Source organism: Linepithema humile, chromosome 3 (genome assembly GCF_040581485.1).
Source record: "Linepithema humile isolate Giens D197 chromosome 3, Lhum_UNIL_v1.0, whole genome shotgun sequence".
Classification (NCBI taxonomy): Eukaryota; Metazoa; Arthropoda; class Insecta; order Hymenoptera; family Formicidae; genus Linepithema; species Linepithema humile.
Window position 1 is genome coordinate 12518482 of NC_090130.1, and position 72089 is coordinate 12590570.

At 32.5% G+C, this 72089-nt stretch overlaps 5 protein-coding genes, 1 long non-coding RNA gene and 2 pseudogenes across 11 annotated transcripts; 6 read left to right on the forward strand and 2 right to left on the reverse strand.

Moving 5' to 3' along the window:
* The first annotated feature begins 6626 nt into the window (after positions 1-6626).
* On the forward strand, positions 6627-9877 carry LOC136998502 (uncharacterized; annotated as a pseudogene).
* A 472-nt stretch (positions 9878-10349) lies between these two features.
* On the forward strand, positions 10350-13963 carry LOC136998503 (uncharacterized). Of its 2 annotated transcripts, XM_067351172.1 has the most exons (5): positions 10350-10647; positions 10769-10957; positions 11255-11299; positions 11408-11452; positions 11911-13963. In XM_067351172.1, the coding sequence occupies exons 1-5, from the start codon at positions 10440-10442 to the stop codon at positions 12186-12188; spliced, it is 765 nt and encodes a 254-aa protein (XP_067207273.1). In that variant the 5' UTR covers positions 10350-10439; the 3' UTR covers positions 12189-13963. The 2 variants fall into 2 exon arrangements, with proteins under 2 accessions (XP_067207273.1, XP_067207274.1); XM_067351173.1 differs by lacking the exon at positions 11911-13963 and having other exon boundaries at positions 11408-11524.
* A 21-nt stretch (positions 13964-13984) lies between these two features.
* Positions 13985-21292, reverse strand: LOC136998501 (uncharacterized). Its single transcript, XM_067351171.1, has 8 exons — positions 20120-21292; positions 19916-20047; positions 19560-19707; positions 18899-19104; positions 18599-18703; positions 18371-18484; positions 16216-18279; positions 13985-14454 (listed from the first exon to the last, which is right to left on the reverse strand). Exons 1-8 carry the CDS (start codon positions 20268-20270, stop codon positions 14234-14236), a joined length of 3141 nt encoding a protein of 1046 aa, XP_067207272.1. The 5' UTR covers positions 20271-21292; the 3' UTR covers positions 13985-14233.
* Positions 21293-21454: 162 nt separating this feature from the next.
* LOC136998459 (uncharacterized) lies at positions 21455-29054 on the forward strand. Of its 2 annotated transcripts, XM_067351099.1 has the most exons (8): positions 21455-22457; positions 22530-22661; positions 22870-23017; positions 23472-23677; positions 23873-23977; positions 24086-24199; positions 24291-26354; positions 28118-29054. In XM_067351099.1, the coding sequence occupies exons 1-8, from the start codon at positions 22307-22309 to the stop codon at positions 28336-28338; spliced, it is 3141 nt and encodes a 1046-aa protein (XP_067207200.1). In that variant the 5' UTR covers positions 21455-22306; the 3' UTR covers positions 28339-29054. The 2 variants fall into 2 exon arrangements, with proteins under 2 accessions (XP_067207200.1, XP_067207201.1); XM_067351100.1 differs by lacking the exon at positions 22870-23017 and having other exon boundaries at positions 21456-22457.
* A 3359-nt stretch (positions 29055-32413) lies between these two features.
* Positions 32414-42653, forward strand: LOC136998460 (uncharacterized). Of its 4 annotated transcripts, none has more exons than XR_010889038.1 (7): positions 32414-39147; positions 39225-39704; positions 40136-40265; positions 40374-40609; positions 41031-41775; positions 41858-41955; positions 42304-42652. It is a non-coding gene; the product is annotated as an uncharacterized lncRNA (long non-coding RNA). The 4 variants fall into 4 exon arrangements; XR_010889037.1 differs by having other exon boundaries at positions 41031-41110; positions 41595-41955; XR_010889040.1 differs by having other exon boundaries at positions 41595-41955; positions 42304-42653.
* A 16592-nt stretch (positions 42654-59245) lies between these two features.
* Positions 59246-63817, forward strand: LOC136998605 (uncharacterized). The gene is made up of 4 exons (XM_067351567.1): positions 59246-59504; positions 60182-60997; positions 61292-61512; positions 61743-63817. The coding sequence occupies exons 1-4, from the start codon at positions 59285-59287 to the stop codon at positions 61908-61910; spliced, it is 1425 nt and encodes a 474-aa protein (XP_067207668.1). The 5' UTR covers positions 59246-59284; the 3' UTR covers positions 61911-63817.
* Positions 63818-68085: 4268 nt separating this feature from the next.
* On the forward strand, positions 68086-69773 carry LOC136998945 (uncharacterized). The gene is made up of 4 exons (XM_067352332.1): positions 68086-68226; positions 68289-68997; positions 69297-69598; positions 69699-69773. Exons 1-4 carry the CDS (start codon positions 68086-68088, stop codon positions 69771-69773), a joined length of 1227 nt encoding a protein of 408 aa, XP_067208433.1.
* A 1308-nt stretch (positions 69774-71081) lies between these two features.
* The window catches only part of LOC136998947 (uncharacterized), a 4652-nt pseudogene continuing 3644 nt past the window's right edge, over positions 71082-72089 (reverse strand).

Genomic DNA, 72089 nt, shown 5'->3' on the forward strand with positions numbered 1-72089 from the left:
GCCGGGCCCCGCTGACTACCGCTTCTATAGAATAAGATTCCACCATGCTATTCCCCTCGGGGCTGCCGAGCCGACGGTCGCTTTGTATAGTATAATGTCTTTTGTATAAGTAATAATTTCGCGTCAATTCTCGTAATGGTGTACCGAGCGTAAGAACTTATTGAAGTTAGCCTGTCGTGTATTTCTCATCTCGACCTTCTGTTGAGCGTTAATACTAAGAACAATTAAAAATCGCGTAAGGAAAGAATTGCGTTGTACGCTGACTATTATCAAGAGAGATTAACGTAGAGTGAATAGCAACGACCGTACCCAATGAGAAGTATAGAACTGGTACGTCGAAAATATTATACCGCGTGAGACGGAAGTACGCGGATTTCCGCGAATCGAATATCCAAAATCATAGAGCCTCTCTCCGAGGTAATTTATGTCTCCGCTCCACGGAATTGTTAAGGCGCCGATCACCCGGCGTCGAACTCACTTGATTACTCAATTATCTATATCACCTCATTACTGGAAATACATGTTATTTGTTACTGATTAGTGTGTTCTTAATAACCGTCTATTTCAGACTCCTCTCTCCAAACCGGGTTAGCATCTCTAAAGAACCTCGCCCCTCTGCCATTTGTAGAGTGGGCTAGTCGCGCTTATCGCCGTTGCTTTCAAATAAATAAAATATTGTTTTGACGTAACTTGTTCGTGCGGCGCGTTAATCCGCGCCTGGCGCCCAATCATAAGAATTGTCGAAATTGGTAACATCCAGTAAATAAAGCAACGAGGTTTGATACGCTTACCGGCGGGTCTACTTCTGCCCGATGGAAAAGTCGTCGCAACTTTCACTAATTATAAGTGAGAATCTTACAAAGAAACAGTACCTGGTACTTCGACGTAATGCACGAGAGCATGGCCATGATTTGTATCCGGCATATGATCCCATTGTGGATGCAAAAAAATCTTTGTATCCGGCAAATATCACTGTTACGGAGAAAAAATGCGAGGTACCATTGAAGGATTTATTGGCGAAAACCTGTGACAGCATCATCAGCAACCTGCGATCACCATTACAGGTGAAAGAAGGTCTCATACTGACCTGCAAGTGGGGCTTTGACGGGAGTAGTGGATATTCTCAGTACAAGCAACAAACATCTGAAAATATTTCTTATGAGAGCGTTTTCATTACATTGATGGTACCCCTGCAGCTCGTGGATGCCTCGAATACAGTGATATGGAAAAACCCGAGACCTTCGTTGACCCGCTTTTGTAGGCCGATACGGGTGCAGTGGTTGCACGAGACAAATGAAATTTTCAAAGAGGAAGAAGCTTACATCCTAGAGCAAATTAACAAGTTAGAGCCGTACCCATCAAAAATTGGCCCAATCAATTATTCGATGCTATTAACTATGGTAGATGGAAAAATATGCAACGTTTTAAGCGAAGCATCCGGAATGCGTTGTTATATCTGCAATGCTGTTCCGACGGAAATGAACAAAATTCAGTCTATACGTAATCGACCTGAGCAGACCTCACAATTTAGATTTGGGCTGTCAGTGTTGCATGCAAACATTCGTTTTTTTGAGTGCTTGCTTGACATATTGCATATCGTCTTGATGTGAAAAAATGGAGGGTTCCGAAAGAAATGAAGCCCATCGTTAATGAGAGAAAAAAGAAATTACAACAGAAATTTCGTGAAAAAATGGGTATCATTATTGATATGCCGAAGCCTGGCTTCGGTACAAGTAATGATGGCAATACAGCCAGACGTTTTTTTAAGAATTCTACATTGTCAGCTACGATTTCGGGTATTGACGAGAACTTAATCAGGCGCTTTAACGTTATTTTGAAAGCGATGCGCAGTGGAAGGCCAATTAATATACAGAAGTTCCATATGTACTGCCTCAAGACGGCTAAAATATACGTTAAGCTATACGAGTGGTATTATATGCCTACCACAGTGCACAAAATACTTATTCACGGAGCTTCTGTTATCGAGAACTTCATAGTACCAATTGGGCAACTTAGTGAAGAGGCTGCTGAGTCAAAAAATAAAGAATTCCGGCTCTTTCGGGAGTATTTCACACGGAAAAATTCGAGAGAAAATACGAACGATGACCTTTTTCGAAGACTTCTCCTCAGCTCAGATCCATTACTGAGTACAATGGCCTGTTCAAGCTTGCCGAAATCACGAGAAAGCAAAAAATCAGAGGATCAGGAGATGTGAAATCTACTCATAGAGGAAGACGATGCAGAAGACCGAGATCGAGAGGAGGATACAGATATCATCGAAATAGAAGAACAAGAAGAAAAAGACGAAAGAGAAGAAGACTTGAGCGAAGCAGATGATGAAGTTTATGGATAGATTATGCCAACTAGTTTTATACAGGGTGAAAAAGTTCCGGACCGGTGAAATATTTATGTATATACATTTTTTTAATTTGTCTTATAATCTTAAAAATAAATTCAGTATCTCTAAAAACTTTTTTTAATATAATTGGAATTAGCATGTGTTAATTTACGATTTTACTAACAAGTAAATCTACCTTTATGTGACTCGCCAATTTCATTGAAACTTAATGTTGACCGATAAAAAAAATACGTATCCATTATTTTTGCCTACTCTACAAGTGTGCAAAGTTTCAATGAAATTGGCGAGTCGTACAAAGATAGGTTTATTTGTAAGTCACAGCCCCCAGTGCATGCTTGTAGAGTCATGCAACAGCGTCTTTAGGGCTATGGCACCTTTAAGATATGAGGTACGACTAAAACAATCTCAAAAATAAATATAGCGTGCTGAAAAATTAGAGAAACCATCTTTTATTTACCTTAAATACTGTGACGAATTAGTTATGAATAAAGTTCACCTTCTTTTAGAAATCGACCACTGTGAGTCGGCGTCTTCGGCGTCGTTGGGCTGAGTCCTGGCGTTGGTCCTTGCACTCTTGCGGCACACCGAACAGTGATTCTTCTCGGCTCTGCAAGCTGGTCCTTCTAATCCCGCGTCGCCTTCTCGCGCATCTTGCTGATTTTCCAAAAAGGGGGGCCCCTGAGAACCGCCCACAGTTCATCCAGGGCGCCCCCCCCCCCTCCCCGCTTGCTGTGGTTTCTTTAAGTCGGCCGGTCGGTATCGCGTTGATAAGTCGATGTTCCCGGAAGAGACTGGTTAGGCTGGCCGGGCCATACTCCGGTCCTTCCGGGTGCAGCATCTTCGGAGTCCTCGATGTCGTCTGCAGCCGGGCGAGGTCCGCTGCTGCGTTTCTTTGCGAGTGTGTGACTAAAACCAAAGCGGAGTTAGTCGATAGGGCTTTGAATGGCGGAGGCGACGGGATCGCGGTACCTGACCTTGTCTGCTGCGGGGTCACTAACACGTGACACCCGTTGATGATCCCCCCGGCGTCCGGTCTCTATGGCGATGCTGAATCTTCGCCCTGAGGCACAAAATATGCAATGCCGCCCGCACGGGGTCTCGCCTTACAACTTAAACGATAATAGACATAAAAAACGGGAACGAAATATAAAATAACGCGCGAAAATGGTGGAGTCTCGCGGGTTGCTCTCTCAACGCGAGAAGCAACTCCAGGATTCTTTGCTCCCTCGGCCGGACTATCGCCCTTGTGACGGCGCTCGAAAAGCGTCACGTCACAACATAGACAGACAGTACTCTCTCAAAGGAAAAAAAACTAAAAAAATAATAATTGTTAAACCAAAAAAAAACAATGGCACAAAGAGTGAAGAAGTTAAGGAAAAAGTATTAAAACTTTTAAAACCACAAAAAGACACAATAAGAATAAAAAATATGAGGAAAGCTAGAGATAGTGCACTGTTAATTGACATGGAAGCGGAAAATCTGGAGAAAATTAAAAAGATAGACTTTAATAGAGTAGACTTAAAGATAGAACAGCCAAGAAAAATAGGTCCATGCATTATAATATATGACATAGATAAAAACATTACAAAAGAAGAAATAAAAAACAAATTATGGAATAAAAATCTAAACAGATCTGGATTGACAAAGTCACAACACGATGAAAGAATATTATTCAGATTCAGTATGAAAAATAAAGACCCAAATTTAGTCAACTGGATACTCGAAGTGCCACCGAGAGTGTATAATGTTCTGCTGGACGGAGGAAGAGTGTACTTAGAGTGGAAAGCTTGTAGAGTAAGTGAATTCATTAACATCATCAGATGTTTCAAGTGCTTGGGCTATAGACACTCAACAAAAACTTGCGAGTCTGATCATCAATTCTGCGGTCACTGCGGTGATAAAGGACATGCATATAAAGAATGTCAAAAAAGATCAGAAAACCCTAAATGCGTGTGCTGTATAAGAAGTAAAAGGAAGCAAATGGAACATAGCGTCAAAGATAAAACCTGCCCGGAGTATATAAGGCAGTTACAGAGATACAAGGACAAAATTAGTTATATAGAATGACAATAAGATTCTTACAGATAAACGCACAGAGAAGCTTAAACGTAGCTCACGAAGTAAGAAAAACAGTTAGTGAAAACAAAATAAACGTTTTAACTATTCAAGAACCATATTTATGTAAAAGACAAGTGAAAGGATACGCATCGATGACAGCAAAGATAGTTCAGAACCACGAGGATCAAGACACTAAGGCAGCGATAATAATATATAATGATAGCATAACGGTCACACAATTTTCTTTGGAACAATTTAAAAACGAACACAGTATGTGCACATTTAAAGACTAAGGAAGAAAGTTTTTACATAATCTCGATATATTGTCAGTTCTCGTATAAAATAGAAGGTTTCTTAGCTGAACTGCAAGATATTATAAAGAACCCAGTAAACATTCGATATCCCATGTATATACATGAAATATCCATAATGTGAAAAAAATGTACTATATATACTATGTACATACATATGATATACGTTGATGTAGATACATTTGTGGATATACATAAGATATCTTATAGATATACATAGAATGTATATTCGAACGAGATCGCTGCCTGTATATACATAGAATATACCCCGTGTACATTTCATGTATATACATCAAACGTATATACATACGATATACGCTGAGGTAGATACATTTATGGATATACATAGGATATCATATGGATATACATACAATGTATATTCGAACGAGATCGCTGCCTGTATATACATAGAATATACCTCATGTACATTCCATGTATATACTTGTAACCAAGGTTGGGAAAGTTACTTTATGAAAGAAACTCGTTACCGTTACCGTTCTTTTTTCTAAAAAGTAACTCGTTATCGTTACTCGTTATCAATTTTAAAAAGGAACTTGTTACCGTTGCCGTTACTCAAAAAGTAACGAATTGTTACAATTTCCGTTACTTTTTTTATATATAATACAAATTTTATGCACAATATTTCTAATATAAGATTTAATTAAACACTACAAATTTACAGTAAACATTAAAAATTTTTAAACACTATTTTTTATTAAAGTAACAAAAATGACATAATTTTAATAATAATATCGCTATTAATATAGAGTGTAATAATTTTAATAATATATAATAAAAGTAATAATTTTGAATATATTTTAAATAAGAAAAATTTTTAATAAGTTGTAAACCAGCTTTTTTAAAAATTTTTAGATGCTGTAAATATAAATTAAAAAGTTTTCTTATTGTTTTTCTATAAATTCATAGATATATAGAGTAAATTTGAAAAATATAACGATAAAAATAACTGTTACCCATACAGAACAAAATATGCAGTAAATATCTAATAAATATTTATATATCCATTTGATATCTATATCTACTATGGATAACTTACAGATGTTTAATAGATGTATAAAATATCTATGTCTCTTGAATTACAAGCGGAGATATCTAATAGATATTTACATATTATCCATCTATCCGTGTGCATCAACTAACTACCAAAGATATCCATTAGATATTTACATGTTATCCATATATCCATGTCCATCAAGTAGCTACCAAAGATATTCATTAGATATTTACATGTTATCCACATTTCCATGTCCATCAAGTAGCTAGCAAAGATATCCAGTAGATATTTATATGTTATCTACATATCTGTATCTACTAAGAAGCTATCAAAGATATTTAATAGTTGTTATCTATATTTATATTCTAGAAAATCTATGTAGTGACACGAGATGTCGCTGTTATCACGGTGATGCGTGACAATCGTTGCTAGGTGATACATGATAGTCGTTTGTCTAATTTACTCGTGACTCTGGGTTATCGTTGGCGCGAAAGCGTGTCGATACGTGTGAAGCAGTGAAGCAGTGTGAAGTATACGTATATGAACAGTATTTCGTCATTTTATGTATGGATTTCAAAGGCCGTTTCATTTGCGGATTAATATTAAGTTGCAATTGTCAAGCGCGAGAACATTGCATTAGATATAAATGTGTACATATATGTAGTACTTCGCAACAAGTTATTGCATCATTATACTGCACGTGCTTTGTGTTGCTTTGTGGTAACACACTCATACGCAATAGCGTATTTGTATTGAGTTAAAGACATTGTGCCTTTGATAAGTTTTTTTACAGGTAAGAAACTTTTCTGTTATTTCTTTTAATTATTTTATAATTAAACATACAGTACAAATATCCTAAAAAGTTCGTTTTTTTAGCTGCATTGAGACTGTGTATTACAACAAGATCATAAAGGTCAAAAGGTCAGGCAATCTATTTATCTACCTGTTCTCTGTTTTTCTGTGGAACTTTTCTTGATTTGATGATAAAATTTGGTAAGTTGTGAAATTTTTTGAATTTTGAATGCTTGCTTTAATTTTTCTCTGTTTCCTATTGTTTTTTATTCAAAATTTAGATGTATATATTCCACACAGCACGCATATTCAAAAGATATTTAGAGGACTTCCTAAAGATATCTTTGAGAGGTACGATATGTTCGAGATGTTCTCTTTTGGATATGCATGTTGTGTGAGTACTTACATATTCATTATTACCTATCTAAGATTTTTACATGAAATACATGTTTTCTGATTTTTTGTGTTATTTTTGTGCTTGATGTGATGTCAGAAGTGATTTTGTGTTAAAATTATAGTATTCCTTTTTTTTTATTAATTATATTTAAATATTAATATTGATACTTGTAAATAAACTGCATTAATTTTATACTCATATTTACTCATAGTTACTCATATTTCTGTTATAGTTTTTTTCATTTACGGTTTAAATTCTCTTCAATTTTTGCTATTTGTGTGGAATTAAAATGTATATTTTTTTATAATTTTGCGGTTTAAGATTCATTTTCTATTTATTGTCTTACATTAAAGATGTTATAAGCAATTTAATTATATATGTGTTCATAATATATTTTGCTTTATTATTGATTACGATTATTATTATTTATCAAAGTAATATAATTTATGACAGTATATAAAATTGTTTTTGAAAGTTAAGTAATACTAAAAAAAAAAGATTAACTATTTGAATTGATATGGAATAAAAAAATAACAAATAATATTATTTTGTAGAATGTATATATTTAGAGATCACAAATGTCTTAAAGAGTTTGTTTTTTTCAGTTGCATTGGGAGTGTATTAAAAAAAGATTGTAAAGGCTAAACTATTTATCCTTTGTTTTTCTGTGGAATTTGGTAAGTTGTAAAGTTTTCTGAAGAGTTCTAAAGTGCTTGTTTTAAATTTGTTTTCTACAGTTTTTTATTAGAAATTTGAATGTATATACATTATACTTACATTCATTAATAATTTTATACATAAAATGCATGTTATTACTCTTTTTTTTTTTTCTTTTTCTTTTTTTTTTTTTCATTCTTTGTGTTATTCCATTTTTGATACGTCTGAAGCTATTTTATGTTAAAATTACGGTATTCTCTTAATTTTGATTAATTATTTGAATATTAATATTAATACGTCTAAATAAATCGCGTTAACTTATAAATTAGTCATTTTTGTTATAGTCTTTTTCTTTGCAGTTTAAATTCTCCTCAATTTTTGTTATTTGTGCGCAATTAAAATATATTTTCTTATTTATAATTTTGTGATTAAAGAGCTTCCATTTATTTTATATGTCTTACATTAAAGATGTTATAATATATGCATTTTAATTTTGCCACGTTCATATATTTTATTTTATTTATGATTATGAAAGATTATATTTTATCAAAAAGTATATAAAATTGGTTATGAAAATAATATAATAGTACTGAAAAAGAAGAATGATTAAATATCTGAATTTATGTGAAACAGAAAAATAGCATAAATATTATTTTGTAGGATATACCAGCTATGCCAAAACGAAAATTGCTTTCAGAAATGTCAAAAAGGCATTACCGACGATTAAAATGCAATACACGTAATATTGCAATTGAAACCGAAAATATAAATAATCCGTCGACAAATTTTGTTAATGTAGATAATCTGCAAAATTCGAGCGATATCAGTACACATAAAATAATCGGTGTTAATTGCGATCTTCATCAGACAGCAAATGTTACAATAAGAAATGAATTGCCGCGACAATATTTTAATAGTTCTGACAATGAAAATGTTGCATATGACTCTTATTATAACGATAACAGTTCTAATTTGGAAGATCTATTGCGTCTAATCGCACACACTTTTGATTATGATCAAAATGCTGGGCATATAAATTTGTTTGCTAGTTCATCAATTAAGGACGATTTAATAAACTGGGCAGCACAATTTCAGATTTCACATATAGCAATTACTGCATTATTGTCAATTTTAAGAAAACATGGCTTTAATGGCTATTTGCCGAAAAATTCGAAAACATTGATGAGAACACCAAGATATACAAATGTACGGAAAGTTGCACCAGGAGAATACTTTCATAAGGGCTTAAGATCAGGAATTATGGAGTTTCTACGAAAAAGTCGAGATGACATTGATTTAATTGAAGTGCAAATCAGCATAGATGGATTACCAATTGCAAATTCTTCTAATAATCAACTGTGGCCAATTTTAGGTTCAATAATACCGAGTCTTAGTAACATCTTTATTATTGGTTGTTACTTTGGTTCCAAGAAACCATCTGATTGTAATGAATTTTTACATGATTTTGTGGATGAAGCAAAAATTCTAGTGACTGAAGGACTTGAATATAAAGGAAAACATATATCTGTATCTATACATTCGTTAATTGCTGATGCACCCGCAAAATCTTTTGTAACTGCTACAAAGGGACATACAGGTTATTTTAGTTGTGTTAAATGCATAACTGAAGGTGAATATATTGATGGGAGAATGTGTTTCCCGGATATAAATTGTCGTAAACGGACAAATGAAAGTTTTCGTCAACAAAGACAAATAGAGCATCATACTGGGAGGAGTATTTTATTAGATATACCGAATTTTGGTATGATAACGCACATCCCGTTGGATTACATGCACTTGGTTTGCATTGGTGTGGTAAAAAAAATGTTACATTTTTGGTTATCCGGACCGTTAACTGTTCGATTATCGACACGATTAGTTAATAGGATTTCAAGATTGTTAATAGAAATGCGAACATCGATACCAATAGAATTTGTTCGTAAACCACGAGAATTACATTTCTTAAGCTTATGGAAAGCTACAGAGTTGAGACAGTTTCTTTTATATACTGGCCCCATCGTTTTAAAAAATGACATAAATAAAGATATCTACAAGAATTTTCTAACATTACATGTGGCCATTCGGCTATTATGTTCTCCAGATCTTTCACATATTACTTATGCCGAATCCTTACTAGAACACTTTGTACAGTCATTCGCAATTTTATATGGTCCACAGTATTCATCTCACAATATACATGCACTAATTCATTTAGTAGATGATGTTAGAAAATTTGGTACACTGGATACATTCAGCGCTTTTCGATATGAAAATTACTTAAAAAAAATAAAACAGTTACTTAGAAAAGCTGAACGTCCCTTACAACAAATCCACAATCGTTTAACGGAATTGGAATATTGCTTATCATTTGAAAAAGAACATCGAAAAATAGGAGTACATGGAATACACAATGCAGGCCCAATCTTTCCTGGAATAAATAGTCCTCAATATTCAACATATTCAACAGCAGATTTTAGTCTATCTATTTATAATCCAAATAACTGTTGTGGTCTAAACGATGGTTCGATTGTCATCATAGAGAATATTGCCACTATGACTACTAATAATCTTTGCATTATTGGTCGAAAATTCATCGATTTGAGTGATCTATATACTGAACCATGTAATTCTTCCTTGTTGGGAATATATAAATCGGAACGATGTGAAAATTTATCGGCTTGGCCTCTAACATCTGTTAAGATGAAATATGTTAAATTTGATTGGAGTAATACATTTGTACTTGTACCATTGTTGCATACATAATGTATGTACATTTGTTCATATATGTTATTGGTATGTATTTACATTGCGTTTGTGTGTGTTATTTTTCAGATGTGATATATTTATAAGATGGCTGTTCTAAATAATACATTCTATTTGATAGAATTTGAAGATGGGATACAAGTAGTACCTGATGATTGGATACAAAAAGATACAAAGAAATGTTGGTATCCAAATTTTAAAAGAGATAAAGATATAAATAAAGCGATAAAAAAACGGCTAATTCCTCAAGATGATTGGTTATTATGTTCATTTAAACGAGTGTTTGGTATATATGGTAAGTAAACGTTTTGTCTGCTGTCAATGTATAAACAGTTATTTTCTAATTATTGTAGCCAATATATTGTCATACTCATCATTGTTAAAGATTATTGAATATTTCTATTGTATTTTGATAGAATCCTACAGTGAAGCATGTAAGAAACTAAAAAAGGCTGAGATGACTTCGGATGTTAATACAGATACTGACAAAACAAAAAGAAAAGTCAGAGCCAGAAAACAAAGTAATACTGATGATGATGAAAGCGATTGTAGCAATTATCAGTCTTGTTTACCACCATATCCGAAAGCGCCTATGATTCATACAAGTAAGTAATATTAAAATTATATTTATTACGCCTGTATTTTAAGATATGCATATGTGTATATGCTTGCATATTCATTAGAAAAGTATAAACATTTCAATGTGGCTTATAGTATAGTTGAGCATTGACATATTTAAAAAATATTTGGATTCTGAGAACTATAAATAATATCACATATATGTTAATATTAATATCAACATATTAATATGTCTTTTATATTATAAATAATCTTCTGTGTTGCAAGATTTCATAAATATACGTATGTATACATTCATAATACAATTTTATATATTCTTTTAGATACGAAAAATACACAAAAAGAAGATGAATATATTACAATTAGAAGTAAGTAAAACATAATTCATTATCATATATTTTAAATAACTTCTGTGTTGTAAGATTTTATTAATATATGTATATGCATTCATAATATAATTTTATATACTCTTTTAGATACGAAAAATGTACAAGAAGAAGATGAATATATTACAATTAGAAGTAAGTAGAACATAATTTGATAGCATTCATTTTTAGACAAAATATCAATTTACAATTCTTATAAGGAATATGCTTGCGATTATTGAATACTAAAGCCAAAAATATTTTATTTTTTGCATTTAAATATATCTGAAGTTAATATCATCTCGAGAAATATATTTTTTCTCCTTTAAAAACTAATATTTTCTGAAATGCAGATGAAAATGTAACATTTTTTAACTATCTGTTTAATCGAAAATAATGGTTCTTCAAAAATTATGTTTTATCGAATCTTAGGGTTTGTTCGCGTCGCATGTTCCAACATGCTCCTACTCGCTCCAATATGCTCCAATCTATAGTATTACGTTACGTATACTATAGTTTGGAGCGTATTGGAGCAGTATTGGAGCGAGTTGAAACATGCGACGCGAACAAACTCTTAATGTAGCTTTATTTATATATATTTGTATTATTATTAGATTATCTTCAACGTATTGAAAGAATGTTAGCAGATATAAAATTTGATGTCAATCATCTAACTGAACAATATCAACTTATATTAACTAAGTTGAATTTAAATGTGTCAAATCGGACACGAGAAAATCGTAGCCCTACGCCAAATGATGAGTTGAGTGAACTGTCCTTTCCTCTGAAAACTATAGAGGAAATCGAATTTTTACAAAAAATTCTTGCATCAAGCAAAGAAGGATTAAAAGAACATATGGTGAGTTATGTAAATATATATATATATATATAGGTGGATTGAGCCTTCCCAGGTCATTTTCTGACCTGCATAATGCATTCCCACGACTTTTGGCACTTTCCAGACCCGTCCTGGATATTATGGGCATGCGATGAGTATTCCCAAGACTGTCCTGGAAAAACAGATTGTTATTTATCATGTGTTTCCAGGACGGTCCTTGATAATACATATTTTTGCATGTATATATATGTGTGTGTGGATTGGGTATTCCCAGGACTCGAATTATATATCTGGCAGTCAGGGAGCACGGAACCTCATCGCGTTAGAAATGCGTTGTACCTGAGGCAGAGCGTTGTATGCGTTGTCTCAAGATGTAGTGGGGAGCCGGTAGGCGTTAGCTTACGGAAATCGGACGAAATGTGCAGATCGTGCTAAACTCTGGCGTAGATTTTATAACGGTAAATTGTAAATAATACTAGTTTTAAACAATGAAGAAGTAACATTAACAAAAGTAATGATATTTACCATCATTTACTACTTACTGTTACTACCATCTGTTAATTTGTGAACATTTATACAGTGATGGCAAAAAATTCCGGAACGGTCTCAGAATTATCTCAGAAAATATTGATTTACTGAAAAAATGTTTCAAACAAAAAAAGTAGAGTTATAAAAAATCTATTAGCAGATGATATTTATTTGACCTTGGGATGAACTTGAAACGCCCGATCAAGGTCAACATCAAAATCTTAAATGGAAACCCCCATTTTTTAATTATATATTCTTGTAGTTGAAGTTGAGACGTTTTCAAAACACTATAATAAAGTTATTTTTCATTAAGAACTTTTCAAGTTATGAGGCTTAAAGGTTACGGTAGAGTGAGAGAGAAAGAGAATGTGGCAATGCGTTACGCGCTCTGTGCGCTTCTATCTCTCTCACTCTATTGTAATTTTCAAGCCTTATAACTCGGAAAGTACTTAATGAAAAATAACTTTATTATAGTGTATTGAAAACGTCTCGATTTCAGCTACAAGAATATGGAATAAAAAATGGGGATTCGCATTTAAGATTTCAAAGTTCATCTTCACGGTGTCATTTAAAGTCACATTTGAAGGTCATATCAATATAACCAATTTTCGGCAGATCTCAAACTTTCTATTCTGTCAATTTTTTTAACATCTAGACACTTTATTCTAATATATCTAATACCGCAGCTGATCCCTTCGCACTCATAAATGAATTATCTCGCGACCCAATATCGTCCGCCTGATGCTTTGGACGAGATATCTCGCAACTCAATATCGAATTAATCTTTTTAATTACCTATAGTTTCTGAAAATAAAATGGATGGATAGGAATAGGAGAATACAGACAGAAAGGAATTCACAATAATTTTAATGCTCTTTATTTCACAATTCTTTTCAATTCATCTATTTTTTTGCAGAGTACGATATCATGTAATGCTCGTCGATTATTGCTTATGTTGTGTGAAACCATCGAATTAACGAAACAAGAATTAGAACAACCAAATAGTCTGCAAATGTTTTCTGACTAAAAAAATATATTTATTGCCATATGGTTTTTACTCATCATACTTTATTCTAGTGAGTTTACTTCTACTGTCAAGTGTATATAGCTTTATAATAAAAACGGACGGAAAAAAACGATGATTAAAACGAAAAATTAACGAATCAGCAATATAATGCGTACTATGGTTATATTACACACATAGCATATAAGTAAAGATAATAATATAGTACGCGAGTAAAAATAAAATCAGTATAAGACAGTAAGTATAAGACTTTTAAGTATTGTATAATCTATTAAACCTTATATAATATAAATGAGCAGATATTATAAAAAAAATGTAAGTAGCTGTAAGTATATAAACTCAATATTTTGTACTTTAATAATTTAATTATTTTCATATTGAACGAATAATCTTTGGAAATCCTTGGTAATGTTATAAACGAATCTTTTCCTTATTTCTAACTGAATCATTCAACTGAATCATTCTTTTTAAAACTTACAACATTTTCTTGAAAGATAAAGCTAGGTAGAAGAATCTATCACTTTCTTAATTAATTCTTACAACAATATCAAACATTTCTCCGAACATTAATTTTTTGTTGGTTATTGATCCATGTCTTCACGACTGATGCAGATCGGTTTTGTAAACAAGGATTTCTTGCAATAACTTCTTGGATCGCTTTTATAGACGGCAACTTTGCGTCTGTTATGCAATCACCAAAGTGTTCTATGACGATTTGTTTTTCTTCTTCCGTCCAACGAACGCGTCTTGTACGGCCATATGGTGGAGCTATGAAAATAATATTATTAATATTACATTACTGTAATCTTATTAGTATTACTGCGTTATTGTTTTTTAATATGTGTAATAGTGTGTTTGGTTCAAGTGTTAACACGTTATCATTTCGTTAATTACTAGAGATATGAAAAAGTTCTTCAAACAAGTTACTTTATTTAAAGTGCCTCTGCAATGATCTAAAATATAATTTTATATCATTCGTTATTCAAGGTTACACTAAGGTCAATTTCGTTTTTTAATGATACGATATACATATATATGTCACCTTAATATTATAAGGTATTTTATGACAAATTTAATGGTCTATAATAAAATATGATTAATATATCGCATAATAATCATATATATCAGTCTGTTTAACAAAACAAAATTTATATTAAAGCGATCTTGAAGAACGAATAATATAAAACTTCAATTTAGATTATTGCATAGGCATCTTTAAACAAAGTAACTTTTGTGTGCAAAATTTTTTTATATCTCTAGTAGTTAAAGATAAAATTGCATATTAACACTTAAATCAAATACATTGTATGTACAATTAAATTATATTTAGAAACGACAAAAAACGTAAGTATTTGATTTTTGTTGAATAGGGGAAGGTGGGGTAAGACGGACCCCCTAAGCAAAAATGGCTATATTTTTTATATTAATGACAAAAAATAACTGAAATTTAGCATGAAGAAACTGTAGAATGTTTATTATAAGATTATAATGTTAAATTTTCAAAATTTGCAAAAGTTTGAATTATTATTAAGATTTTTAAAAACTTAATTTTGGTCCGTTTTATCCCATAGGTGGGGTAAAATGGACCATCCCATGGGGTAAAATGGACCAAGCCGAGATAATATGGATCAAGAAATAATTTAACTGATCAACTCAAAATCAAAACTATATAGTATTTATTAAATATTTTTGAATAAGAATAGAAATTAATTTAACATTAATTATTTTATTATACACACAAATCTTTAAAATAATTATAATCTTTATAATTTTTAACGTTTATATTAAATATAACATTAAATATAACATTTTAAAATAAAGCATGTAAATAAAATAAATAATTATTATAAAATCTGTTTTTATTTGGAGACATTATTTTCAATAAATTTCAAGTTTCTTCTACTTTTAACAGTGCGTTTTTTATTTTTTATAGCTTTTTTCAGTAAAAAAAATGAGATGTAAAATATTTCTCAAATCAGAGCAAATATATAAGCAGAAAACTATAAGTAGAAAGTATAAGTAGAAAATATAAGTAGAACAAATATATAAATTGGTCCGTTTTACCCCATTTAAATTGGTCCATTTTACCCCACATGACAACATTAATATTATCTTATTTTTATTTACCTGTATCAAAATTATTTTTTAAATGTAACTGATGAAATATTACTTCTCAATAACCAGAAATATGGAACTTGTAGAAAAATTTAAAAATATTAAGTTTTGCAATCTTAGTCACTTAAAATGTAATACTAAGAAATTAGATCACGAGATCTATTTGCAAGAATTTGACGTTTCTTTATAAATAACTTACGATAGTCTTATGATATAATGACGTAATTTTTAAACAGTTAAAAAGCATCAAAAAGGAAATTAATTTTATGTTTATCCAGCAGATAGAGGTACTTACTAATAAGATCTAGCAAATGGACCATTTTACCCCGCGGTCCGTCTTACCCCACCTTCCCCTACTCCAAACACCCGCGCGCGCGCAACAGAACAGTCAACATTAGATATAAATTTACGTACTATTGCGTTTCTTTGCACTTTTACGTGTACTTTTCACATTCATTGATGGGATACTATCATTGGTGGTATTATATGGTGATGTATCCATCGCATCAATTTCATTGGATAAATTTATGTCATTCGTTGAATGTTCTCCGTTATTTTCATAAATACTATTAGTTTCATCACTTTCGTCACTACTAACACCTTGTGCCTTTTCTAACACTTGGGACATTCGTACAATATCTCTACTTATAATAGGCTGCCTATAGATCTCTTTATGTATAGCTAAGGCATGACCCATATGTTTTGCAAGATCAGAAACATCATTTTCTGATAAATCTAACGCGACACTTATCGTAGCAACGTGTTTTCTGAGACTCGTTCCACGTAAGGTCCATGGTCGTTGTGCACCACATTCAGTGGAAAATCTTCGCATCAATTCGCAAGCATTTAGATATTTAAAACAGCTTTTATTGTATCCCGGAATTCCAAATAAATACGGATTTTCAGCAGGAACTCGAGCATCACCTCGATATTTTAAAATTAATTCAATGCATTGCAATAATTGGGCTGACAATAATACAGGAACAGTACGCATTAGCTTTCCGCGTATGGTAAATCGTACATACTTTTTTGCAATTTCTCGTGCTTCACCTGACAGAGATTGTAATAAGTCTTTGTCTGTGCTCTCTGAAATCTGTTCGTAGTTTTCAAAATCTTTGATGAGGAGATGCTCTATTTCGCCGGCTCTACGACGATTAAATAATTGCACAGACGTAAGAGTTACCTTGGATAGTTCTAGCCAATTGTCATAGAAAAATGTTTCCTTTAATATCGCACACATGATGTTACGTTTTTCATCAAGATAATTACGAAGTTTTATGATATCATCCATCAAAGGAAGTTCCGTTTTTTTATGCCTTCTGTTCTCTTCCTGCGCCTCCAAAGCGGCCTTATTAATGCTAGTTGGAAAATCATCGATAAGAAGAGCGAGGAATTCTTCAGTATCCTTTTTCTTTTCGTAATCTTTCTTCTTTATACATTGAGTAATCAATAGATTTCCTACTTTCTTAAGCAATGTTCCCATTAGTTGTGGCGTTGTTGTCACTTTGTAAGTATTTGTGCTGCTATCAAATGCAGACATCTTGTTGACTGCTCTGATGCAATCTTCATAAAATGCAGGATGATAAATTGACTTCATGTCTGCAACTTGAGCATTTAAGTCTCTCATGGCTTTTAAGAAACGACCGAGGTATCTAAGGTGTGAGCGAATCAACTTATGCTGATATTGTTTGCGATATTTGCGGCACAATCTATTACCAAACATGATTACCAATTCGTCATATCGAATAATACGTGTTGTTTCATCTTCTCTGAGTGCTGGAAAAACTACTTTTCGCAGCGTTTCTTCTGCAATAGGGTTGATACGTCCAATAATCGCTCTGCCCATAACCATCACAGATCTTTGTTGTTTACTACTGCGGCCTGTGCAACGATGAAAATGGCGTCTAATGCTGCTTTTCACAAAAAATCCCTTACATTTTCCGCAAGCTGTATAGTCTTTTGCGGTTTTTTTGCTATTTTCACGAGGGCGTCTACACACAAGAAGTTTTCCGTCATTAACATTGCTGTTAGTATTATGAATAAAATTGCCATTCCTACTTATTGTTTCGATTATTCTTCTTCTCTCCAAATTTTTTGGCTTCAAATCGAGAAACTTCTTAACCTCGGGTTCATTGCGATGAACTGTAGCCAGATGCCGAGCAATCTTCGATTGCATCTTCCGACAATAGAAGCAGCAATTTTTTTTATTACCACCTTTAGGTCCCTGAGATGGATCGATATTAAGATCAACGTCATCAGGACAGAGTACACTGCTCTCATTAGCCTGCACAGATACTTCAAAGCCCGAATTATTTTTTGAATTCCGTTTTGATCCACTTGATCGCTTGTTTCCATTGGTTCCATCAGGAAATACATCTTTATCAGCGTCTACTTCTGTGAGGATTGAACTATGTTCAGAAGGACAATATTCTGAATCCGAATCTTCTTTATGAATCGTTAAATCCAAGTACTCTAGATCTAGCAAAACAATTATCAGAACATAACATAAATTACATAAATATACAAGGAGTATGTATGGAATAGGATAATATGACTGCTCAAAACTTACTATCACAATTTTTCTGCAAATCGTTACAGCTGTCTTTTGTTTCTATACGTTGTACATTATACGTGTTTTCGGAAGCATACAGATATGCGTTTTCATGAATATCGTTTGCAAAGCCTATTAAAGATAACGTCAGTTAATATACTCAATATATATATATATATATATATATATATATATATATATATATATAATTTTAAAAGAAGAATAAAAATGATACTAAAAACTTACTGTCATAATTTGCGAGATGATAATCATTGTATTCCTTGTCCGGCAGCTCATTTTGTTTATCGACAGCGTACTCAGTCTGATCATTGTCTGTTCTTTTGTCAACATCTGCAAAATTATTCGAAAATGTTTAGTATACTGCAAAGTAAATTTTGTTTCTCCTTTTCGAGATAAAGTTCAATTTTTTTTTACACTTTTATATATCCAGTCATTCCATCACCAAGCTTTTACAAAGGCGTAAAAAGTCAGATGAAGCTAACCTTCTCTTGAGAGGAAAAAGAGAAAGTTTCGCCAAGTACGTACCACTAGTAGAAATAATGCAGGTATGATCCTGACACATAAAATGTGAATCCAAAGTTTCGTTGCTATCATGTGCACAATTCAGTAGCGACGTAGCCAATGCATCTTTCGCGTTCTTTGATATATTCTCATCATGTACATTATAACTCCGAACAACATCAGCATGAACATTGGACGGTTGAACTGAAGAAAAGTGAAGTGGCTGATTTCTGTGGATAAAAAAGAATAACAATTCCCTTTTCAATGAAATTCGCATTTATGAAAACAATTTTACTACCGTAAAATGCGATCTAAAGAGTAAAACGCACATCATGATACTAGGAATTTTAACAGAATATATATTCCATCGCATATCACATTATTCTATATTACTAGTCATCATGAACTTGTTTCTATACATATATGCGGATAATTTCAATATCTATCAATCACTTACGACTAATAAGTGCTTATTACAGAAATTATTAATTAATATTACAAGAAAAAAGCAATCTTTTTCATATATTTGCAAATATGTGTGTAAATAATACACAATAACTTATATTTTGTGCATTAAAATTTACAAAATATAATTTATCTTTTTACAAAAAAAAATAAAATGATTTAAATATTTATCGTCTATAATTTACTACAGTTGAATATAATAAGTATCACTGAATATTACTTGTCAGTTTCACATATTAATTCAGCATGACAACTCTTCAGTGACTTTTCATCGTTCACCTTATTCGTAACAGTCTGTTTGTTTATAACATCTCTAAGTATTTTGTTATTCGCTATTTGTGTTGGCGACGAAGATAAATTAGTACAAGCTGAAACCATTTCAATTATTAGTATTATATATACTGCATGTACACGAAGATATTATTAAATTGCAACACACGTGCATGTTAAAAGAAGCCATATATAGATAACAATATTTTTAATTACTAAAAAAATAAAAGTAAAGACATAGAATAAAGATGGGATTCAGGTAGAACAAAGAATAACTCATTCAAGTTGCCTTCCTTATACACCAACCTTTATCCGTCTGACGATTCACTGAAATTTCACTATTGCGTGCTCTATCCTCATTGTTTGCGTAATGTGATTGCTTTACGATATCAGTAAGATATACATATGGCATATTCTGCGTCAGATAATTCCATTTATCTAAAATATGTTACAAATCTTGTTATAGATCATCCGATTAACCAATTCAAGTTGCTTTTCTTATACACCAACCTTTATTCGTTCGACGATTCATTGAAATTTCACTATTGCGTGCTCTATCCATATTGCTTGTGTACTGTGACTGCTTCACGATATCAGTAAGATATACATATGGCATGTTCTGCATCTTAAAGCGTTGCCGCATCCTGTGCGCGAGAATCATAAATTATGTATGCATAAGCCATGAATCGTATGATTTCTCGTTTCTTAGGTTCTGCTTACAATAAAGAAAATATTAGGAATAGGAATAAATATTAAAATATTAGGAATAAAAAATTGAAACTATTTTATTTCAGAACAAGGAAATAGGATGTATTAACGTATCATGAATTAAAAATTAAGAATTTGGAATAACTAATACATTTCGTTCCTTTATTTGAAGTAAAATAATTCCAATCTTCTATTCCTAATATTATAATATTTATTCCTATTCCTAATATTTTCTCTGTGTGAGCAGGGCCTTACGTCATAACAGTGATGCTAGATCGAGCAGGTTAGCACCTGCACGCTGCTCGATGCACACAAGTGAGAACCTGCTCGATCTTGCATCACTGTCATGACGTAAGGCCCTGCTCACATCAGAGAAAATATCAGGAATAGAAATAAATATTATAATATTAGGAAATAGAAAATTGAAATTATTTCATTTCAGAACAAGGAAATAGGATGTATCAACGCATCATAAATTGTAGACTGTAAGTAAATAAGGCTCTAAGTGTCAAAAATTGATTTTGAAATAAAGAGATATAAATGAATTTATAGTTTATTTTTTTAATAATGCATTTGATATTTTAATCATGTGTTTATACTTGTAAAAAGTACTTTTTATGAAAAAATAAAACAACAGTAAAAAATGCAGTTTAAAAAAATGTTAGAAGTTTAAATTTATGAAACGTTCTAAGTACCAAAGAGGATAATGTAAAGATAATGTAAGAAAGGCTTTAAGTACCAAGCAGAATAACGTAAAGAAGACTCTAAATGTCATAGGTAGTACATCTGCTATAATGTAAATAAATGTAACTTTTTTTTATATAACTTTTCTTTTATTGCACAATAGGCAAAGAAAAAATAATTATAAGGAGAGGAAAGGAGGCGTATACCACGAGAATCGGCCGAAAAAATGAAATAATTCCGAGCCCCCGCTATAAGCTAATTTTTTATTTTCTAAAACTTATTGTTCGCTAAAATTGCTATTTTTATATAATAGACCAAGAAGTGAATTTTTATTTCTTTAATTGTTATTTAGTTTAATAGTTATTTAATTATTTAATTATTGTTATTTAGTTATAATTATTTTTTCTTTGCCTATTGTGCAATAAAAGAAAAGTTATATAAAAAAAAGTTACATTTATTTACATTATAGCAGATGTACTACCTATGACATTTAGAGTCTTCTTTACGTTATTCTGCTTGGTACTTAAAGCCTTTCTTACATTATCTTTACATTATCCTCTTTGGTACTTAGAACGTTTCATAAATTTAAACTTCTAACATTTTTTTAAACTGCATTTTTTACTGTTGTTTTATTTTTTCATAAAAAGTACTTTTTACAAGTATAAACACATGATTAAAATATCAAATGCATTATTAAAAAAATAAACTATAAATTCATTTATATCTCTTTATTTCAAAATCAATTTTTGACACTTAGAGCCTTATTTACTTACAGTCTACAATTTATGATGCGTTGATACATCCTATTTCCTTGTTCTGAAATGAAATAATTTCAATTTTCTATTTCCTAATATTATAATATTTATTTCTATTCCTGATATTTTCTCTGATGTGAGCAGGGCCTTACGTCATGACAGTGATGCAAGATCGAGCAGGTTCTCACTTGTGTGCATCGAGCAGCGTGCAGGTGCTAACCTGCTCGATCTAGCATCACTGTTATGACGTAAGGCCCTGCTCACACAGAGAAAATATTAGGAATAGGAATAAATATTATAATATTAGGAATAGAAGATTGGAATTATTTTACTTCAAATAAAGGAACGAAATGTATTAGTTATTCCAAATTCTTAATTTTTAATTCATGATACGTTAATACATCCTATTTCCTTGTTCTGAAATAAAATAGTTTCAATTTTTTATTCCTAATATTTTAATATTTATTCCTATTCCTAATATTTTCTTTATTGTAAGCAGAACCTAAGAAACGAGAAATCATACGATTCATGGCTTATGCATACATAATTTATGATTCTCGCGCACAGGATGCGGCAACGCTTTAAGATGCAGAACATGCCATATGTATATCTTACTGATATCGTGAAGCAGTCACAGTACACAAGCAATATGGATAGAGCACGCAATAGTGAAATTTCAATGAATCGTCGAACGAATAAAGGTTGGTGTATAAGAAAAGCAACTTGAATTGGTTAATCGGATGATCTATAACAAGATTTGTAACATATTTTAGATAAATGGAATTATCTGACGCAGAATATGCCATATGTATATCTTACTGATATCGTAAAGCAATCACATTACGCAAACAATGAGGATAGAGCACGCAATAGTGAAATTTCAGTGAATCGTCAGACGGATAAAGGTTGGTGTATAAGGAAGGCAACTTGAATGAGTTATTCTTTGTTCTACCTGAATCCCATCTTTATTCTATGTCTTTACTTTTATTTTTTTAGTAATTAAAAATATTGTTATCTATATATGGCTTCTTTTAACATGCACGTGTGTTGCAATTTAATAATATCTTCGTGTACATGCAGTATATATAATACTAATAATTGAAATGGTTTCAGCTTGTACTAATTTATCTTCGTCGCCAACACAAATAGCGAATAACAAAATACTTAGAGATGTTATAAACAAACAGACTGTTACGAATAAGGTGAACGATGAAAAGTCACTGAAGAGTTGTCATGCTGAATTAATATGTGAAACTGACAAGTAATATTCAGTGATACTTATTATATTCAACTGTAGTAAATTATAGACGATAAATATTTAAATCATTTTATTTTTTTTGTAAAAAGATAAATTATATTTTGTAAATTTTAATGCACAAAATATAAGTTATTGTGTATTATTTACACACATATTTGCAAATATATGAAAAAGATTGCTTTTTTCTTGTAATATTAATTAATAATTTCTGTAATAAGCACTTATTAGTCGTAAGTGATTGATAGATATTGAAATTATCCGCATATATGTATAGAAACAAGTTCATGATGACTAGTAATATAGAATAATGTGATATGCGATGGAATATATATTCTGTTAAAATTCCTAGTATCATGATGTGCGTTTTACTCTTTAGATCGCATTTTACGGTAGTAAAATTGTTTTCATAAATGCGAATTTCATTGAAAAGGGAATTGTTATTCTTTTTTATCCACAGAAATCAGCCACTTCACTTTTCTTCAGTTCAACCGTCCAATGTTCATGCTGATGTTGTTCGGAATTATAATGTACATGATGAGAATATATCAAAGAACGCGAAAGATGCATTGGCTACGTCGCTACTGAATTGTGCACATGATAGCAACGAAACTTTGGATTCACATTTTATGTGTCAGGATCATACCTGCATTATTTCTACTAGTGGTACGTACTTGGCGAAACTTTCTCTTTTTCCTCTCAAGAGAAGGTTAGCTTCATCTGACTTTTTACGCCTTTGTAAAAGCTTGGTGATGGAATGACTGGATATATAAAAGTGTAAAAAAAAATTGAACTTTATCTCGAAAAGGAGAAACAAAATTTACTTTGCAGTATACTAAACATTTTCGAATAATTTTGCAGATGTTGACAAAAGAACAGACAATGATCAGACTGAGTACGCTGTCGATAAACAAAATGAGCTGCCGGACAAGGAATACAATGATTATCATCTCGCAAATTATGACAGTAAGTTTTTAGTATCATTTTTATTCTTCTTTAAATTATATATATATATATATATATATATATATATATATATATATTGAGTATATTAACTGACGTTATCTTTAATAGGCTTTGCAAACGATATTCATGAAAACGCATATCTGTATGCTTCCGAAAACACGTATAATGTACAACGTATAGAAACAAAAGACAGCTGTAACGATTTGCAGAAAAATTGTGATAGTAAGTTTTGAGCAGTCATATTATCCTATTCCATACATACTCCTTGTATATTTATGTAATTTATGTTATGTTCTGATAATTGTTTTGCTAGATCTAGAGTACTTGGATTTAACGATTCATAAAGAAGATTCGGATTCAGAATATTGTCCTTCTGAACATAGTTCAATCCTCACAGAAGTAGACGCTGATAAAGATGTATTTCCTGATGGAACCAATGGAAACAAGCGATCAAGTGGATCAAAACGGAATTCAAAAAATAATTCGGGCTTTGAAGTATCTGTGCAGGCTAATGAGAGCAGTGTACTCTGTCCTGATGACGTTGATCTTAATATCGATCCATCTCAGGGACCTAAAGGTGGTAATAAAAAAAATTGCTGCTTCTATTGTCGGAAGATGCAATCGAAGATTGCTCGGCATCTGGCTACAGTTCATCGCAATGAACCCGAGGTTAAGAAGTTTCTCGATTTGAAGCCAAAAAATTTGGAGAGAAGAAGAATAATCGAAACAATAAGTAGGAATGGCAATTTTATTCATAATACTAACAGCAATGTTAATGACGGAAAACTTCTTGTGTGTAGACGCCCTCGTGAAAATAGCAAAAAAACCGCAAAAGACTATACAGCTTGCGGAAAATGTAAGGGATTTTTTGTGAAAAGCAGCATTAGACGCCATTTTCATCGTTGCACAGGCCGCAGTAGTAAACAACAAAGATCTGTGATGGTTATGGGCAGAGCGATTATTGGACGTATCAACCCTATTGCAGAAGAAACGCTGCGAAAAGTAGTTTTTCCAGCACTCAGAGAAGATGAAACAACACGTATTATTCGATATGACGAATTGGTAATCATGTTTGGTAATAGATTGTGCCGCAAATATCGCAAACAATATCAGCATAAGTTGATTCGCTCACACCTTAGATACCTCGGTCGTTTCTTAAAAGCCATGAGAGACTTAAATGCTCAAGTTGCAGACATGAAGTCAATTTATCATCCTGCATTTTATGAAGATTGCATCAGAGCAGTCAACAAGATGTCTGCATTTGATAGCAGCACAAATACTTACAAAGTGACAACAACGCCACAACTAATGGGAACATTGCTTAAGAAAGTAGGAAATCTATTGATTACTCAATGTATAAAGAAGAAAGATTACGAAAAGAAAAAGGATACTGAAGAATTCCTCGCTCTTCTTATCGATGATTTTCCAACTAGCATTAATAAGGCCGCTTTGGAGGCGCAGGAAGAGAACAGAAGGCATAAAAAAACGGAACTTCCTTTGATGGATGATATCATAAAACTTCGTAATTATCTTGATGAAAAACGTAACATCATGTGTGCGATATTAAAGGAAACATTTTTCTATGACAATTGGCTAGAACTATCCAAGGTAACTCTTACGTCTGTGCAATTATTTAATCGTCGTAGAGCCGGCGAAATAGAGCATCTCCTCATCAAAGATTTTGAAAACTACGAACAGATTTCAGAGAGCACAGACAAAGACTTATTACAATCTCTGTCAGGTGAAGCACGAGAAATTGCAAAAAAGTATGTACGATTTACCATACGCGGAAAGCTAATGCGTACTGTTCCTGTATTATTGTCAGCCCAATTATTGCAATGCATTGAATTAATTTTAAAATATCGAGGTGATGCTCGAGTTCCTGCTGAAAATCCGTATTTATTTGGAATTCCGGGATACAATAAAAGCTGTTTTAAATATCTAAATGCTTGCGAATTGATGCGAAGATTTTCCACTGAATGTGGTGCACAACGACCATGGACCTTACGTGGAACGAGTCTCAGAAAACACGTTGCTACGATAAGTGTCGCGTTAGATTTATCAGAAAATGATGTTTCTGATCTTGCAAAACATATGGGTCATGCCTTAGCTATACATAAAGAGATCTATAGGCAGCCTATTATAAGTAGAGATATTGTACGAATGTCCCAAGTGTTAGAAAAGGCACAAGGTGTTAGTAGTGACGAAAGTGATGAAACTAATAGTATTTATGAAAATAACGGAGAACATTCAACGAATGACATAAATTTATCCAATGAAATTGATGCGATGGATACATCACCATATAATACCACCAATGATAGTATCCCATCAATGAATGTGAAAAGTACACGTAAAAGTGCAAAGAAACGCAATAGTACGTAAATTTATATCTAATGTTGACTGTTCTGTTGCGCGCGCGCGGGTGTTTGGAGTAGGGGAAGGTGGGGTAAGACGGACCGCGGGGTAAAATGGTCCATTTGCTAGATCTTATTAGTAAGTACCTCTATCTGCTGGATAAACATAAAATTAATTTCCTTTTTGATGCTTTTTAACTGTTTAAAAATTACGTCATTATATCATAAGACTATCGTAAGTTATTTATAAAGAAACGTCAAATTCTTGCAAATAGATCTCGTGATCTAATTTCTTAGTATTACATTTTAAGTGACTAAGATTGCAAAACTTAATATTTTTAAATTTTTCTACAAGTTCCATATTTCTGGTTATTGAGAAGTAATATTTCATCAGTTACATTTAAAAAATAATTTTGATACAGGTAAATAAAAATAAGATAATATTAATGTTGTCATGTGGGGTAAAATGGACCAATTTAAATGGGGTAAAACGGACCAATTTATATATTTGTTCTACTTATATTTTCTACTTATACTTTCTACTTATAGTTTTCTGCTTATATATTTGCTCTGATTTGAGAAATATTTTACATCTCATTTTTTTTTACTGAAAAAAGCTATAAAAAATAAAAAACGCACTGTTAAAAGTAGAAGAAACTTGAAATTTATTGAAAATAATGTCTCCAAATAAAAACAGATTTTATAATAATTATTTATTTTATTTACATGCTTTATTTTAAAATGTTATATTTAATGTTATATTTAATATAAACGTTAAAAATTATAAAGATTATAATTATTTTAAAGATTTGTGTGTATAATAAAATAATTAATGTTAAATTAATTTCTATTCTTATTCAAAAATATTTAATAAATACTATATAGTTTTGATTTTGAGTTGATCAGTTAAATTATTTCTTGATCCATATTATCTCGGCTTGGTCCATTTTACCCCATGGGATGGTCCATTTTACCCCACCTATGGGATAAAACGGACCAAAATTAAGTTTTTAAAAATCTTAATAATAATTCAAACTTTTGCAAATTTTGAAAATTTAACATTATAATCTTATAATAAACATTCTACAGTTTCTTCATGCTAAATTTCAGTTATTTTTTGTCATTAATATAAAAAATATAGCCATTTTTGCTTAGGGGGTCCGTCTTACCCCACCTTCCCCTATTCAACAAAAATCAAATACTTACGTTTTTTGTCGTTTCTAAATATAATTTAATTGTACATACAATGTATTTGATTTAAGTGTTAATATGCAATTTTATCTTTAACTACTAGAGATATAAAAAAATTTTGCACACAAAAGTTACTTTGTTTAAAGATGCCTATGCAATAATCCTAAATTGAAGTTTTATATTATTCGTTCTTCAAGATCGCTTTAATATAAATTTTGTTTTGTTAAACAGACTGATATATATGATTATTATGCGATATATTAATCATATTTTATTATAGACCATTAAATTTGTCATAAAATACCTTATAATATTAAGGTGACATATATATGTATATCGTATCATTAAAAAACGAAATTGACCTTAGTGTAACCTTGAATAACGAATGATATAAAATTATATTTTAGATCATTGCAGAGGCACTTTAAATAAAGTAACTTGTTTGAAGAACTTTTTCATATCTCTAGTAATTAACGAAATGATAACGTGTTAACACTTGAACCAAACACACTATTACACATATTAAAAAACAATAACGCAGTAATACTAATAAGATTACAGTAATGTAATATTAATAATATTATTTTCATAGCTCCACCATATGGCCGTACAAGACGCGTTCGTTGGACGGAAGAAGAAAAACAAATCGTCATGGAACACTTTGGTGATTGCATAACAGACGCAAAGTTGCCGTCTATAAAAGCGATCCAAGAAGTTATTGCAAGAAATCCTTGTTTACAAAACCGATCTGCATCAGTCGTGAAGACATGGATCAATAACCAACAAAAAATTAATGTTCGGAGAAATGTTTGATATTGTTGTAAGAATTAATTAAGAAAGTGATAGATTCTTCTACCTAGCTTTATCTTTCAAGAAAATGTTGTAAGTTTTAAAAAGAATGATTCAGTTGAATGATTCAGTTAGAAATAAGGAAAAGATTCGTTTATAACATTACCAAGGATTTCCAAAGATTATTCGTTCAATATGAAAATAATTAAATTATTAAAGTACAAAATATTGAGTTTATATACTTACAGCTACTTACATTTTTTTTTATAATATCTGCTCATTTATATTATATAAGGTTTAATAGATTATACAATACTTAAAAGTCTTATACTTACTGTCTTATACTGATTATTTTTACTCGCGTACTATATTATTATCTTTACTTATATGCTATGTGTGTAATATAACCATAGTACGCATTATATTGCTGATTCGTTAATTTTTCGTTTTAATCATCGTTTTTTTCCGTCCGTTTTTATTATAAAGCTATATACACTTGACAGTAGAAGTAAACTCACTAGAATAAAGTATGATGAGTAAAAACCATATGGCAATAAATATATTTTTTTAGTCAGAAAACATTTGCAGACTATTTGGTTGTTCTAATTCTTGTTTCGTTAATTCGATGGTTTCACACAACATAAGCAATAATCGACGAGCATTACATGATATCGTACTCTGCAAAAAAATAGATGAATTGAAAAGAATTGTGAAATAAAGAGCATTAAAATTATTGTGAATTCCTTTCTGTCTGTATTCTCCTATTCCTATCCATCCATTTTATTTTCAGAAACTATAGGTAATTAAAAAGATTAATTCGATATTGAGTTGCGAGATATCTCGTCCAAAGCATCAGGCGGACGATATTGGGTCGCGAGATAATTCATTTATGAGTGCGAAGGGATCAGCTGCGGTATTAGATATATTAGAATAAAGTGTCTAGATGTTAAAAAAATTGACAGAATAGAAAGTTTGAGATCTGCCGAAAATTGGTTATATTGATATGACCTTCAAATGTGACTTTAAATGACACCGTGAAGATGAACTTTGAAATCTTAAATGCGAATCCCCATTTTTTATTCCATATTCTTGTAGCTGAAATCGAGACGTTTTCAATACACTATAATAAAGTTATTTTTCATTAAGTACTTTCCGAGTTATAAGGCTTGAAAATTACAATAGAGTGAGAGAGATAGAAGCGCACAGAGCGCGTAACGCATTGCCACATTCTCTTTCTCTCTCACTCTACCGTAACCTTTAAGCCTCATAACTTGAAAAGTTCTTAATGAAAAATAACTTTATTATAGTGTTTTGAAAACGTCTCAACTTCAACTACAAGAATATATAATTAAAAAATGGGGGTTTCCATTTAAGATTTTGATGTTGACCTTGATCGGGCGTTTCAAGTTCATCCCAAGGTCAAATAAATATCATCTGCTAATAGATTTTTTATAACTCTACTTTTTTTGTTTGAAACATTTTTTCAGTAAATCAATATTTTCTGAGATAATTCTGAGACCGTTCCGGAATTTTTTGCCACATATATATATATATATATGGACATGTATATAATATAGATTGGATATCTACAAAGAAATCCATTAAATATTAACATATATGCAATGGATATCCACATAAATATCCATAGGATACTGCCCACACAGCACGAAAGTTTTCTACGAAAGTTTTATAGAAAGGTTACAAAAAAAGCTTTTAAAAAGGTTACTGATAGAAATGCAAAACATTACAAAAACCTTTCATGAAAACTTTTTCCCAAAACTTTAAAACACCTTACAAAAACATTTCCAAAAAATATTTATAAAAAAAAAAGAAAGAATACATGAAATATCATAAAAACATTTTAGAAACTATTCGAAAAATATTTTAGAAAACATTAAAAAATGGTTATTTGAAATATTTCATAATATATATTAAAAACCTTTCAGTAATATTTTCTAAAAAACTTAATAGAGAAATGTTATAACATCATTAAAAAAACCTGTTCAGAAAGCTTTCGAAAAATATTTTAAAATTATTCCAAAGAAAGCTTAATGAAAATATTTTTGAAAGGTTTATGTAATATTTATTAGAATGTTTTTTCCATAAATTCTATGTTTCTAAAAACTTTTTGAAAACATTACAGAAATATATCCAAATATATTTTAGAAAATATCATAGAAAGTTTTCTTGAAAAGGTTCTGGAAAGGTTATGAAAAGCTATCTGAAAGGTTTCTTTGAATAAATTTTAGCCCAAGTCAAAACAATTAGCTTATTCTTAAAACGTTAATGGGAACTGAATGAGCATAAAGCCTTTAATTATATTACAAACAATTGATTGTCTATCTTTTTTTCTATAAGAAAAATAAGCGTTTTTTTTTACAGCTCCCGAACAACATTCATTAATTATTTAATTATCAGCGTTTGTCTAACTAGTTTGTTTATACAATTTTTGTATAACTTTTTACGAGCAATCGAATGGGTTATTAAGCATAACGGTATGCGATAGTCATATTTTTTCACGTGTAGGCTTTTTGACCGATGCAAGAAATGTACGTGGCTATTTAGTTCCTAAGCCGGCCGAAAATGAACGTGCGTCACTAGCGTACGGCCTAGAGAAAGCGTCGTACGGCAAATGGCAGTGTGGCCTCTCTCAGGTTTCTCTCTGGTTGCATTAAATACTGTAAGTACATTACATTATAAATAGTGATTTTTACTGTGCTTTTAACCTTGCATGCTCTCAAAACTTTCTCCTGTGCATTCACAAATTTTTGTTTTCATGCATCGGTTCATACATCTAGCTTTGTTGTTTTTATTTATTATTTTGCATTGACTTATCTTTCTCTTATCTACAATCCTTTTCTTATTTCTTGCTTGTTATCTTTTCTCAATTCATATTTTATGATATTCAAATTTTAAATATTTGTTTCATATTTACAGTTTCTGCATCAATCGCATATAGCGTTATAACATCAAAATAGATTTCCATTTTTGCCTGAATTTGCTGCTTGCTATCTGTATCGGAAACTCTGTGTAAGTGTAATCTATATATACATATTATTTCATACATTAATTTAATTAACTTAAAAATTGTAATATTGGCTCAAATTATTCAAATAAATTATTAACAACAAGCTACAGAGCCCAAGCTGGATTTTCGTGCTTAATTTATTGATATATTATAACAAACAATGTTTAGGTCGATCTAGACGTTTCGACCATTGGTTGTGGTCATCTTCAGTAGTTAGTTCTTATAAAATTCGGAACATATTAATAAAATCTTCTTACATTCGTTACTTATAAAACTAATTTCGGATATTACAATAAATCTTCTTATTCGTTACTTTTAAAATTGTTTAGATGGACATCATCTCTTGAAAGTCATGCCCCTTCCAATAACAGCAATCTTTATATTATCAGGAAGGAAAACGATGATCGTGTTTTACATGATTATCGTTTTCCTTCCTGATAATATAAAGATTGCTGTTATTGGAAGGGGCATGACTTTCAAGAGATGATGTCCATCTAAACAATTTTAAAAGTAACGAATAAGAAGATTTATTGTAATATCCCGAAATTAGTTTTATAAGTAACGAATGTAAGAAGATTTTATTAATATGTTCCGAATTTTATAAGAACTAACTACTGAAGATGACCACAACCAATGGTCGAAACGTCTAGATCGACCTAAACATTGTTTGTTATAATATATCAATAAATTAAGCACGAAAATCCAGCATGGGCTCTGTAGCTTGTTGTTAATAATTTATTAATTTAATTATTAAACAAATATTATAAAGTAACTACTAAATTTAATTAGGTTTTGAAGTTTTCATGCATATATTTTATAGTTTTAATTTTTACAATACAAAAGTTAAATAATTATTAGAAAGAACTATTTTGTGATCTTTTAACATAATAAAATGTTTATATTTATAAATCTATTACATTTTAAATAAGTTACAAAGTCATTTTTCTTCTTTACTTTTCTAAAATTGATCACTTTTATCCAGTCTATTTATGAATGATAAATATAAAGTAAAATATGCATCTTTATATCTGGCTTTCAGTAAATGCTAAAGAAAAATTACAAAATAGAAAAATAATTTGTGTGTGTGTTATGTAGTTTTTCCTTCTCTCCACTTATTACATATTTTTCATTTTTTCTACAAAACATCATAGAAGTTTGACTCAAAGTTGTCAAAATATATACTAATTTTAGTAAATATCTAAAGTAAATTAGGTTTGGTTGGGTAGATGTGTGTGTTTGTGTGTGCATAGCAAGCATTTTTAACGTCTAAACTAGAATAATCTCTTAAATTAGGCCGATCAATTTATTCGCCGTATCTTTGCCAGATTATAATAAATTGTAAAGTGTAAGGCATACATTTTTACATTTTTTTTATTATTGTTAAAAAGCACTAAAGCATTTTTTTCTGGGCCTTTTCAAAAGCAAGAGCTCAAGACTAAAAGCGTTTCACTCGGAAAAAAGTACAACTTCGTTGTTTTTGCGACTAGAACGGTTATTAAAGGACTTTTTTCAACTACTTTTATCACTCTAAATCAGAATATGTAGTTATTTTTCAACAATTTTACATATTTCAAAAGTTATAAATAAATAATTATATATTGTCTTTTTTTGTTGCAAAAACAATTAGTTAATTTTTTCAACCACGTTAAATTGTTAAAAGGACTTATTTCTTTAATCACCCTTATGCCCGATTCCATCAACGTAGATTAACTTTAATCTCAGTTCAACTTACTCTTCATCTTTTTCTAGTTCTAAGAATTAGAAAAAGATAAAGAGTAAGTTGAACTGAGATTAAAGTTAATCTACATTGGTGGAATCGGGCATTAAAGTTTAAGCGAGTGAAAGATAAATTAACTAATTGATTCTGCAACATTTAAAACACAATAATTAATTATTTATTTATAACTTTTGAAATATGTAAAATTGTTGAAAAATAACTTTACATTCTGCTTTAGAGTGGTAGAAGTAGTCGAGAAAAGTGGTTTAATGACCGTTGTAAGTGCAAAAACATCAGAGTTACTGCACTTTTTCCCGAGTAAAACAGTTTTAGTCTCGAGCGCTCACTTTTGAAAAAGATCCGAATTTCAATGATCAAGAGTCAAACTGTTTCACTCAGGAAAAAGTGCAACAACTTTGTTGTTTTTGCACATACAACGGTCATTTAACCACTTTTCTCGACTAATTCTACCATTCTACATCAGAATGTAAAGTTATTTTTCAACAATTTTGCATATTTTAAAAGTTATAAATAAATAATCAATTAGTTTATTTTTTTTAACCATGTAATTGTTAAAAGTACTTTATTCTTTAATCACCCTTGACGTTTGAACGTATTAAGAAACTCTATCGAGAAAACTTTCATGAAAGGTTTTTGAATCATTTCAAAGAAAGCTTTATGAAAATATATTGCAAAGGTTTATAATATATTATTTCAAAGCCCCTAGAGAAAAACAGCGAATTCAATTCGACCCGATTTACCTGATACGAAGAGATTTTTAGGATCTATTTCGGGGCAGTTTCCGGAGCTTGCAAACTTGATTTCGAGATCGATTTCGTTGCAGTTTCGTATGCAATGTTGAATTCAACATAAATATATATGTAGACAATTTGAAAATGTGTATCAGCTCACTTATTTCATCGATTTTTTTGGTGTTCTGCAGCAATTGAAAAGTAGTTACTTTTATTGAGTAGTTTGAGTTTTTTTTTTAGTACACATTTTATTGGGTATTTTGTGCAACTTTTTTAAAATATACATTTTATTTATTAGTTTGAGAAATGGATGGATTTTGCAAGCATGTTCTTCTAGAAGGTTACTGTATAGTAAAAAAAGAAATCGTACAATAGTTTAATGATTTCATCTTAGAATGTTACAACTAATACCAATTTCAAAATTTCATCGGTTATTTTGTTGTTGTCTTGAGTAGACATTTTATTGAGTAGTTGTATAAGGCATGTTTTTTAAGCATGTCTTAACAATCTTAGTGTATAATCGAAGAAGAGCGATTGTAATATAGTATAATAATTTTATCTGCAGAATAGCTTTAAAATGCCAAGAAAAAGAAAAGCGAAAGATAATCCTATATCCGAAAGACATATTAGAAGATTAGCACGTCAACGTATGGAAGAAGATTTACGTGATATTGATACATTTTCAACTTCTAGTCAAGATAATGATTCTGAAAATGAAGAAGTACATACCACATTTTCAATGGAAATTGAAAATACGTCGGTTGTAGAAAATAAAAATATTAGTTCCAAATCGGCAGTAGAAGGTACCGTATCCGAACAATCGTCTATGCAAAGTGAAAATTTGCAACCACAAATTCAAAGTGGCACCCAATCTCCAATAATCAATGTTGTACCGCATATATGCTACATCGATTCAAATTATACATACGAAAGTGACAACTCTGACGTTCAACAATTAAACGCAGATGCTTCTGTCTTACATCATTCAGATGGTGAAAATAGTAATGATTTAGACGATGAGAGTGGTATCTCTGAGGATGACGTTTATCGTTATAGCGATAGTGACGCAGAAAGCATTCCTGACATCGAAAGTAATGACGATGAAGATGTGTATGACTTTTTTAATCTAGTGACAAAGGATGATAAGTTTCGAAAAGAAATTGCTGAATGGGCAATACATTTTCAAATAAAACATAACGCTATTGCTGCATTATTAATCATTCTAAAGAAATATACCGATACGGTTTTTCCCAAAGACTCTCGTACTTTATTAAAAACACCTAGAATGACAAATATTGTTAATATGGAAAATGGACAATACTGTCACTTGGGAGTTAAAAATTTTGTTCAAACAGTAATCGAATGTAGAATTTTACTCAAACACAAATTTGATAGCGTTAATCTTTCCGTTAATATTGATGGTGCTCCGATTACAGGAAGATCAAATGAAAAAGGTCTATGGCTAATTTTACTGAAAGATCTTTTTTTAAATATTGTACACCTTTCTGGAGTTTATTATGGTGAACACAAACCTGAAGATCAAAACAATCTGTTAAGATCGTTCGTAGAAGAAGCGAAACAACTTATAAATGATGGATTCTTGCATAATGGCAAAATGTACAAAGTCTTCATTAAAATTATCAATTGCGATGCTCCGGCTAAATCGTACGTTTTGTGCACAAAGTATCCCTCTGGCTATTTTAGCTGTAGTAAATGTGTTATTGAGGGTGATTACGAAAACTGTGTATGCTTTCCAGTGAAAACCTTTAAAAGTCTTTTGAAGCTATGTAACGATTTACTAAGATCTGATAATGATTTTCAAAATTTAAAGTATTTAGGCGATTATCAACGTGGATCTACAATTTTAAATGAATTGCCTAAAGTAGGCTTAGTTTCCAATGTAACTTTAGATTGTATGCACTTGGTTTATCTTGGTGTTATGAAACAGTTAATACGACATTGGATTGGTGATAAAGGCAGAAGGAGTAAAATGTATAAACTATCTGCAGAACAAATAGCATTAGTTTCAGAAAGGTTAGAAAATTTAAAGTATGTACTACCTTTCGAATTTAACAGACGCTCAAGATCATTAAAATATTATAAAATTTGGAAGGCCACTGAATTCAGACATTTTCTGATTTACTTTGGTCCGGTTGTATTGAAAGATATTTTGAAATCAAAAGTTTACGAACATTTTTTAAAATTACACACTGCGATTGTTATATTGTCAAATAAAGTGCTAATACAAAACATTGAAAATATTAAATTTGCTGAAAATTTATTACTTTATTTTGTTTACGATTTTCAAAAGATTTATGGTCGTGAAAATGTAACATATAATGTTCACAATTTGATACATTTAAGTAAGGATGTACAAAAGTTTGGTCCTCTCGATTTCTACAGCACCTTCCCATTTGAAAATTATATTTGCTCTTTAAAAAAATTTATTAGAAAAGGAGAGAAGCCATTGCAACAACTTGCAAGAAGAATTGGAGAGTATGAATTAGTTCATAATTTTAAAAAGTGCTTTGATAATAATGATATTCGATTTGAGAAACAATATTATAATGGAATGTTAACTACCGATCGTCAATACGAATCGCAGTTTAAAATGTTAATAACACCATCATGTAAAATAGATATTAGTGATGACAGAAATAATTGTGTGATTTTAAAAAATGGATCTATTGTTAATATTTTGAATATTGCTAAAAGTAATGATATTGTATACATCATAGGAAAAAAGTTAAAGAATAAAAACCAATTATTCACCACAGATGGTTTATCAAGCGATTCTTTGGGCATTAAAATTGTAAAAGAGTCTGAAAACTGTATTAAAAGTTGGTCTTTAGATTGCATAAATGCTAAAGTATTTAAAATTCCCTGTGCGGGAAATGTTTATGTAACCAATCCGTTAATTCATACATTCGAAACATTTGAAAAATAAATTGTATATTAAATAAAATATGTTATAAAATATGTAATAATATATATAAAAAATTTTGAACAATATATGACTTATATATTTAGTTGTACGTAGATGTTTCTGTGTCTATTATCTTATGCCGACAAAACTCATAAAACAGATGCAAATAAAAAAGGTTACAATGATTTCCCATGTAGAAATCGACTCATTTTGACCTAAAAATCCAGCCATTTTTGACTTAAAAATCGAACCTTTTTCAACCTAAAAATCAAGCACTTTCGACATCGTAATCGACTATTTCTCGACCTACAGATTAATTCTTTTTCGAATTAGAAATCGAAAGCCTTTGCCAAGCTAGAAATCAATTCATTTTGATCTAAAAATCTAGCCATTTTCAATCTACAAATCGGATCTTTTTCAACTTAGAAATCGAAATCTTTCGGCTTCGAAATCGATCCTTTTTTGACCTACAAATTAAGCTCGTTTGGCCTCAAAATCAAAACATGTTGTAGAAAGACATAAATATATTTCAGAAAATCTTAGAACAACCTTACGTAAAAAGACTCTGGAAAGATTACTAAAACATATCTGTAACTTTTCTTTTAATATATTTATACACCAATTAAAAACATTTTTTTAAAACGTGAGAAAATCATTAATAAAACATTTCCTAGCAGTTTTCATGAAAGATTTTTATTTGGTTTCAAAGAAAGTTTTAAAAAAATATCTTAAAAAGTTCTATGCAATATTTTTTTCTAAACAGTATTGCTATAAATTATCTTATACAAACAACTTTATTGATATGATATGATTTTCTATAAAAAAAATCAAATAATATTTTTATCGATGTATTTTTATTGTTTTAATGTGAAATATTGTTATCAACAATAATAAAATAAATTTATAAGTATTTCTGCATAAAGTGACTAGAAACAAGATAATAATGTTGACTTTTTTGACTCTGTTTTGCCTTTATTCATAATATTAGTTGCAGTACCTAATTATCATGTAATCGATGCGTTATGAAATTTTTTTTAATTTAAAAGATTAATCTAGTTAAAACAAATCGCATTAAAATTCTCTCAGTGAAGTTGTATATTTAATCTATTAAAAAATTTTAATATCCTACTCTACACTTTCCAATTAGTTGAAAGTCTGGTTAATAATAGTTACGATAAGTCAACTGATTTCGTCACTCAATTATTATTATAAATAAAACACGAACCAAATCTTACCCTGTGTAAATATATATAGGGCGTCCCATTTTAAATTACGCATTGATTCGTCTCATTATTCGTTGCATAAAAGTATTAAGGTAAAATTACCGAAAACTGAATATTTTATATGAAATTTTATATTTTATGACAAAATACTGCAAAATTCAAACTTTATAACTCGAAAAGTACTTAACAAAAATAAACTTTATTATAGTGTTTTGAAAAGCTCTTGCTATCAGCTATTAGATTCTGAAATCAAAAATATAGTGTTCCATTTAAAAAAATCAATGTGACCTTAATCTTACCTTAACGACATTACCCAAGATCAAATCAGTGATACCTTCTTATGTCCCCCTCCGATCCATACAACTTTTGTTTGAAACATTTTTCCATACCTATCATAGTTTTCGAGAAATCTTAATGCGTAATTTAAAATGAGACGCCCTGTATATACATATATAGAACCTAGACACAGCATGTAGTCACGTAAGTCACTTTTCATATTTCCTACATTTTTACATTAGAATTGTTAGGTTAAGTTAAATAAATGGTAGGTAACAATTTGAAAAACGGTGATATTTAGGTTATAAAAATTATATTTTAAACAAAACCTTTAAATTTAAAAAACTAATTTTTAAAGACCACTTTTGGGTTATAAATTTGTAACTAATAAAGTATATATCTAAAATTTTATTGTACTATCTATTTATATACACAAAAAGACAAAAAAAAATGTGCCGAGGTTTGCGAGATATGGGTGCGACACACATACACATACACACGCGCACGCACATTCGTACTTACACCCGTTTATTTTAATAATATTTTAATCCCTATAACATGAAAACATATTTCTATGATGTTTTTTTAATAAAAAAAATTACTACCACTAAGCTTATTCAAGGAAGCAAAAAAAATAATTTTTAGAGCATCGGAATGTCCAAATCAATGAAAAAATAGTGCTGAATTGTTTGTTTAATGTTTTAGATAATTAGCAATGAAGGAGTATGTTATTATTCACGATTCTTCTAATAAAAAGAAAGTGTATCCTTCTTTGTGGATTACAGAGGATTTGAAACATGTTCGAATTCCTCCAGAAGGATCTGTAAATTTAAAACAATCTAAAATAGATAAGATTATCCCTAAAAATGATTGGGAAAAAATTCCCATATTAAAAATTATCAAAGAAAATGGTAATTTTTGAAATACATAATAAATATATAATTATTAAAGTAGGTATAAATTATTAATATAATTAATATAATTGTAGATAGTTACATAGAAGCTACTGAATTTTTGAATATTGATGGTATTTCTGAGTTAAGTGATGCAAATGATGCAATAAAATTAAAAACAAGTAGAGCTAAAAGAAAGAGTAAATCTATGAAAGATTATGTACAAGAACCATTGACAAAAAAAAGTAAGGTCGATAAAACATCTGCATCAAAATCTTTCAAAGATACTGATAAAAGTGATGAAAATGTAAATCAGAAAAACTCATACGTACCACCTACACTTAACGTAAACAATATGACAAGAGAAAGTAAGACGCAATGTGATAAAATTGACTTTAGTATTGATCATGATGATAGTGATGAGTATAACTCACGCGAACATTCTGATGATAACAGCATTACTTCAGGTGAGATCGAAATGGAATTGCCAAGATACAAATCATCAGATGTTAATTCATCGTACAATAAATTACTTACGGCGTCTGATAAAAGAAGTCTCGCAAGTACTATAGAATGTAAGTAGTCCATAAAATATGTAGTGATAAAATTATTTTGATTTGAAAATATTGCTAAAACTTTACTTGCATGAATAAAGCTACGTTTCATCGAATTATTACACCGTAAAAAGTACCAAGGGAGAATTATTACCGAGAGCGTTAAACTTTCGCGTTACATCGTTTGTAATTGTTAGCTTCCCTCGCATTCGTATTAATTATAAGATCGTAAAATTGAAACTTACGTTCAACGATGTTAAATCACGTGTTGCATATAAAGATAATATAACACTGTATGTGAGAAAGTACAGTAATACATTTAATACATTTTTCATATCGTTCAACGCAAGTTACAAGATTATCAGCCTTAAATGATGTAGGCGGTTTCAATCGGTACTTTTTACGGTGTACAAGACAATTTTCAACTAACTTATATTGCATATTTTTTTAAGCTGGTCCATCCATTGATTCGGATGATGGAATGTCGGGTCAAAAAATTTTACAAAAGCCTGAAAGTGTTAGAGTCAAAAATTGTTGAACCTACTAATTCACAGTTATTAGAAGTATTACGTAATATATCAAGTAATAATATATTAACAGTTGTAGTATTATAATAATAATAATATAGTACAAAATTGATAACATTTTTTACAAAACTATATAATGTAAAAAATTTTTTTTTCTTTTTAGAAAAGCAAACAAAACTATTAAAAAATCTACATCAGTTGTCGTTGAAACAAGAAAACACTGACAAATTAATAAAATCACTTAAGGTGTCAAATGAAATGAGAGCTACGTCAAATACTCCAATTTCTTCAGTTACACAGCAAAAATTATGTGAGGAATATTTTCCTATTGGTGATCCTAACAAGACCATACAAAAACTAGAGCAAAAATTGATGCGTAAGAATTTCACTTTAAATGTGGTAAGTACAGACTTTTTCTAAAAACACTATAATTCAATTCTTCAAAACCTCAAAACATATGTTTTTTAACTTATATCTTTTTTTTCGAAACCCAAAAAATATACTATCACAAAAGCTTTTTCTAGGAGGAAACAATAATGTTAAAAAAATAGTACACAATATTATGTGATAGGTACAGTCAGCGGCGATTAATTCTGTCACCCCCCCCGTTTGAAAATATTTTGTGCGCGAACGAAATGTGACAACAGCGCGTATGCGATCAGCCGTGATTTGAACACACCCACTGCTCAAACTACAGCTTATCCCATACGCGCTGTTGCCACATTTTGTTCGCGCGCAAAATATTTTCAAACGGGGGGTGACAGAATTAATCGCCGCTGACTGTACATAGAATAATTATAAAATTACATTTTCCATATAGGTGTGTCTTGTACTAAATGTGAATTGCACAATACCAATATACCTGTGTATACAAACCTGTGTATACAAACATGCATATAGGTAATTAAAAAAAGTGGTGCAAGAATGCTATAATATCTTGATGCTTTACTAATCTTTGTACAATTACATTACAATTATATTGAACGAAATTGATGCATCTTTCCATTTCGCTACTGCCACCGCTTTCACACTTTATCATATGCATGCTTATCTTGTATGATGCGATTTCTCTTATTTTATATACATTTGAAAAAAATGTCTATGCAAAACTTTCACTATCCTGTTAAAATTATTTATATATGATACACATAATTTTTAAGTAAAAATTGCTATTGCAAATATTATGTTCTACTTACGAACAAAAGTCACGTTTAAAATCATAAATATGCGCGTAAATAAAATAATTCATCGATATGTTTTAGATGTTTGGATTTTACCTTTTATGGTATTTTAAATGGTTGATTGGTTTCATTAAATAATATAAAGCTTACAAATTTTAATTTTTATATAGAAAATACTAAGTTTGTATATAACTATTTTTCAGATTGATTATATGAAAAGTATTGGAGGAAATAATGAGGGTAATTTTATTAGCAACATTTTCCAAAGAACCATACTAGATAGTGCGTTAAAAAATTACAGCTTTGTTGGTCAAAAGATTAATCAGGAAACTAAAATAAAGAATGAAAGTTTTAAGGAGTTATCTTTTTGTAAATGCATGTTTGGTACGAATTGAATATATATAATTGGGCATTGTAAGAATAAGAGGTACCATAACATTAAATTTAAATTTAAAATTTTTTTTAGAGGCAGCTAAACAATTATTTCCGGCAATCACTGAAGAAGCCATAAAAAAAAATATCTAGTTATCTGGACTCAAAACAAACTCGTTTGAAACGTGTAGGGTAAGTTAATAATAATTTTCCACGTATTTATAGAAAATCGTTCCAAACTTATCAATTAGTAAATAACTTTTAAAGTTAACAAAAAAGTCTAAAGAATCATCTTTTTATACAAAGTATAACATCTCTAAACTATTGAAATTTTTCAAACTTAAAAGGGATTCTCAGTATTTTAATCGCCGATAAAAGTGTATTATTACTTAGAAATTTGTTTAAAATAAATATAAATTAAATATTTTGACATTAAGATTGATGATAAATTTGAATCGCGGTAGTAATTTTAAAATAATAAATTAAATTCAAATTTGAATTAAAATTCATAATAAATTACACAAAAAAATTTCTTTACAGCACGCCGTCAAGAAAGGCATTTACTCCCCTTCAACTCTCGTCATTAGCAGATGAAGATAGCGAATAATATTATACGAAGTATTATTTATATAATTTATATTAGTATGTAAGAAGATAAGACTTTATGGATTTTAAAATTAAACTTTTATAATTTAAGAGTAACGTTGTCGAATTAGAAAAATGATATATCATAATATTGAAAGGTTTTGTTTTTAAAAAAAATTGTCTTTACTATTTTATTCAGCTAATGTTTAAAGTACTATTATGTAAAGTATTAATGATGCATATTTTTTATAATTATATAATGTACTAATGATTTTGCCATAGTTATGTAGTAAAAATGTAATTCTAATAGAAACTGAAATTATAATTAATATTTGTGTTTTGTATTCGTTTTATAATAAAAAATAAAAAAAATTATTGGAAAGTCTCATTTTTTAAAGAGTTGTTTTCTTCGCATTAACAGAGGAATGCAAAATCAACGTAAAAATCATTTATAGAAACATTTTTTGATAGGTTTCTGAAAAGATTTATAAAACATTTTAAAAAATGATGAAAGTGTGGTTTTTAAAACATTCTCAATTACATTTTTGGAAGCATTTCCAAACTGAATATTTCTTTAAATATATACCATATAAACTTAATCATATAATTTAAAAATATTTATCAATATAGGTTTCTACAATATTTTTAGATACTTTATGATGCATTCTAAAACGGTTATCTTCTCATATGTTAAAAACGTAAACCTCAAATTTTTTATTAGTGAGGTGGTATAAAAAAATTAAAATGTTTGGAAGCAAATTAAATCGACTTTTTTTTATAAAATAATGTATAAAAATATTTATAACAAACAAAACTATTCTATTATTAGCTTTCATAAAAAGATGTAAAATCTAAAAAAATTATATATATTACTTATAAATATTAACAAGAAAACATTTGAATATCGGTACAATATTTTTTGATAAATAGTAATTACAGAAATATTTATAAGATTCCAGTAACAATTTATAAAATAGTTTAAAAATCATTTTTAAAACGTGTCCAGCTATTTGCTTTTACGAGCTACTTTTAAAACAGTTTTCTTAAATAATACTATATATTTAAAAAAAATGTTTTTTAAACATTTACTGAAAGGTTTATAAAAGAATTTTGGAAGCATTACTGATAGATTAAAAACCGAACATATAATTATTTTAAAAACATTTTTTGAAAGGTTTTTTAAACAATTTATAACATACTTATAAAAATGTTTAAAGAATGGTTTTTAGAATGTTTCCAGATATTTTTTTGAAAGCTTTTACAAACTGCTTGTATAAATCTTTTTTAAAATGTTTCTATACACTTTGAAAAAACGTCTTTGAAACATTTATTGAAAGGTTTATAAAAGATTTTGGGAAACATTACTAATGGATTAAAAAACGGACATATAATCATTTTAAAAACATTTTTTGAAAGGTTTTTCAAACAATTTATAACATACTTATAAAAATGTTTAAAGAATGGTTTTTAGAACGTTTCCAGATATTTTTTTAAAAGCTTTTACATACTGCTTTAAAAAAAGGTTTTTTTAAATGTTTCTGTACACTTTGAAGGAATGTTTTTAAAATGTTTATGGAAAGGTTTATAAAAGATTTTTGAAAACATTACTGATAGATTCAAAAACGGACATTTAAACATTTTAGAAATATTTTTTTGAAAGCTTTTTTAAAGGTTTCAATCCTTTCATGAAACCTTTCAGAAACCTTATAGAAACCTTTCGTGCTGTGTGGGTGATATAGATGTTCAATGGACATTAATCTACATATCCAGTGGATATTTATAAAAATTCGTATTGCGGACATTTGGATATTTAAAGCATATCTAATGGCTGTTTCCTATATATTTATGGATATCTCTAATATCTTCCGAGAATATCTATTAGATATGTAATACAAATTATGTTCTGTATGGGTAAATTCGTTACTCGTTACCGAAAAATGTAACAGTTACTTTTTTCGTTACAAAAAAAAATTGTAACGCCGTTACCGTTACAATTACCGAAAAAAAGTAATTGTAACGGTAACGGCGTTACAAGTAACGCGTTACTTCCCAATCCTGCATGTAATATACATACAGTGGCGTGCAAAAGTTTCCGGCCAGCGACATTTTGCATTCAAATGTATAAAAAAATAGTCTAATCAAATTTTAACCATTATCAGATATAAGCACAAGATGTAGGAAATAAGATAATGTAGTGAAAAAATATTGTTGATGTTTGTGAAAATATTTATTGTCATAATTGTCATATGTACATGTGCAAAAGTTTCCGGCCACTTAATATATTTGACTCACAATAGGATTTAAATAGTTTGTTTACAAATAGTAGCGCGTTAAATGATTACATTTAGTTTATAGAAAGTCGTCGAAGCATAAACATGGCTCGGCATATGCAAATCCAAATACGTGAGAGAGTAATTAAATTTTCAGAAGATGGAAAGTCTTCTCGTGAAATGGCTTCATTATTAACAATAGGTAAATCAACCGTGAATGATATTATTGCTAAGTATTGTGCTGGATACGGTTTCAAAGATCGCCCACGTAGTGGAAGGCCACGAAAAACATCAAAAAAAGTAGATCTTGTCGTTAAGCGCAAATCAAATGCGAATGTCAAGAAAACTGCTGCCGAAATTGCACGCGAGCTACAGGACGAAAACCTTGCTGATGTTAACCGTAGTACTGTGACACGAAGACTACATGATGTAAGACTTTTTGGACGTATAGGTATTAAAAAACCATTAATTAGTAAAAAGAACAAGAAAGCCCGATTACAATTTGCCAAAGATCATCAAAATTGGACAATCAAAGATTGGAAAAAAGTAGCTTTTTCAGACGAATCCAAATTTAATCTTTTTGGAAGCGATAGTAGACAACATATACGACGTCCTATTGGTAGCAGAAATGATGTGCGGTATCAAATTCCTACCGTAAAGCACGGTGGAGGAAGTGTGACGGTATGGGGAGTTTTCTCTGCGCAAGGAGTCGGTCCACTTGTCGAGATCAACGGAATTATGAACGCTGTTATTTACAAGGATATTTTAGAAAAAAATTTATTAACATATGCTGAAGAAAAAATGTCACAAGATTGGATATTTCAACAGGATAATGACCCGAAGCATACATCAAAGTTGTTAAAGGAGTGGTTTTCTGCTAAAAATGTGACAGTTTTAAGCTGGCCATCTCAATCACCGGACTAGAATCCAATTGAACACTTGTGGGAAGAAGTAAATCGTCAAGTTCGAAAACATACACATTCAAATAAGGCCGCATTATTCAAATCATTGAAAGAAGAATAAAGTAAAATTTCACCTGCTTGCATTAATCGACTAATTAAGTCGATGCCACATCGTTGTACCGCTGTTATCACTGCAAAGGGTATAGTTACAAAATATTGATGCTAAAATATAGTTTAACTAACTAAAATGCATTATAGAATATATTTAGACTAATAGTTTCTCTCCTAGTATAAAGTGACCGGAAACTTTTGCACATGTACATATGACAATTATGACAATAAATATTTTCACAAACATAAACAATATTTTTTCACTACATTATCTTATTTCCTACATCTTGTGCTTATATCTGATAATGGTTAAAATTTGATTAGGCTATTTTTTTTATACATTTGAATGCAAAATGTCGCTGGCCGGAAACTTTTGCACGCCACTGTATATACGGTATACGCTGATGTATGTAGGTACATTTATGGATATACATAGAATGTATATTTGAACGAGATCGCTGCCTGTACATACATAGAATATACCTCGTGTACATTCCATGTGTATATAATACATGTAACGTACATACATACGATATACGCTGATGTAGGTACATTTATGGATATACATAGAATATCGTATGAATATACATAGAATCAGTAATTAGTTCGTTCGCTTGCCGTTATGTGACACATTATGTGCTATCTGTCTCGTATTTAAGTTTTAATTAAGAAAACTATATAAAACTTGCAAAAGGCGGGTAATAATATTGAAATCTTCAATTTGGAGATGTAATAACTTTTTCTATCAGTTTAATATTTGAATTCCAACACAGGGAATTTAAATAAACTGATTGTTCAAAAATTGGGTAGATAAATATCCGAATGAATGAAAATTGTTTATGAAAATTGTTTATTATTAAAAAACACTGTATATACTATGTACATACATAGAATGTACCTCACGTACATGCCACGAATGTGTATTGCACATCCTCGGAGTATATCCTATGTACATATTGCGAACGTGCACTGCACATCCTCGGAATACACTCCATGTATATACCACGAATGTACACTGCATATTTTTGGAATAACCTATGTATGTACTATGGACATCCTATGTACATACATGTGGTAATTATTTCACATACATAGGATATGCGCTTTATATACTTTTCACATTTTTTGTATATACATAGAATATACAATATACATATTTGTATATACATAGGATGTACATAGAATGTCCTAATGTTTATTGAGAAGCTAGGGAGAAACAAAATAATTATAACAGGTGACTTTTGTTAACGATCGAGCTTCGCGCTGCGTGCGTTATGTCGTTTTTATAATTTCTTTTTCGTCATATATTTCTATAATTTTGTCTTTATAATTCGTTATCGTATACGTTGTAACAAATTCACATTAACGGGCAGAATATGACCATGTTTAGCGTTCGCCGCGGAAAAACATGCCTCGGTAAACAATCTCGAGTGAGCTGCTGCTATTGTTTTTATTTTTACTTCTAACAGCGAAGGCCACGAGAGAAGCGTTGAAAAGACGAAAATTTCAAAATCATCAGAGATAGCGTTCCCCTCTTTGGCGCTTGAGTTTAGATCTGCACGAATCATCATCGATCATCTGGCCCTCTCTCCGATGTGAAAAAGGCGGTCGCAAGCCGATCAACCGGACAGGCGTTTCACTCGGTCATTTTTGCAAAACCAGAAGCTTTCTTCAATTCCGAGTGAGAAGACGCTTCAAGTCACTGAGTGCTAGTAATTAGTTTTCTCATTTTTCGTCTCAAGCGTACGAAAGCTTAGTTTCGGGCTTCGAAATCAGCTGTTTCTCGAATCTTTTCTTTTTTTGCGAGATTTAGACGCTTGTCGCGTGAACGTAATCGACGGGCTTAATCGCCAGCGAACTTTTGTTAATTTCGTTTGATTAATTATTGACAATAAAGTGCATTATTCTGCAAGTATCATCGCTCTACAAACATTTATCGCGCTCATACGATTTGATCCGTTTCCCCGCGCCTGCGGGTCCTCACTTTTCGCTCACTTAATTCCATTTAGCTCTCTTTCTCTCGCTCGGTTGCCGGTTCGTGCGACCGCCAGCGTTCTCTCTCCTTCTCGTTCCTTTCGCTGCTCGCTCCGTTCTTTCCTTGTCGCCAATCTTACCCTTCGCTCTCTCTGAGCGCACCCGGCACCTCTCTGTTCCGATCGTAGTCTCATTTCGATCGCGAACACTTTAATGCTAAATCGATATTATGGTATAACAAAGAAACTGACGAAAAAAGCGAAAAACTAAAGGAATTTGTTAACAAAAACGACTTAACAATAATAAACAAAGACGGGAACCCGCCAACTTTCTGGACAGTAAATGGAAGTTCTAACATAAATATTACATTGACAAGAGACATGAGACACTCAATAGAAACATGGCAAGTCAAGGACAACTGGACGAACAGTGATCACAGCTGTATATACTTCGAAATAAATAATCAAAATAAAAACAAAAGAGCAAAAGAGATAACAAAAAAGTACAATATTAAATCGGCGGATTGGAATAACTTCAAAAAATTAACGCAAGAAAAATTTGACGATAAAACATTAAAAGGAATGGAAGAGATGACAACCGAAGGATTGTAGTGAGTTCTTTGTTAAGGTGACCCATGAAATATATATAAAAATGTATTAAACAAAAGGAAGATTGAACGAAAGGTCCCCTGGTGAAATGTAAAAATAGAAAACAAAAGGCATGAAGTAAATAAAAATAAAAAAAAGAATTAAAACGTTTAGAAGGTTTAACAAATTAGAAGAAGAAAATAGGGAGAAAGAAAGACATACAAAAGGATATACAAAAAGATTAAGAAAGAATATAATCAATTAATAAAAAAAAGTAAAATAAATTCATGGAAAAACTTTATTAAGGAATCAGCTAGTAAAGATCCATGGGAAACAGCAAGATAACAATAGAAATATTTTAAAAACCAGAAATTTACCATACAGTTAAAAAAGAAAATGAGATAACACAGGACTGGACAACAATTACTGAAATCTTATATAATATAGCACCAGAAGATGATAAAACAATAGAAAACCACAAACATCAAGAAATAAAAAACATATGCGTAAAATATCAAAACAAAAACATTGAACAACTAATCACTATACAGAAAATAGAAACAGCTTTAAAAAGAACAAAAGACAAAAAGGCCCCGGGTCTTGACTATTTAAACGCTGAGATAATAAAACAAAAACAAAAAAGAGGTCCTAATAATATTATTAAATAATTGTTTCAAGAAGGAAATATTTCCCAATAAATGGAAAAAAGCAGAAATCATAATTATCCTAAAATCAAAAGATAGAAATCCAAGTCAACCGGGATCATACAGGCCGATATCATTGCTACCAACCATTGCAAAAGTATATGAAAAGATAATCTTGGTTAATAGAATATTACAATGATCTTGGTTTGGCAAGTAATGACCAATTTGGATTTAAGCCTAGACAATCAACAGAAGACGCAATACATAAATTAATATTACACACTAAAACAACGGACAAAAAATATGTTATAAGAGTTTTTATGGACATAAAAGGCGCGTTCGATAATCTTTGGTGGCAAAGAATATTATACAGGATAACAAAGTCTAACTGTTCAAGTAAAATATTTAATCTAATTAAAAACTATTTTGAAAATAGAGAGTTAGTAGTAAGATCGGAAGACGAAGTAATAACTAAGAAAATGTGTAAAGGATGTCCACAAAGATCAATACTTGGGCCTATAATTTGGAATATGGTCATGGACAGTTTGTTAAACGATAAAGTTCAAAACTGCGAGTACATCGCTTATGACCTAGCTGTAATAATAGAAGGAAATTCAAGGATAGAACTCGAATCAGTGGCAGGAAGTGTTTAACAAAATAAAAGAGTGGACAAACATAAATAAATTAGAGATCTCGCTGGAAAAAACAAAGGCCTTAATGCTAAAAGGTAAATTTAACAAAGAGAGACTACCCAACCTTAAATACGACAATAACAAAATAAAATATTATGAAACTATAAAATATTTAGGTATAGTGATTGATCCTTGGCGACGGTGTGCCACCTTGTCGTGGTGCCAAGGCTCCTCTGGGTCAATGATCTCCCTTTCCGGATCGGGACTTCGGTCCCAGGATGGATTGAGGTGAGGCCACGTCGATGATCTCCCTCTCCGGATCGGGATGCTGGTCCCAGAATGGATTGGGGTGAGGCAACAGGGGTCGAAGAGCACACCTTAGGAAAAGGAACTCCGAATATAAAACCCGGGCAGGACGGGCTCGTAAGTCTTGGTCGACAACCGTCCTAGTGGAAGGAAAATCACGATAAAAAACCCGGAAAAGACAACTTTTTTAAAAAATTACAATCGATAAAATAATATGATGACAAGGAGGACAACCGTACCGCCTCAGGGGCCTCGGAACCCCAGAGGCCGGCGAGGGGGGTATCCGGTCCCGGTGCCCCTTCTGTTGTCATCTTGCGACGGGCCATTCAGGGCGTGCCACGCAGGCGCCCTGGACGAACGGACTACTGCGGACGGAGATTTGTGGGCAGAAGCCCACAAAATATTACGAATTCTCCTCGTCCTCCTTGAGGAGATTCGCGGAGAACGCGCGCAAGCGCCATTAGGAGAGGGCAAAAGCCCCGGAGGAGGAAGGGACCCCGAATCCCTTCCCTCCAAAACGGAGGTGAGGTCTGCGCCGGGCATACGAAACGCCCATACACAGACCCGGAGGAGAGAGGGGCTGCAGCCCGCCTGCAAAGAGGAAAAAGGGGGAGGGCCAGCTCCTCTCTCAGAACCCCTCCCAGCGGGAAGAGAGAAGGGGAAGAGTATTCCCTCTATCCTGTCCACTCCAGCAATGGAGTTGGATGAGGAGGGCGCACCGGGAAAAGGGGGGAGGGACGGAAGTTCTCACTCCATCCCCCTAATAATCCTTTTTCCCGACCTTTGTGCTATGATGGAGGATGAGGAGGGAATACCTCCAAGTCCAACACCGGCCAAGGAGAGGAGGGGATCACTACTCCCCCTTGAAAAGGAGGGAAAGGTAGGAGATGGGAGGGCCACTCAAAACCCCTTTCCCATCCCTATTCGAAAGAGGAAGGAGGAGACGGGAGGAAGAATGAGGGATCCTCCCACGTCTCCTTCCAAATCACCGAGGAGGGGGAGCACGAAACCCCCCAAAGCTCGGAAAGGAAGGAAGAGAGGGGATGGAGTGGCCATGCAAGGCCCTTCTCCAACCCCCACCCTCGAGAGAAAGGAAGAGATGGGGAGAAAACAGACAGTTCCTCCCACGTCTCCCCATAAGTCGCCAAGGGGGGGGAGCACTAAACCTCCCCAAACCAAAGTGGCGGCTCTGAGGAAAAGGAGGGTGGAAGTAATCCCCGTCAAGAAGACGCAGGAACCTCCCCCCCACTTCCCCTAAAAAGGGAAAAGGGGCACAGGCCCCCCCCAATCTTTATCAAATGGGGGGAGAAAAAAGGGCAGCCAGATGCCGGAGAAAAAGAGAGGTAAGGAGGAAGGAAATAGAAATAGCAGCTTCTTCTACCGTCTCTCCTCCACAACGTTAGACACGGAGTCTGACGAAGAAGGGTGGGATTCCGACAGGCGAATGGAGAAAGCGAAGAGACAACTCAGTCGCCTGACGGAATACGCGAGGAAACTGATGGAGGAGAGGAGGGCGGCTGAGAGGCGCTCCCAAGGGAGTCAGCCAATCCGCACTCCTCTTCCTCCTCCCCCTCACTAAAAGAGGGGATTTCAGGGGGGGGGGGTAGGAGTCCTAGGGATTGGAGTCCCCAAGCTTTATTTTGCTCCCCTGGGAGTAGCTGCCTGACGGGGTCAGTCCTGCTATTAGCATGGCTGGCCCTGATTGGGTGGTTTGGGGGGTTGGTGCGTGGACGGGGGTCTATGCATCAATCCCGCCTCTCACCAACATCTGGAGGGCGTGGGGGAGCAGAGGTGACCCTGCTTTCCCAAATAAATAATTAAGGCCCAGTTATGGGCAGTCCGGGTATCAAAACCCGGACGTGAGGGGTCGCGGTTAAGGTGACAGACCGGGAGGGTTCAGGAAGTAATGCCACAGGCGGTTCCCTGGACCCTCCCAAATAAGGTCAGCGTGGGTCACTGGTGGAGTTTTAGTGGGTATGCCCGGGAACTTCAATTCCCGGGAGACTCCCACATAACCCGTGGTTCTCTCCCGAGGATCACGGGTATCCATAAAGAATTTCTCCACCTAAAAAAAAAAAAAAAAGTAGCGAAGTCTGGAAATTATTGTCTTGATGCTTTGCACGTGGACATTTTTTGTTTAAATGTTCAAAACAGGCAAAACAGAAAATTTAGTAAGCTTTGTAAAGCAGTGTAAAGTATACAGTTCAAGTTTAAAATTCCATTTTTATACGTCTTTCTACATCTTCCCATTCCAATGTTACGACGTCTGAAAAATGAACCTTTTTTCACAAAAAAACAGGAGATTCTTATTTTTTCCATGAGTATATAATTAATAAATGCACGAAAAAAAACCATCCATTACAATTGTAACATATTAATGGAAATATATGTTATGCAGAAATTGTATCTATCGTCCGTCGGCAGAGGAACTGTCAAGGAAACGCTGAACCAATTTCTGAAAGAAACCCTTCATGAAGAGTTGGTGACAAATTTTACGTGGGTTAGAGCTGAAGGAACCCGTTCTATGTACAACTCTAAAATGGCAGAGATATATTTTGGTAATGTAGTATGTACTACTCTTTTTAAGTTACATATTGTATTCCCGTTGGCAAAATATGTACGAAAAATTATGATAAACTGTATTTGTATTCAAATTTTGTGAACTTTTATTAATAGAAAGTGTACATTATTTATAAATAGAACGGACTTTTATATATTCTCAATAACGCTTTAAAAAGTTCATAATCACGTGTATGGGTGCATCGACACAATGACGTAGCGATCGTTGATCGCGTATATTTCCAAAACTAACCATACCACGAGGTTGTGTCTATTGACACTTTTCTTCAGGAACCTCCGAATTTTAACATATTTCAATTTTAGCGAATTTGACCAAAAGAACGTTTCCATAAGATTTGCGCGGGGTCTCTTTCTTCACTTTTTAATAATATTGGACAAACCACTTTTATTTATCATTTGCAGATGGTCTAGTACTGTGCAATAGGAGAGTAGGGAGTCGTGAATTCGCGCAGACAATGCAGGAGGTTTTGCGCATTGCTAAACAGCGATGTCGAGACAAAAAACGACGGAAAAGGCTCCCACTGGGTCCAAGGCAGCAAATCAAACGTGAAATCGAACAGAGATATGGTAGAGGGCAACAAATTGTTTTCCAGAGAAACAATGAAAGGGAGAATTCCAATGAAGAAAACAACAATTCAGAAAGTGATTCGGAAAATTGAATCTTTTGTATTATTTTTTTGATTTTGTTTTATATTTCTTTTAGCCTTTCGATGGCCGTGCTTTAAGACTGCCTATAATTTACGTATTATATTAATCTAATAAGTTCTTTATATCTGTGGTCAAAATTTTGATCTAATAAGTTCTTTATATCTCCGGTCAAAATTCTGAGATATTTCGAAAATAAAGACGATGATGTGTTTCACTGTAAAACAGAAGTGGAGTTTATTTACATTATGTACAAAATCGTTTCTTTATGAATTCATACCTGTAAAACAGAAGAAACAACATTTAAAGCCTCTATTTCAGGTATGTTATTCCTCTTTCCGAGTTTAACTTAACAATTCGTCGCACATTTACAACACGTGTCTTTTCTCTTCAATCTTCATCTCTCTCCCTCTATCAGTTCCTTTCCCATTCAGTGTCTGCTACTTCGCCGATAAGTAAAGCTCTGTCGGTTCCGCGGCAGATTTAAATTTTTAAGAAAGGTTTGACACCAGTATAAGTGTGTCGGGATTTTCTTTACATTAATATACTATATATTATAATTAATATAAAGGTGTTACTTTTGAATTTAAAATCGTATTCAACTGTGATAAAAAGTTATTTTTTTTTATAGAAAATAGAAATGGAAAAGGTATATAGGGTGTCCCAAAGTTCGCAGCCCAACCGTCGTGTACAGATAGAGCGGGTCAAACTGAATAAGTAAGTCCTTTACCACTTTGCGAAATGTTCAATAATTAATTAGAAAATAATTAATAAAGATCCGCCAATCCGCGCAAGTATTTCTCGAGCGCCGAACGCGCGGCGAGTAGGATCCACCCAGCATAGCATAATACAAAGCGCGGCAGAGCGGTGGGAGGGACGCTCTCTTGGCTACCCAGGGAGAAACACAAGATCGGATATACGTCTATTAGATGTCGGAGCCATCTAGTCTAAAATAATGTCTAGAAATATCTAAATTAGATGCCATGTAATTTTGTGTCATTTATTTCCTTATACAAAATTAAAACTTAATATTTACACAATAGCGATGTATTGTTTATCAAACACTGTTTGGATTACAAATTATCTTTCGACATCTAATAGATGTCTAATAGACTTTTAACAATAAGTAAATATATTAATGCAATACCCGAGTAGAAATTTTATTAAATGTCTGAGCAGGTCCAAATCAGAGTGCCGTAATATATAATCTGGCCCTGGTAAGGTCACCTGATTTGGTTCTGACAAGATGTGTAACGCGTTGCATAGTCAGGACCGAATTTCATTTACCTAATAAGAACCACATTAGCCGGATTCATGAGGACCTTTTCAGGCATATTATCAGGACAACATCAGGATAAAGAAAAAGAGCCTTAATAGGATTGACATAAGGATGCTGTCAGGCTCTAAAATAAATAACTATAAATTTGAATATTTTAAATATTTTTATTATTTATTTAGAACATTAAGATTTTTAAAGAATTTACAGAATTAGTAAAAAAATAATACTAAGAATTTAATCTTTACATTTTTTAAACATTTTTCAAGAGATAAAAAATGCACGCTTAAAAACAAAATATAAACAAGCTGACATATAAATCCACATAACATAAACATCTGTTCAAATCATAACATCCGTTTATCATTTATAAAAAAAAAACACAAAATAACAAAAACGAAATAAAATATTCTTACGTTTAAAAATCTTAATTTTTTTTTTAACTATTTCACTATTCTTCATCGTTGCTGTCTTCTTCGCTGAAGCTCTCAATTACTTGATTCATTATTTTATTCTCTTTATCATTATCATGTTTGTTATCCTGTGGCTTTTTTGGATTGAGAATTTTATTTTCTATTGTGTTTTGGTGCCGTATAAAGCGAAATCCGTCCCAGTCTTTTGCAAATTATGAAACAATTAGCAATAATTCCGCCAAATATGAACCAGAGAGTCCAAAATTTGTGAAATAATTTTAATTTTAATAAACTTAAATTTGTTAATATCAGAAATATATAGTTAAATTCAAGTTATTTTAAAATATTACTTATCATTCATACACCAAAAAAATTCTTACACAGTACCTTTTATTAATTATACATCAAGTATATAAAAAATAAATCTAAATATCGTAATAAAAGAAAAAAAATCGTAGTTTCTACAATGATAATATTAGTCAAATAAAAAAGCCCTAATTGATGCTTTATCATAGACAAATTTACTTTTGAAAATTTTTTGTTAGAAGAAATTGAGAAAAATTGCCATAAGGATTTCATTACTCTGGCATATCAGAGTGACATCTTTCAAATTTATATATTGAAAAAAAAACTCATAAAGATCCTGATTCTTACTTTACCAGATTTTACTGTAAAGATTTTTTAGGGCAACTTAGAGAAGGTCCTAACTGATGCCGTATTAGATATGCCTTAATTATATATTACATACGAGAGTAAAAAAGGTCCTATAAAGGTACTGATCTGGCATGCCGTAGTCAGGCATGCCCTATTTATATCTAATTAGGGCCTTATATGACACAAGGCACGCCTGATCAAATTTCTACTCGGGTATAGCCTCATCAGGATAAAAACACAAAAATTTTGTGGTTAAAAAAATAATCTCATAAAATGTATTTTTGGTCTAATATTAATATTTACTTTGTATTTACGCGAATCAATTTCTGTCGGTCATGATTTTGGAGATTATAAAATTAATAATGATGTCTACATATATGGTCGATAGCTATATCTGCAAAAAGAAAGAGATAGCATTATGTCTGTTCTCTTTTACTCGAGGCTGTCAGCAGCATATATAATTATAATCGATTATAAATTGTTCTTTAATATTATATTATCTTAATATTATATATATATATATATAATATTTTTACGGAAAAATTGTTTTAGTAATTTTGATTTTTGCGGGTGCTATATTGACCAATCAATATCGATCATTTATATGATTGGTTACGTTGCCTTTCATACCGCTCAGGCTCAATAAGTATTGCCGCGCGAATGCCGTAACCAGTGATGCAAGATCGAGCATCCTGCATCAAGCACCACATGAAGGGAAGAGCCCCCACCATGGCGGCACCAACAAGCGAGCATCGCTGATGTCACGCGTCCGTGTGCACTCGCCATTCCAATAGCATATGAGTCGTACGCTAGATGCGAGATGCTCGCTTGTGTGGTGCCGCCATGGTGGGGGTTCTTCCCCTCATGTGGTGCTTGATGCAGGATGCTCGATCTTGCATCACTGGCCGTAACCTATTCACGTGCTGTGCTGTTTTGTCTCGTGTGTGCTGCTATAAAACAGTGGAAAATGGAGAATGAAGAAAAACCGGTAAGTGCACGATTCTTTTCCCAAGGAAAGCATCCTACCAAGCATCCCAAGCTACCCAAGCATCCTACAATGCTGTATTTTTTCTCAGTATATGTTTCAGTGATCCTTAAAACAATATTGCATATTATAATAAAACATTGTACATAATTGTAATGTATTGCACTTTATAATAATATTTAAGATATTACTACAGTACAATAAATTGTTACGCTCTTTTGTAATATCTGAAATATCATTAAAGCACAGTACACTACAATGCTGTATTTTTTCTTAGCACATGCTTCAATAATATTTAAAGCAATACTGTGTAATAACACAGTACATAATTGTGTAATATAATGTAATATAATATTTAAGATTTCTAAAGTACTTATACTATATTACTAAAGTATTATATTATATTTTTATGCAGTTGCGAAAACATTTTATGCAAAGAGTGAAGCGGGCAGAAAAGAATCTTGAAAAAGTGACATTGATTGAGAGGTTAAGGAACAGAATTATTGAGCCTAATAATACGTCTTCAGACGAGGAGTACATGGATGTCAGTGATAGAAACTCTGTCTCAGATAGAAGTCCACTTAGAATTCAGAATGATATAGTAGAAATAAATGAAGCGCAAGATATTAATATTCCTCAAGCATTTGTCTTGGAAAATAATGAAAATGAAAGAGAACAAGCAGAATATAATGAACAAGAAGTGATTGAGGTGCTTGATTTGTCAGATGATGAAAATGATGACATTGTATTGCAAGATGAAGTTGATCAAGAAGATGATGCTTCAGAAAATAGCAATGATTACGATAAAGATATAAAAGAAAATTATTTTGAAACTGAGGAGCAGAAGGCTAACTATGTTGCAGAAAATTTGAGAGAGTGGGCTATTTATGACGGATATATTTCAAAAAAAAAGCTCGATAATTTGTTACTTAGATTAAACCCAATCTTTCCAACTTTACCAAAAAGTTACAAGACTTTGCTGCGAACACCTAAACATCTTGATATCTGTGAACTTCCTGATGGATCAATGTTGTGGTATAAAGGAATTGTGAAAAATTTAGATGCAATGTTATTGGATAATTATTTGGACAAATATGGCAACATAACTATTGATGTTAACATGGATGGATTGCCTATAACAAAAAGTACACGTTTAAAATTTTGGCCAGTGTTGGGTCGTCTTGTACATACAGATAACGAACCTTTTTTGATTGGTTTGTATGTTGGTGAATGGGATCCCGTTGATGTTCACTCTTATTTGCATGATTTTGTTGCTGAAATAGAACATCTTTTAGAACATGGATATATATGCAATGGTGTCAGATATCCATTTATTTTAAGAAACTTTATCTTAGATGCTCCTGCACGTTCTCTTGTGAAATGTTGTGTGGGTCACAATGGTTACGGTGCATGTGAGAAATGTACTGTTATGGGAGAATATATCGATGGCCGTATGATTTTTTTGGATTTGGATGCCCCACTACGCACAGATGAATCTTTTAGAAATCGAGATGATCAATTGCATCACATTGGAGAGACTATTTTACTTAGAATTGCAAATATGATATCACAATTCAGACTTGATTCTTTTCATTTAGTATGGCATGGTGCCTTTAGACGATTGCTTTCCGCCTGGATAGAGTGGAATGGACCCTGGAAGCTTTCACGAAAAGACAAAAGCAGAGTTTCTGATTTGCTCATATTTCTTACTGCTTTTTGTCCAAGTGATTTTAATCGACCACCCAGACCATTGGACTACTGGAAAATGTATAAAGGCACAGAGGAACGACGTTTATGTCTTTATGATGGACTTCTTGTGTTTAAACATGTTTTAAAAGAAGATGTGTACAAACATTATTTGCTTTTTCAAGCTGCTGTGTACATTTTATGTAGTCCTGTACTAGTCAAATTGATGTGTAATTATGCTCATAAATTGCTGTTAATATTTATCCGGCATTCTGCAATTTTATACGGCAATAAGTTTGTGGTATATAATATTCATTCTTTATGTCATTTGTCACAAGAGTGCAAAGATTATGGACCATTAGATAATTTTAGCGCATTTGTGTACGAGAATTTTTTGAAATCTTTGAAAAGTTCTTTAAAATCGTGTTATAAACCTTTACATCAAGTTGCCTATCGCGATTTGGAGCGAACAAAAAAAGTGCCAGTTAAATTGTCAAATGGAAGAAAAGTTCTGTCTCTCTCACAGATGTACATAAACGCAGAAGAACAAATCAATGGTTCCCATTTTCGTTGTTTGTGCACTGATAATGTAAAATTGAAAATTGGTCATAAAAATTCATGCTTTAGGACATCTGAAGAAAATATTTATGTTCTTGTTAACATTGTTCAAAGAAACAATTTGGTATTTCTAATTGGCAACAAATTTCATCAAATGGAAGATTATTACACCTATCCACTTCCTTCCTCAAGATTAGGCATATTAAAAGTTTCAAATTTAGACAATGTAAGACACGTCATTTCTGTGGAAAATATAGAAGCCAAATGTTGGTTAATGCCTGATGGTCTGCAGTTTTTTCTATGTGTTCCATTGTTGCATACTATGCCATTATTGTAATGATTCAATTGTTTGTGCGATCTTTCACTTTCTGACACATGTGCTGCTGGTACATTATATGTGTCTGCAATACGTATATATTATATGTGAATGCAATTTCATGAATCATGTTAGTTTCTTATGATTTTAAAATTTATTTAATAAAGCAAATCAATTAATTTTTACTCAGTCAATAGTGGATTACACTCATATCAGGAGTATTTTTTGCACTATTTTTTCTACATTTGTGTTTTTACAAATCTTATCAAAATTGGATTATGGCTGATAAAGATTCATAAATTTGCTTATGTATTTATCAATTTTCTATACTTACTCTTTATTTTGTATTATTAAAAAGCTTTGCAATTTATTCATTTATTTTACATTTTATTATTTTATGTTGCAGTTTATTGTTGTAAAATTTTTACCAACTGCGGAAGATGATAACGTTTATTATGAGGTTGCTCTGGCCAAATGGTTAGTACAAATTGATAAAAATATGATTGGAAAGATTCTTTGGCCAAAGAATAATTCAATTGCGGGCAAATTAGTGCGTTCCGAGGCAAGAGCAGATGAAACCTGGCAACAGTTGGAAGTAGAAGTTAAAAGATATTATGGTATGTTTTATAATATTATGTTAAAAAAAGTGAAGTATGTTATATTAAAAAAAGTAAAATCAAGACTTAAAAGAATTTGGCGTGCCCGAATCAAACTAAAACATAAATTTACAAATTTCCGAATATATTAGTTATAATTGTTAATCTATAGAACATTATATTTTTAATTAATTTTTTATAAATGAGACACGCCAAGTGATTTTAAATCTCAATTTTATTTTTTTCAGAATATCTTACTGAAATATTTGAGCTTATAATTATTAATTAAATCAATAGATAACAGGAAATGTAATATGACAGTTACAAATATCTTTAAGAGTTTACTTTTGATAAATAAATACACATAAGAGTATTATATGTTTAGAAACACAAAATTAGTTTTTTTTTTTATTGAATATAACATTTTAAATAATGTCGAAGCGTAGTAATAAACTATAACATATTTGGTACAACTTTCAGATATCACTATATTTTTTTTAGAAAATAAAAGAAATTTATTTTTAACTTTGTTTTTATAAGATTTAATATATTTTAAAGTTCTAAAAGTATTATATATGTTAGGAATTTTACTTTATTATAAATTATGATATTGTTTCGCAAAAAGAGAAAGAAAAAAAGAGTACGTGAGTGAGTGAAATTTGTGCACTCCTAACAACTTTATTTTATATTTGTCACAGAAACATATATTGCTGCAAGAAATGCCGCAAGAGGTTTTGAACAATTTGCATCTGCCTATGAAAGTGATTCAGGATGTCAGATGGGCAGGGGCATGAGAAGAAAACGATTTATAAATCCATTCTCATCTGACGATGATTCATCTAGTTCTGATAGATCTAAAAAATGCAAGCAAGATAAATCAAAATCAAAAATACCAGCTGCTCCTCTTCCACCACCTTTTGCCGCTAATTCATCTCCAAGGAAGTCTTTAAACATTGCTTTAAAGGAGAATATTAATCCACTGATAGTTGTTTCTAATAAGAAGCAAGGCAAGACAGTAACTGCTCCGACTACAGCCAGTGTTAAGCAGAACAAGTTACTGCATAAAATTATTAATCTGAGACAGCAGGCAGCTGATAAGGCACAGCAACGAAAGAAAGCAATGTCTTTGGAAAATATATATAAGTTACCTGTAAAAATGAAAGTAGTTCATAGCACATTGTGCTCTGAACCGCTAGAGGAAAATTTTGAGACAAATGAGAGTTGCAAGTCTGACTCACAATCGTCGTCAATTGTGTCATCGTTAAACATGCAACTTATTGAAGAGTCATCACTTGGTAATGAGATGTTCAATGACACTCAGTCTGGGTCTTTCTATCAATCTCCATCAAATAAGATTCAAAACCCAATTCAGATTCAGCGTCCCTGTAATTTATCCACAATAAGTGATATACATCAGAAATCATCAAGAGAGTTAAATGAATTTGCCACTGAAGAAATAGATGAAACTGACTCATTAACTCTATCACAGACTGCTTCGACAAACTGGAATACAGGTTTAGTATTATATATATTATAAACTATGTTTAATAATATATTGTTTAGGAAAAAAAGTCAACTCGTTTTCTTAACACTAAATCTACTTATAATTAAGAAAAGTCGTGAAGTTATGATGATGCGATAAAAATGCAAAACTGTTTAAAACAAAATTTGAAAACGGTTATTTAACTGCGGTAGATTTAGTGTTAAATTGTTTTAAACATCAATTTGAAACTAATAAAAAGTATACATGTGTCTATTTTTTCTCAGTTTTTTATTAATTATTTAATGATCTATTATATAATATACAGATTTGAAAGAATTCCTAACAAAATTGGATAAAAAAGTGGACAACATGAGAGTCAAACTTGACATGATACTTATAAATCAATCTAAAATGAACAGAATTTTACTGCCAGAAGAAAAAATTCTATCTAAACCTTCAAATATGCCTGCACTTCCTTTAGATACTATAGAGCAGGTCAAAAGATTTGAGAAATTTCTTTCAAACGATATACAGCTTGCAGACACAGTGAGTAATGTTTTACATGTTTTTATGGTGAATGTTCAATGTAATAAAATTATTTCCGATAACCTTGAGTTTGGTTTTGGCAAAAACATTTTTTATTCAAATGATGAAAAAAAAGGCCGTAGCATACTTTGGTTGTCCTAATGATTAAACTATATATTTTTTTAACTTAATTATGATAATGTATCTATGTATGTATTTATTTTTATATCAAAATTCATGTTTTATTTCAGTGCTACTATTTAAAGTCTTTTTCTTTGGGCAATGATGAAGCTCGAGCAATACCTAAGCTTATGTCAAACCTTATGAGTAACTCTCTTGCTCAACAGTTCAACTTTGATGGTCATGGAGCTAAATTTGCTTTTAAATCTACCAAATTATGGGAATTAGTACAAGGTTAGTGATTGAATGAAGAGCTTGGTTTCCGCGAAGCGCACATGCACGCAAATATTTATATATAGTATACATATAATATATATATGTAATATGCTTTTTAAAACTTAATTAAGGAAAAAGGAAGGAAGAAAAAGAGAAGAGCAAGAGAAAAAGAGAGATCTAGCTCAATATTTATTTACATTATCACTTGTTTTTGTTTATAAGCTTTTTTATTGTATAATTTTTAAACTTTATTAATTTTTTTTTTTTTCTTATTCCTATTTTTTTAATTTTGTGAATGATATTTTTTAATTCGTACGTGTGTTAATTTTTTCAGGTACACTTTTGTTGAAATTTGAAGAAAGTGATCTAAGTGAAGCATTAATATCCCTCAGGTCATGGTTGCGAAATGCCAAAGGTAGAAAAGCTTAAACAAAAAAAAATTTTATGATTGTTTTAAACCGATTTAAAATCTTTATTAATAACTATTTTTGTTTTATTTGTATTCTTTAATTCAGTAAAGTTTTTATATTTTTAAATACTTTGTCGACAAATTAGATAAAAATTTTTAACTGAGATTATCAAAAATGTATATTATTTATTTAAGAATATACTTATGTATACTATGTACAAATTATATTCTTTAATTCAGTAAAGTTTTTATATTTTTAAATACTTTGTCGACAAATTAGATAAAAATTTTTGACAGATTATCAAAAATGTATATTATTTTTTTAAGAATATACTTATGTACTATGTACAAATTATATAAAAAAATATATATTATTTTTTTAAAAATGTACTTATGTAGTACATATGAATAAATCTGACATTACATTACACGAAGCTATAATTTTGACAGTTTATTAATGTTACGTCCTGATAGATGTAGAATTTTTTTCGTTGGGCTCGGCGATCGACGTAAACGGACCTGACCGCACGAGCCGAGCGGCACGTTTAGGACTTGCGACGGGTCAGCGACTGGAAGAGTCGTTTTTACTCCGTCAACAAGTCAACCGCTCGTGGTTCCCTTTTTGGGTCAAGGAATTGAATCCCTATTACCCGGGGCGGAACCTTTGTGCGCAATTTGAGAGGGAAGGTGTGAGGGGGTGACGAACGAGGAGGGTGTGGTTAAATGAAAAAGAACAAAAGTTTAATTTATTAAAGACAACATTTTAATTTGATTGAATTTATAATTAGGATACAAAAACTTAATTCTTAATCGCATATATTAATAATTTTATTTATGTATTCTTTACAAGTGTGTGTGTGTATGTGTGTGTGTGTGTGAGTGTTTTATTTTTCCGGAGGGAGGACAGAAGAAATAATAAAATAAAGAGAAATGAACTGACTTACTCGTTGCAGAGTAGTTTCGGATCGCGTTGAATATGTTCGGTGGTTCTGAGCAGGCGCCCCGTTGAGGGAAGGTGTTGTATAGGCGTCGGACCCTTTTGTAAACGAGTGGGCACCCTACTGCGGGATGGTGTCGTCAGGGTGATGGGCCTTCTACTTGAGATGCACCACGAGATGGTCGCGACAAAGTATCAACTGATTTTACTCTTTGATTCGCGCCCCCGAACTACTCGAAAAACTGTTTCGAGAAACTGAGCTAAACGGAATAACTGCGCAAACTGCTTGAAAAACTGTGTGTGATTGTGTCCGGAGCCACCAGAACACGGGTTTTTATACTTTTTCTTTGGGGTAGATCCCTTTGGAAAATCTTAGGTTTTTGGAGCGGGGATCGAATAGGAATTAGTCTTGCGAGAAAATTTTTAATGTGGGGGAGGATGGCGTCATTTTTAGCTAATAGGATTGGGTTTAGATGACTAGGTTACTTGAAATGAGATAGGAAGAAAGAGGCCCTAACGAATAAGGAATAGCGTCGTTTCGGGTCCATATATGATGGGGGTAGGTTTTTGAGGTGGCGTAACCCGGTTGGTGTTAATTAGTATAGGTGGGGTGCATCTCAGTGTCTTAAGATCTGGGTGGGCGTAGTCTTTAGACCATACGATGGAATGATGGGTGGTCTATAGAAGTGCTTGCCCCGATTCTCGGCTTTCGGATTGGGTGGTTAAGAATCGGTATATAAGTTCGCAAAGCCTTGGGTCACTGATCTAATAAATTTGACAGTTTACGACTGTCGCGTGCCCTTGGTGTCGCGTGGAGAGTGCGACTAATGCATCTCGGTTTCCCAGACCTACTAAACACGTGCGCCGTATCAGGTGTCGCGCCTTCTCGGCATGCGACTGCGGTCATTCCCCGATCGTTACTCGGTAAAACCCTATCTACTAGCTAGAGTTCCCGTAGGTAGAATCCAAGAGTATGACTAGTTGGTGCCAGTTTTTTCTTTTTATCTCTTACTCTAACCGTCTGGAGTCGGTTAAGGACTCCAGCTACCGCGAAGTTTTGACTTTTACGGTTTTTCTGGCGACGATAGGCACGCTGAGCGGCCAAGGTATTTTGAAATATCCATGCTATTTTTCTCCGTGAGAAGATTCGAGCTCCTGGTGTCTCATGAGAAAAACAGCTCTGGCGTTATAATATTTCTTAAGAGTTTTGTTGGTTCCGCGTTTACTAGGTCTGGTATTTAATGAAAAGAAAAGAATCGTGTAGTCTGATCAGGACGTAACATTAACATATATTAACAATCCGTTGGGTTAAGCCCATATCAAACTACGTATTAAAGATTGAAGATTGGAATTTAATTAATCAGGACAAAAAACTAAAATTTCTTAGTTCTGTTTAGTCAAATTTCAATTTTAATTGTTAATGCATGGTTTGATACGAGCTTTATATAAGGCGTCTAATCAACATTTATAAGACATCTACAAGACGTCTAGTAGATGTGTCTAATAGAAACCATTTCGACGTCTACCGAGATGCAAAAATCAACTTATTTTAGATCTATCGAATAGACGTCAACTAGACATCTATTCGACTTTACGTTTCTCCCTGGGTAGCTATCAAGAGACACGGTAGTGTCTCGCGCCAAGTTCACGCGTAGCGCAAGACCGACCGTGTATCTTTACGCGAGCCCGAAAGTTGAGACGAGCCGAGATTATCGGATCTCGATAACGGCTGAGCCGATTGAGTTGGCAATAGGCTCAATCGATAGCGCATACCCAAATTACATAAGAAAAGTCTGCTTGTTTTTGCTCTGTGTGCTTTATAAAAATAAATATATGCATTTAAAGTCGAGAAATCTAGAAAATCATCTCGCTAGGATGTCGCGTTGAGATGTATGTCGCTCGTGTCTTATTGGTCAGCGTCATCAACATTTTCTAACATGGCGGCGCTCAGACCTGTCAGCTCGCAGTTTTGATGTATATATTAATTACATTTATATATTAGTATCGGTCGTAAAATGTATATATAACGTGTTGTGGAGACGAATAAAGATAGTGTATATCAAAAATAATAGTATTCTTCATAAAAAAAATTTTTTTCGATCTTAAAATGCAGAAGTGTACACTCTCAGTATTCTGTAGTTAGATAATTAGTGGACAGAAAGTGTACTTTGTGCAGATGGTGGAATCTGCAAGTTTCTGACGTTAGGTGCGCTGATGGCGCTGAGAAGCCGCGCGGCGCGCGCTTACGTTTGTTTGGCATTTACATAACCTTTCAGTTCAGAAAGTGTTAAAATAAAAAAAAAGTAATTATAGTGAATTCGGTCTAACAAATTTGGCCATTTGCACTATGCATACTTAAGAGTACTTATCCAGAGCAGTGTAGTGCGAGTGACTAAATTTGTTAGAAATTCGTATTAAGTGAAATAAGTGTATAAATGTATATATATATATGTGTTGATTTTACACAGAGTTTTTGGTTATCGAGGTGTGATTTTATAAAGAAACAACAGAGAATGTTCGCGTTTAATATATATATTAGACAATACTAATGTGCTTTTTGTCAGATCCTAAATTAGTTTCAACATTTATTAATTTCCAGTCAATTTTAATTTTTGCGCATACTTCGCTTGGTGTAACACGAAAATTTTTGTGCAATACTTCGCTTGGTGTAATATAAAAATGTTTGGTTATTATCATTACTATCAGATTAATGTTTTTCATAAAATTAATACAATAATTGATAATAATTATTAATAATAAACACAAACTCGACAAGAAATCTTGTAATACATAAATTAAAATTGACTGGTTAATATAATAATTGAAAATGTAATAATACGCAAATTTTAATTATAATATTAATAAACACAAACTCGACAAGAAAGCTTGTAATACACAAATAAAATTTGACTGGTTAATATAAAAATATTAAAAAATGTAATAATACGCAATATTTAATTGTAATAATTATTAGTTACGGATATTCCGCTTTTGCTTATTCCGCCACGACTTAATTATTGACTGCAAATGATAAATATTGTTAGAACTAATTTAGTATACATAGAACAGTTTTCTTTATTTATGAAATTTGTTACTCTGCAACAGTTGGTGTCTAGCATTCGACTAGTGCGTTTCAGTAAGAACGTTTTTCATAAAAAATGGCAGAAAAGTATACGGCGCGAGAATATGTGGACATGATTGTCGCGTATGGAAGAGCCGGAGAAAATGCTCGTGCTGCAGCTCGTTATTACGCGGAACAATATCCGGAACGTAATCGACATCCAAACCATCATGTCATTTTACGTTTAATCCATCGCGGGCGAGAAACGGGGAATCTTTTGCCAAATTGTGAAAATGCTGGTCAAAATGTGCCAGCCTTTGATGTAAATGTAAAAGAAGCGATTTTAAGAGCATTTGAGGAAAATCCTTCAAACAGTGTGCGTCATGTGGCCCGGGCGCTCGGTCTTTCGCGAAACTTGGTGCACCGTACTCTTCGGCAAAACGGATTGCATCCGTATCATTATCAGAGAGTGCAGCATCTTTTGCCGAGAGATGAGGAGCAACGCATTTATTTCTGCCAAGGTATCTTTATTATTGTTATTAATTGTTTATTTTAAAATTAAAAAATTTATACTAACAATCGGCGAAATACAAACAGGGTTTCTCGCTCGGTATCGACACAATGCATTTTTCCCCAATCGCATTTTGTGAACGGATGAGGCTACATTCACACCAAACGGTATGTTTAATAGCCACAATTATGCCAGGTCTCGTCCGGATGGATATAATTGTAGTAGCGTTCCGCTGCGCTATCCTCAACAGGTTTTGAAGCCAGATTCAAAAAACGCGCCGCCTGCCTGCACGCAGGCCGCGCCCTATTATCGCCACGGCTATCATTGTTTTCCTGTTGTGCGACTCCTCAACTCGTGCTTTTTTCTCATTTCTCAATACTGTGAATTCTTGTCTTTTCAGGAATGGGAAAGAAGTCTCACACAGCCAGAAGGAGAAGATCACCGTCGGCAGATAGGATTGCGGGTTTAGAGGAAAAGATGTCACACTTGATTGACATCCTTTCACAGAGTGAGGTTATGGCGCCCCGTCGCCCCTCCCCGTAACGGTCTGTTCTCTCTGCTTCCCCGCAGATGATTCAAGGGTCAGGCATTCATTCGGGATCCTACTCGGAGGTCAATCTCGAAGCACCTCTCGTGCCAGCGGACCCATCAGGTGTGTATGCATACTGCTGGATCTGTATTTGCGAAATACAGGCGGCATGACGACACAACCTGCTTTCACAGACAGTCTCATCAACTTCGTACATCTGATGCAGGCGAGGATGACTTGTCTCCTCCAGGCCCTGAGCAAGGTTTGCTTCAGGCTAGCTCTCTTCTGGATATCTCTGTCTCCGGCGAGGTCACCGCCGTTTTCTCTGGCCAAACAATTGTTTGGAGAGCGAGACATAGAGAAGGTCTCTTTCTGGGACAAAATAGTAATCCAGACGTGGCAGGATCTCACGCATTCTGGCCTTGTCACGGATCAACGTGATCGACTTTTCAAAAAATACTCTCCGCCGGACACAGCGGCTTTTCTCAAAGCCCCGGCATTAAACCAAGAATGTCGAGTGGCTCTCAAGGGAAACTCTGTGATCAAGAGGGATGATTTTGTCTGCGAAAATCAGGATCAACTTGGCAAGGCCCTTTGCGCCCTTGGCAAGGCCATTTCGGATTTTCTCTGCCCGGCCACTTAATCATTTCTCACGTCGGAGGCAGGTTCAGCAGTGGCTAAGGTTAATGATGGTGCCAGAATCCTGGCTGACCTTTTCTATCAGCTTTCCAAATCTAGACGGACAGAAATCATGCCCGCACTCAATCTTGCAGCCAAGGACACTGTAAATGCTATCCCTTCGGATGAGCTTCTCTTCGGGACCTCCTTTGGAGACCGAATAAAGAAGGTAGCAGCAATGCAGAAATCGTTTAAGGAGATCATCAGAATCCCGGTACAGATATCCAGACAACTTCAGCAGCCGATCTCTCAGTCAGTACGCACGACTGCATCTAGTTCGGGAAAGGCCCGAGCCGCTGCGCCCCGCCCGAGGACGGCATCCAGGAGGCCAGGAGCGAACACAAATCGCCGTCACTACTATCCCAGGTTCCACTCGAGGTCGAGGAGACACTAGTTAACACTGAGGTAATAGTGGGCGGCAGACTAGCCCTTTTTCGGTCTCAATGGGAAATAATTACTTCGGATCCAAGGATCCTACAAGCCATTTCGGGGTATAGGCTACCCCTCATCCGGCAACCACCCTCTCAAGCCAGAGAACCTTCAGTTTTCTTATCCTGCTTCGAGGAGCAGCGCTGTTCCCAGGAGATTGCCAGACTTTTAACTAAGGGAGCAATAGAGCCGACCGTGGACTGTGAGGGTCAATATCTGTCCTCATTTTTCTTGATTGAAAAACCCTCAGGAGGTTGGAGATCTATTCTCAACCCGAAGGACCTCAATCGGTTTATTTGTGCACCGCATTTCAAGATGGAGGACTGGAAGACCGTTATTCGCCTCATTTCTCCAGGAGATTATCTCGCCTCCATTGACCTGGAGGACGCATATCTCCGTGTTCCGGTACACCAGAACGATAGGAAATTCCTTAGTTTTCGTTTCCTCGGTCATCTATACCAATTCCGTGTCCTACCCTTTGGCCTGGCTTCGGCACCTTACATTTGTACTAAGATTCTAAGGCCAGTAGCATATTTCCTCAGGGTTAAAAGTTTCGGTGATTTATCTGGACGATTTTCTCCTCATAGCGCCATCGCATAATCAGTGCCGGAGGAATATCAAGGCAACAAGACAGTTGCTGTTATCTTTAGGATTTCTCATTAACGAACGCAGGGGCGTTTCCTCCTCGACAAGTTCTTGTCGCTTCCTTGGTTTTATTTTTAACACAACATCTTTTACAGTTTCCATCCTCCCTGACAGGAGGGAGAAATTATTCCAGAGATCCTTGGATATCCTTGCCAGGAGCAGTTGCAAAATTCGCTATTTAGCCAGTTTTATAGGCTCTTACATCTACAGGAGGCGACTTCAAGGCTCAAATGTCTCTCCCTTCATCGATCAGGGAGGATCTCCACTGGTGGAAGAACATTTTTGCGGACAAATCTCAAGAGAATCCCATCAGATCAGGTCTCTTCGCCCTTGAGATCTTCTCAGACGCCTCCCTCACAGGTTGGGGCGCTGTTTGTAGCAATAGGCGTTCACACGGTTTTTGGTCACCAGAAGAGAAGCAATTCCACATTAATTATCTAGAACTACTAGCGGTTTTTCACGCTCTTCGCTGTTTCGCCGCTCATCTTTCGAACTCCAGCGTTCTTCTCAGGGTAGATAACTCTACAGCCCTGTCTTACATTAATCACATGGGCTCCATAAAATTTCCACTCTTATCTAATTTACCTAGGGAAATCTGGATTTGGTGTGCAGACCGGAATATCTTCATCTATGCTGCATATATTCCCTCAGCCCAAAATTGCGAGGCAGACGCTGAGTCTAGGGTAGTCTCCGAGGGAACGGAATGGACCCTAGATCATCGATATTTTAGTATAATCAATCATCGTTTCGGGCAGTTCGATATTGACTTATTCGCATCAACAGCAAATGCGCTAGATTTATTTCTTGACTTCCAGCTCCTCTCGCGGAGGCAATCGATGCCTTTTCGTTACACTGGGGTAGCTTTTATTTCTATGCATTCTCCCCTTTTATCCTAATTCTAAAGGTTCTACGTAAAATTATCTCCGACGAAGCGGAGGGGGTGGTTGTCGTGCCGTGGTGGCCAGCCCAACCATGGTTCCTCTTATTTAATCGCATTATAGTCAGTCGCCCTATCTGCTTCAATCCCAACATTAACATGTTATCATCTCCTTTCAGGAAGTTTCACCCATGATGTAAAAATATAAGGTGTATCATTGCGCATAATGGCGGCCAAATGTAGGAATAGCCAATCAAATTGTTGCCCCAAATGCAACGTCAAATAGCGCAAAATTTGAATGTACAAGTAATAAAAATATGAATAAAAATGGAATAAGTATAAAATAAATATAACAAAAAACAAAAAAAATTAAAAGTAATGACAAACTACGTAAAAAGGCGTAATACGCGTAATGAAAGTAAAAAAAAATTGGAAATTAATAATAAAAGATATTATGAATATTAAGAAGTACATAAAAATAATAAAATTGATTACTGCATTTAAAATTTATAACGATATAATATTCTTAATGGCTATATATTGTAAGATCAAATTATCAAGGCTATTATATATAATAATAACAAATAAATTCATTTATTTAATATAATACATTTTGTTATTGTTTACATTTTCTTTATTACAGATGTTATAGAGTTTTTTAGATTTTTTCTTGAGTATATTATTTTCCACAATATTTTTATTAATATTTCGAAGTCTTATATATGTCCGCGTACGCACGAGACATGCAATTACCTCTTTAGGAAAAGTATTATTTATTCTTTTTAATACAATATTGGTTAATTTATCAAAGATCTTATCTTCTTTACTAAAAGAATTAGCATGAAATTTTATGAATTCCTCTTCCATAATTTGTGCTGCTCGTAAAAAATGTTTTAAAGGATACATGAGATTTCCTCTGGAAATTGTACATATCCAATCATTAGATATATTAGGTAAATCTTTTGTTGGAATTCCCAAGTTATTATAGCGATTTCGAAATTTATGTGCTACATAACCAGTAATATATAAGGCAGCATTATATTTTATTGTTTCTTGATTAACGGCTTGTTCAAAATCATCAGTTAATTTTAATTCTTCATAGCTAGGTTCATAGTTACTTAAATCATGCACTGAAATAATTAGAATAAGAGATAGAATAGAATAGAATTAGAATAGAATAGAATTAGAATTAGAATAGAATATAATTAGATAAACAACTGAAATAAGGAAGTGGAATAAGTAACTGAAATAATTAATATATTAGATCTATTCGTATTGTTCGAAATTCCAAAAATTCTTTACGCACTTGAAACAAGATAAATATATGTATATTCAAGTAATGAAGAAAGAGAAAGCAAAGATGTTGAATGCAAAAGGTGGAAGCAACACGAACAGACGTATTGGTAAAATATGTCCCAGCCAATCGTAAATTAATATTAACTATAAATTTAATATTTTTTAAATATTACCAATAAAAAGTTATACGAATGATTTAGAGACAAAGTTTCAATTTGTCTGCATACCTTCTGCAGTTTCTTCTGATTCGCTATGTTCAACTATTTTTGCTATTATGTTATTGCTATTTTGTCCGAAACTTGTGGAATATTCAGAAACATATCTCCTCTTCTTCCTCAGACAATCGGTTTGCTGGATAAATAGAGTCTGATCTACGTACATCGGTCATAGTAATGAATGAGTTACAAGTATTATCCTCTTCGATATTTGTTTGTTCATATTCAGTATTTCAGTATTCATCTATTCAGAAAGTACATGTTCCGAATGTTTCCCAAGAATATACCATTTTAAACGATTTTTTATTTCAACAGGCGTAGGATGATCATATCCACTTCCCATGGATCTTATGTATGAAAAGAAATGTTCAAGGATATCTTGATTTAGCCTTCTTGTTAGTATGTATTTTACATCAAAAATTTCAGAAGAATACTGATTTTTTAAATATGCAAACATTTCTGGCAACGATTTGTTGCATAACAAAATTCCTTTCTGAAATTGCAATAGACTTTTTCGTTGTCCTACTCGCATTTCTATCATAAGCTCAGTTATATTATTAATAATCTTATTTTGTTCTTCGATATTGATGCCATAGGCATTTGATATGTTAGATT

Coding starts and splice junctions, on each gene's coding strand:
- LOC136998503 (XM_067351172.1), top strand. CDS start 10,440: ATGGCTGTTCTAAATAATACATTCTATTTGATAGAATTTGAAGATGGG. Junction 10,648..10,768: donor ACGAGTGTTTGGTATATATG/GTAAGTAAACGT, acceptor GTATTTTGATAG/AATCCTACAGTGAAGCATGT. Junction 11,453..11,910: donor TGAATATATTACAATTAGAA/GTAAGTAGAACA, acceptor TATTATTATTAG/ATTATCTTCAACGTATTGAA.
- LOC136998501 (XM_067351171.1), bottom strand. CDS start 20,270: ATGATTCTCGCGCACAGGATGCGGCAACGCTTTAAGATGCAGAACATG. Junction 19,708..19,915: donor GAATCGTCAGACGGATAAAG/GTTGGTGTATAA, acceptor AAATGGTTTCAG/CTTGTACTAATTTATCTTCG. Junction 18,485..18,598: donor TCATCTCGCAAATTATGACA/GTAAGTTTTTAG, acceptor TATCTTTAATAG/GCTTTGCAAACGATATTCAT.
- LOC136998459 (XM_067351099.1), top strand. CDS start 22,307: ATGATTCTCGCGCACAGGATGCGGCAACGCTTTAAGATGCAGAACATG. Junction 23,978..24,085: donor TCATCTCGCAAATTATGACA/GTAAGTTTTTAG, acceptor TATCTTTAATAG/GCTTTGCAAACGATATTCAT. Junction 24,200..24,290: donor TTTGCAGAAAAATTGTGATA/GTAAGTTTTGAG, acceptor TTGTTTTGCTAG/ATCTAGAGTACTTGGATTTA.
- LOC136998605 (XM_067351567.1), top strand. CDS start 59,285: ATGTTGCAGTTTATTGTTGTAAAATTTTTACCAACTGCGGAAGATGAT. Junction 59,505..60,181: donor AGAAGTTAAAAGATATTATG/GTATGTTTTATA, acceptor TATTTGTCACAG/AAACATATATTGCTGCAAGA. Junction 61,513..61,742: donor ATATACAGCTTGCAGACACA/GTGAGTAATGTT, acceptor GTTTTATTTCAG/TGCTACTATTTAAAGTCTTT.
- LOC136998945 (XM_067352332.1), top strand. CDS start 68,086: ATGCCCGCACTCAATCTTGCAGCCAAGGACACTGTAAATGCTATCCCT. Junction 68,998..69,296: donor CCTCAGGGTTAAAAGTTTCG/GTGATTTATCTG, acceptor TTACATCTACAG/GAGGCGACTTCAAGGCTCAA. Junction 69,599..69,698: donor ACTCCAGCGTTCTTCTCAGG/GTAGATAACTCT, acceptor TTTGGTGTGCAG/ACCGGAATATCTTCATCTAT.